Source organism: Leptopilina boulardi, unplaced genomic scaffold, assembly GCF_019393585.1.
Source record: "Leptopilina boulardi isolate dan_hultmark-lab unplaced genomic scaffold, ZJU_Lbou_2.1 LbouV2_392, whole genome shotgun sequence".
NCBI classification, from domain to species: Eukaryota; Metazoa; Arthropoda; class Insecta; order Hymenoptera; family Figitidae; genus Leptopilina; species Leptopilina boulardi.
This window is the reverse complement of record NW_026137965.1, coordinates 4,974,292-5,038,493: the sequence shown is the minus strand read 5'-3', so window position 1 is coordinate 5,038,493 and position 64,202 is coordinate 4,974,292. Positions and strand designations below refer to the sequence as shown.

The 64,202-nt window shown below is 29.7% G+C and overlaps 1 protein-coding gene across 2 annotated transcripts; it reads left to right on the top strand.

Annotated features, from left to right (window-relative positions):
- Positions 1–4,675: 4,675 nt before the first annotated feature.
- On the top strand, positions 4,676–45,387 carry LOC127288504 (homeobox protein araucan-like; the record flags this gene model as incomplete). 2 transcript variants are annotated; one of them, XM_051315987.1, is given in 6 exon segments in its annotated part: positions 4,676–5,080; positions 19,169–19,302; positions 28,380–28,738; positions 31,518–32,493; positions 32,592–32,667; positions 45,286–45,387. In XM_051315987.1, coding segments are annotated over 5 exon segments (1,914 nt in total), but the record flags the coding sequence as incomplete, so codon positions are not given.
- Positions 45,388–64,202: the final 18,815 nt, after the last annotated feature.

Here is a 64,202-nt window from a genome sequence, read left to right as displayed (position 1 = left end):
ATATATTTTTATTTTATTTATTAATTATTTTTTGTAACCTGTAATTACATATATATATATATATATATATATATATATATATATATATATATATATATAATATATATATATATATATATATATATATATATATAGGTGAAAAAAACAACAACTGTTAATTACATTAGTATATATATATACCTGATTAATATTTTCTCTCAGCGTGTGATAGTTGTTTCATTAAAAGGAGAGGAAATGTTATTGCAAATAATTAATGACTGCTAATATCGATTATTAATTAACACTCATATTGCTACACGAAAATTAATTCATCACTTAATTATTTTACATTTAAACGTACACATATACATATATACACATACATGTAATATATATATATATATATATACAGCACTACTAAAAAAATGACATATACACACTCACAGAAACTTGACTCTTTCTTTTGTTAATCATCTCTTGGGAAGACTTTGGGGGGAAGGATTGTTTTCTCTTGTTTCAAATTAAAAGTAATATTTAATCCACACCGATCGCATTACTTGTTGTATATATATATATTGTGATTCTTCAGGTGCACGCATTAAAAACATTATTTTTTAATTTATTATATACAGTTATGAGAGTTTTGATTTGTTCATTGAAAGTTTTAATTGAAAAGAAATTGATTAATTTAAAATGGGGTCCACCCTATTTTCTTAGGGAATTTCAATTCGAAAGGGTTGCCACTTGGGGCGTTGACAAAATCGCGCATGAATAAAGCCGTCTGCATCAAAAGAGAGCGACGCCTTCTTGAAAATTATAAGAGCAACCTTGCTCACTTTATTTTAAATCACTAAATTTGAGTAACTGATTTAAAATTAGTGAAAATATTTTTTGGGGAATTAGTATGAAATTCCACTGATTCCATTTATTACTAAATTTTAATTGGCATTACTAAAAATAATTAAACGGAGAAATTTAGAAAACAACAAAGTAATTTTTACTATACTTCCAAAGTAAATCCTAAACTGTTCGTTTCTGTTGATTTTTGCTCCAAAAATAGTAGAAAATACTATTTATAGTAAATTACTATTTTAGGAGCAATTTTTCGTATTTCCGGAGATAAAATTGCTATATATAGAGATGCGCAGAAGTTCCGAACTGTGTCAATAGTAAATTTTTGATAGAGTATACAATAAATACACTGAGAAAAATGTAAAACAAAATTAAAGTAATTTTTACTATACTGCTAAAGTAAATCCTAAACTGTTCCAAATTTCTGTGTATTTCTAGAAATTTTTTGCTCCGTATTGTAAAAATTACTATAGTTTCGAAGTAATTTTGTCTATTTTCGGAGCAAAAGTTGCCAAAGAAAAAAGTTTCGTACAATTTAGATTTTACTTTGTAAGTATAGTAAAAATTACTTTATATTCATTTTCCGTGTTACTAAAATTACTGAAACTTATAAGTATATAGTAGAAGTTACTTTATATTTTTTCCATACTTAAAATTACTAAAAAAAATTAATAATTACCAAAAATTACCAGTGTTCAATACTGGTGCTCTACTGGTACCAAAATCACGCCAGTACTGCGCCAGTACTCAACTTGATATAATATTTAAACTTAAATTAAATAAAAAAAATTATTTTAAAGACGACAAATTTTTTTTTAATTAAACTAAAAACTCAATTTAATAAAGAAAAAATTTAATTTTAATTTAATTATACACAGAGGGAAAAGATAAATTGACGCAAACATTAATAAACGAAATGAGATAGATGGTTATGAGAAGAAAAGTTTTTTGTTTGGATATACGGTATAAAAAGCCTAGTACATGGAGATTTTGAAGAGGGCTTTTGAGAAGGGCTCTCTACTGTTATCAATTGGAGATCCGCCCTTGAGACTTGAGAGTAAGAGAGAGAGAAGAGAGAGAGAGAGAGAGAGAGAGAGAGAGAGAGAGAGAGAGAGAGTAAGAGAGAGAGAGAGAGAGAGAGAGGAGAGAGAGAGAGAGAGAGAGAGAGAGAGAGAGAGAGAGAGAGAGAGAGAGAGAGAGAGAGAGAGAGAGAGAGAGAGAGAGAGAGAGAGAGAGAGAGAGAGAGAGAGAGAGAGAGAGAGAGAGAGAGAGAGAGAGAGAGAGAGAGAGAGAGAGAGAGAGAGAGAGAGAGAGAGAGAGAGAGAGAGAGAGAGAGAGAGAGAGAGAGAGAGAGAGAGAGAGAGAGAGAGAGAGAGAGAGAGAGAGAGAGAGAGAGAGAGAGAGAGAGAGAGAGAGAGAGAGAGAGAGAGAGAGAGAGAGAGAGAGAGAGAGAGAGAGAGAGAGAGAGAGAGAGAGAGAGAGAGAGAGAGAGAGAGAGAGAGAGAGAGAGAGAGAGAGAGAGAGAGAGAGAGAGAGAGAGAGAGAGAGAGAGAGAGAGAGAGAGAGAGAGAGAGAGAGAGAGAGAGAAGAGAGAGAGAGAGAGAGAGAGAGAGAGAGAGAGAGAGAGAGAGAGAGAGAGAGAGAGAGAGAGAGAGAGAGAGAGAGAGAGAGAGAGAGAGAGAGAGAGAGAGAGAGAGAGAGAGAGAGAGAGAGAGAGAGAGAGAGAGAGAGAGAGAGAGAGAGAGAGAGAGAGAGAGAGAGAGAGAAGAGAGAGAGAGAGAGAGGAGAGAGAGAGAGAGAGAGAGAGAGAGAGAGAGAGAGAGAGAGAGAGAGAGAGAGAGAGAGAAGAGAGAGAGAGAGAGAGAGAGAGAGAGAGAGAGAGAGAGAGAGAGAGAGAGAGAGAGAGAGAGAGAGAGAGAGAGAGAGAGAGAGAGAGAGAGAGAGAGAGAGAGAGAGAGAGAGAGAGAGAGAGAGAAGAGAGAGAGAGAGAGAGAGAGAGAGAGAGAGAGAGAGAGAGAGAGAGAGAAGAGAGAGAGAGAGAGAGAGAGAGAGAGAGAGAGAGAGAGAGAGAAGAGAGAGAGAGAGAGAGAGAGAGAGAGAGAGAGAGAGCTTTTCTCTCTAGAAATAACTCGAGACTGAACATATACATATATATATATATATACCTCCCAGCACCCTCGCGATATTAATTACCGGGATTTCACCCTTCCACTTGTCTGAAGACGCGCTAATTTACCGCGTTGAGAAACTGCCGCCCGTAGGCGAACCATACGTGACGGTTTCGAGTTTACAAAGTCATTTACACGTGGTTAAACGCACGAAAGATGCCTTGTACGTGCCTTCAAATGTATACACAAATCGTCTCTAAATCATTCTGATTCTCCAACCAAAAATTTATTTATTTCTTTGAAATAGCGGGTTCATAGAAAAACATTTCTTTCTCTCTTTGAGGAAAGAATAACAATCGCTGGTTAAACCGCATTGTTTTTTTTTTTCTAAAGACCCCTCTTAATTGACTTTAATTTATTATATCGTCAATCTTGTTCATATTTCATTCTAAATTGATTCTTCATAGACAAAAATAGAAGTTAAGAGTTATTTTAATCAAAAATGTAAAAAAACGATACAAAGAACAAAATCGCTCTCCAAAGAATTAGTGACATTTCACTGTTTTTACCGATTAATGATAATGCAAATTTGCCGGTTTTAGTCCATCTGTTTTACCGACTAATGGTAAAGCAGGTTTGACTATTTAAATCCGTCTGTTTTACCGATTAATGTACCCAGAGAAAAGGTTGATTTGCCTTAGAACCAAATAGACATTTATTTGTTGCAAAGAAATTTTATTTGATTTCAATAAATATTTTATTTATAATAAATACAATTTTTATTTTCGCTAAATAAATGTGCCAGTAGATTGTGAGATAAATAGACGTTTATTTAACTCAAATATATTAAATTTAGTTCAAATAAAACACATTTCGGAGTGTGATCCATCTGTTTTATCGACTAATGGTAAAGTAGATTTGACTATTTAAGTCCGTCTGTTTTACCAATTAATAATAATGCAGATTTGACTATTCTAATCAATAATAATTCGACTAATTTTCAGTGAAATGTTACTAAAGTAAATTGTTAAATTCTAGCTATTTTAGCAGTAACATTTCACTGAAAATCAGGTAAATTATTACTAATTTGAACAGTTAAATCTGCATTATCATTAATCGGTAAAACAGTCGGATTTAAAAGTAAAATCTGCATTATCGTTAATCGGTAAAGCAGTCAAATCTGTATTATCATCAATCGGTAAAACAGACGGATTTAAACACTGAAATCTACATTATCATTAATCGCTAAAACAGTTAAATTTGCATTATCATCAATCGGTAAAACAAACGGATTGAAACACTGAAATCTACATTACCATTAATCGGTAAAATAGACGGATTGAAACACTGAAATCTACATTATCATTAATCGGTAAAACAGTTAAATCTGCATTATCATTAATCGGTAAAGCAGACAGATTTAACAGTCAAATCTGCACTATCGTTAATCGGTAAAGCAGTCAAATCTGTAGTATCATCAATCGGTAAAACAGACGGATTGAAACACTGAAATCTACATTATCATTAATCGGTAAAACAGTTAAATCTGCATTATCATCAATCGGTAAAACAGACGGATTGAAACACTAAAATCTACATTACCATTAATCGGTAAAACAGGCGGATTGAACCAATTAAATCTGCATTATCATTAGTCGGTAAAACAGTGAAATGTAATTAATTTCACAAAAAAAAAATATATAATTCTAATAGGAAAAAAATTTTTCAATTTACAGCTTTTAGTGAGTGGAGGACAACCAACAACAGCGACATCGCCGGCGATGTCGTCAGGTGGCGCCTTAAGTCCCGGTGCATTGTCGCCATCGTCAACAGCGACAACAACAACTGGTGCTGCGCCAGGAGCAACGTCTGGTGGCGCAAGTACACCAGTTGGTGGTGCTACGGGACCTGGTGCTGGATGTTGTGAAAATGGAAGGCCAATGATGGTTGACCAAATTACCGGTCATACTGTGTGTTCATGTCAATACGATAGTGCTGCACGATTAGCGCTTGGCGCATATCCTAGGCTGGGACCCACTGCTACCTCCTACTCAACGTATCCAACACCCACGCCTTCCACCACCGATCAGGGGCCCTATCCCAGTATTGGGATGGATAGCTCTGCCTTTTATTCACCTTTGGTAAGTTTATATATCACTTTGCTTTTTTAGTCGTGCGCACATCGATGAAAACTGAAACCAAAAGAGAACGAAAACAAAAAAAAAAAAAAAAAATAATGAAAGAAAATAAAATTTCGAACAGTATGTGTGAAACAGAAAACCGTTTAAAGTTTTTTGAAACCGTTTTATAGTGGGATGGGAGAAAAAAATAAGTGGTTTATTTACATGGTCTACAGGCAGAAAAAAATTTTTGTTTGAACCAAACAAATATGTTTTGTTTGAAACAAAAAAATATTTGTTTAAAACAAATAAATTTTGTTTCAATCATATAGAAATTTTGTTTGTTATAAGCGAAAAATTGTGTTGATACAAAAAAAATGATAAGGTAACTGACAAAGTACCATTTTTAGGTTATGTTTGGTTCCAAATTAGGATAAATAAATATTATAAAGTAGAAATCATAGATATAATACAGAGTAAAGATTATTTTCTACTTTATAATATTTTTTTTATCCTAATTTAGAACCAAACATAACCTAAAAATGGTACTGAGTCAGTTATCTACGGATCCGGTCAGTTACTTTACCATTTTTTTTTTTTTGTATTAACACAATTTTTCGATTATATTAAACAAAATTTGTTTGATTCAAATAAATATTTATTGGATTTAAATAAAAATTTGGTTTTTATATTTTATGAGGCTGTTTTTATCGCGAAGGGTAAAGTAGTAGCGCAGACTCAAAAATACGATTGGTGATTGGATGATTTTCGTGTGTTCTGCGCAGATGCAAATTTATTCTGTTTCGTTTATCCATTTCCTATACTTTATCCTCTGGAGATAAAAAAAGCCTATTTTAATATATTACCTTAAAACAACGGAAATATAATTCTTTAATAATTATTATTATTTATTTGGTTCAAACAAATTTTTTCAGGGATAATTATAATTCAAAACTTATTGAAAATAATTTCGGTTTTCATCTCCGATAAAGTATCGTGATAGAAGTACATGGAGAAAAATTGAAAAACGAATAGAGCAATTTTTACTATACTTTAAAAAGTAAAACCGAAACTGTCCGCAGTTTCTGCGCAGTTCTTGTAATTTTTACTGCAGAAATAGTAAAATCTACTATTTTCGGAACAATTTTTTACTATTTCTGTAGTAAAAATTGTCAAAAATGCGCAGAAACTGCGGACAGTTCCGGTTTTACTTTTAAAGTATATATGTTCCTTTTTCCATTTTTCTTCGTGTAACATTAATAGCGCAAATTTTTAATTTTTTTTTATTAATATAATAAAATTTTTTAATTTATTAATATACTAGAATCTCAGAATGGAAAATGTGCACAATAATAAAGTATAACGTTTTATTAAAAGTTAATAGAATTATTTTCTTCTTCTTCTTCTCTCTTTTTTTTTTTGCGTAATATATATTTTTTAGACGATGATCTATAGATCACGAGCAGCATGCTGCATAAAATTATATTTACGTGTCGCCGAACGAATGAGAGAAAGATGCGATAATCCTGAGTAAGCAATATAGCGCGCGCTTTAACTTCGTGGAAATGAAATGTGCATGCGACCTTAAACGAGCCTCGTGACTTATTCTGAAACATATTTCAACAACTGTCAGTGTTCTTGTACGGAAAGAAAATGGTGACAGTCGTCTACTAATTTCACCGACAAGAATTAACAGAGACGATAAAAACATTATTTCATGTCTAGACTCGTTTTAGAAATTATAACGTATATATATATATATAACAATACATAGTTAATTTTTAACTAAAGTAAATTTTAACCGCCATTTTTCAAATTGACATTTTACTTTACTTTTTCATTTAATTTAACAAATACTTTTTTTTAAACGATTTTATATTTTCCTTATATACGCCAATTAGTGTAATTTTCACTTTTTATTAAACGTTATGTATATACAATTGTTAGTTGTGTCGATTTAATTTACATTTCTTATCGATAATTTTTTTTTTTTTTTTTTTTTTGTAAAAGAATTATCGTGTATTTATATTTGAATTGTATTAAGACATTTTTCTAATAAATATATATATATATATATATAGAGCGGAAATTATATGTGTGTATTTTGATGGCTCTGCGGTGAAAATCTGAAATGCTCCCTCTGTGAGAAATAAACGACAATAATTTTGATGGTTAAGTTAAGTTGAGGTGAGGAAGGGACGCGGCGGCCAATTAAATTTGAATTTATCGGCATAATTATACTAATTGGCCGCTTTTACGTACGACGTGGTAGGTCAATTTATCCTCGCGCTTTTCGAGAGTCGCACAGATGAGGAGGCGCACCGCTGCGAAATTATCGTCACTTTAGAAATTTAAACGAAATACTCAAAGAGAAAGAGAGTGAGAGAGAGGGCAAAAATATTTGATCTTAACTGTCGTAAAATAATTTTTATATTGACAATATTGTTTTGTTACTTATAAATATATGTATCGATACCATAATCTATATAGAATAAACATATATACTTTCGGCAATATATAATTAATGGTTCAATAAATTTTCATTTTCAAGCCTCGGATTATATACGATTTTTTCGATTTATTTTAATAAGATGCGGTATTTTTGACTTTTTTTACAAAATTTTGAAACAAAACACGTCTTTTTTTATATAATATAATGGAAATCTTCTTTAGATCTTCTTTATTTTCATTATTTAACAAATTTTTAACTACACAGAAAATTTAAAAGGTATATTAAAATAAGCCTACAACGCTTATTTTATATGCGTTTTAATTTTCTGTATAAAATTTTTTTCTAAATTAATTATTTTTTAATAATTTTAATGAAATTCTTTTGATTTAATTATCTTAAATTATTTTTCAATTAAAATTTTTATAAAATTCAATAATTGAAATATTTACACGGAGAAAAATGGAAAAACGAATAAAGTAACTTTTACTATAGGTACTTTAAAAATAAAATCAAAACTGTCCGCATTTTCTGCGCATTTCTGACAATTATTACTATACATAAATACATAGTAAAATTTACTTCTGAAATAGTAAAAATTATTCCAAAAATAGTAAATTTCACTATTTCTGGAGTAAAAATTGACAGAAATGCACAGAAACTGCGGACAGTTCCGGTTTTACTTTTGAAGTATAGTAAAAGTTACTTTTTTCATTTTTCCATTTTTCTACCCACTTGGAAAGAATCCCCGAAAAGTGACCCCTGGAGGTTCTATCAGAATTCCGCCGGAACTTCTAACGTAATTCCATCGGAGTTCCAAAGAATTTCCGATGGGATTCCGACGGAATTCCGATTAATTTTTTTTTTTAATTTTAGAGTACTAATTCAGTCGGAATTCCATCGGAGTTCCAAAGAATTTCCAATGGGATTCCGACGGAATTCTGAATAATTTTTTTTCAAAATTTTAGAGTCCTAATTCCGTCGGAATTCCATCGGAGTTCCAAAGAATTTCCGATGGGATTCCAACGGAATTAGGACTCTAAAAATTTTGAAAAAATTAATCGGAATTACGTTGGAATTAGGACTCTAAAATTTTTGAAAAAAAATTAATCCGAATTCCGTCGGAATACCATTGGACATTCTTTGGAACTCCGATAGAATTCCGACGGAATTACGTTGGAAATTCCGACGGAATTCTGATTAATTTTTTTTCAAAATTTTAGAGTCCTAATTCCGTCGGAATTCCATCGGAGTTCCAAAGAATTTCCGATGGGATTCCAACGGAATTAGGACTCTAAAAATTTTGAAAAAATTAATCGGAATTACGTTGGAATTAGGACTCTAAAATTTTTGAAAAAAAATTAATCCGAATTCCGTCGGAATACCATTGGACATTCTTTGGAACTCCGATAGAATTCCGACGGAATTACGTTGGAAATTCCGACGGAATTCTGATTAATTTTTTTTCAAAATTTTAGAGTCCTAATTCCGTCGGAATTCCATCGGAGTTCCAAAGAATTTCCGATGGGATTCCAACGGAATTAGGACTCTAAAAATTTTGAAAAAATTAATCGGAATTACGTTGGAATTAGGACTCTAAAATTTTTGAAAAAAAATTAATCCGAATTCCGTCGGAATACCATTGGACATTCTTTGGAACTCCGATAGAATTCCGACGGAATTACGTTGGAAAATTCCGGCGGAATTCTGATAGAACTTCCAGGGGGCACTTTTCGGGGAATCTTATTCAAAGTGGGCTCCGCGTGTAATTGAAAAAATCATCAAATAAAATTACAAAAAATTATGAATTCATAAATCACTTGAAATTGAAATATTTTCAAAAATTTCAATTTAAAACCTTCTAAAATTCAATTACTTCTAAAATTATTATATTTATTATTATTATTAGATTTTATGTAAATTTTATATATAGATATTTTATTAGATAGTTATCTTTGGTAAAGAAAATTGAAGTTTGCGTTTATATAAAAGACATAATACTGATTATGTGTAAGATAATTAATCTTTTAATCCTGTGGATAATTTTTTTTTCACATTTCAAAGGAAATCGCCATTTAAAGTTGACACGACAGTCTTTTTGGCTCTCATGATAAGATAATTATCTTTATTGACTTTCGTTCATTTTTTATTGATATCAATTTTGCCTTATGTGAAATGTATATATATATATATATATATATATATATATAGATCACTCGATTTCACAAATGTAAATATACGTTTTTTCATAATTTATTTACAAATTAAATTTTACTGAATGAAAATTCGTATATTTAGATGCGACACTTTTCTATTAAATGCAAATGAGAAACAAATACAAATTTTGAAAATAAAAATTAAAAATCAAATAGATGCAAAAAAAAAAAATGGAAAAACGAATAAAGTAACTTTTACTATACTGTAAAAGTAAAACCTGAACTGTCCGCAGTTTTTGCGTATTTCTGACAATTATTACTATACATAAATAGTAAAATTTACTCCTGAAATAGTAAAAATTATTCTGGAAATAGTAAATTTGACAATTTCTGGAGTAAAAATTGCCAAAATGTGCAGAAACTACAGTTTCGGTTTTACTTTTGAGGTATAGTAAAAGTTACTTTATTCATTTTTACAGTTTTCTCCGTGTAAGAAACTAATTTTTGTATTGTAAAATTATTGTAGTAAATAAAAAATTAATTTTTTTTGCATTACTATAGAATTATTGTATAGTAAATAATTATTACTTTAGTCAATTAAATATGCGGTATATATATATATTTGTTCTAAATATACAAAAATTATTAGTCTAAACACAGTTCATTTACTTCAAATAAAAATTATGAAAATTAATTAACTATTCAAAGTAAAAATATATTTATGACAATAATCAAGTAGTATAATTATTAGAAACAAATTTTTTCATTGTAAAGGCTTATAAAAAAAATTTTCTTTTAATTCCAAAAAGCTTATTTTCTATGAAAAAACAGAAGTGCTCTATAGACACTTTGGAATTATTGAAGATAATACAAATACACTTTATCATAGACGGCATTTTAAAAGGTAAATTAACAAGTACATAGTATCACAAACAAAGAAAAATTTCTTATCGACAAGACATGACGTAAACAGTGCAATTTTCACACATACATATATATATATATATATATATATATATATATATATATATATATATATATATATATATATATATCACAAAATGTATACTTATGCATTTATAAACTTTTATGGATTCACAATTACGAATATCATTAGTTTGTGATAACGGTATGGTTATTGAACAAGTTTACCTTGTCATTGACATAAGAAGAAAAAGCATTAATTTTATATGCACAATTGCAGAAACTAGTATGGAAAAAAGCAGTTTAAAAAAAATTAAAACAAACAAATTACTGATATATATATATAGTTTTTAAATTTATGTAAAATTTCAGTTCCTTGTAAACTATATACACTATGTAATTATACCAGTATATTGCTAATTAGAATAATCGAAACATATGTTGATGAACGGAAAAATATTTACATAATTAACTGATATCATTAAGAGAAAATATATATATATAACAATTCAATTAAAATTTATTTCATTTCAAATTTAATTTATTTCTTAACATTTTTTTTTTTTCGTCTTTTGAATGATAACTGTCCTTAATTTATAGAAATTTCTTAATTAAAAATTGCCCTTAATAAAAAAATGTGAATTTTTTTTTACATTCGCTCATAAAATAGTTGAAAAAAATTTATACATGTAAAGAAATAAAAAAAAAAAAAAAATTATTCACAAAATTAAATGTTATGGTTAATTTTAAAATTCGCGCACAAAATCGCTTTAATGGAAATTCAGTTACAAAATAATTCAAAAAGAAATAAAAATTCGGACAAATTAATTTCAGGCATTATATTTATTCGTCACTATATATTTAAATTGATAAAATTGGTTTTTATTAACTTTTTCTGTATTTCATCATCATTAGCTCGTTTTATATATATAAGATGTTTGTATACTGATATTCTATGATCATTATCGTCTCCTCGATTTTAGAAACAAAAAGAAAACACGAGAGAGAGAGAAGCGACAATTTGTCGTCGCGAGAGATGCGTCGATATATCGAAAAGTCACGATTTCGATTGTTATCAGTTTAGCCGCAGCAAAGGGCGCCCATCAACGGGTTATATATATATACATAGGGTTTTGTATTTTGTTTCGTTGTTATACTTGTTTCGTGGAATTTTAGCGACGCGCAATTTTGAGCACGCGACGATTATCATTCGCTAGTTATACACATATATATATTTAAAAAGAAAAGGAAGTGAAAACAGCTGCGACACGTCATAAATATCTTAACGGGGAATTTTTCATAAGAATTTTTCGACAAGAAGAAAATATATCTTGAAAAAAATACAATTTAGGTATTTATACGATAATAAAATACAAAAAAAAATTATATTTCGTATTTATAGAGACCGTTTTCACCGTGTGGATAAAAGTTTAATCTTCCGAGAGGTTATAAAGGCTGTAAATACACAGAAAATTTGAAAGGCATTAAAATAAGCTGCAACGCTTATTATTTTTATCCAATTTTGCTTATTTTAATTGATTTTGGTATTAAAATAAGCAAAATTGGATGAAAATAATAAGCGTTGCAGCTTATTTTAATACCTTATAATTTTGCGCAGAAGATTATATAAACATTCTACGCAGGCGCAAAGGCAGTTGATATATTCTGCGTCTGCGCAGAAGCTGTATATATCCATTATACGCAGGCGCAATGGCAGTAGATATATCCTGCGCCTGCGCAAAATGTTTGCTTCTGCGCAGAATTCTGCCTTTAACCTCTCGGAAGATTAAATTTATCCACACGGTAAAATTGGGTTCATATTAACAAAAACTTAAAAATTAATTCTATAATAATATAATAATAAAAATATAATTATAATAATACAATAATTAATATTAGAATATATTATATTATTATATTAATATTATTATTATTAATATTTGAGTTATTAATACATTTTAGAGAATTTTTACTGTCTCAGAGGAATTCATTGAATTTAAGTATATAAGAAATTGTGTGAGGGGTTTTTTTTTTTTTTTTGTAATTTAAATATTTTTGTGAATAATAAAAGGAAGGGGGTTGAATTTGCCAAGAGAGGGTGGTAATGGAGTTTGACAATTGGAGGGGCACGTGCTCCTGATGATTCGTTTCACGACGCGGCGAGCATTGAGCGTCGTAACGACGGGGCATTATAATATAATAAGAAACGGATTAGCATTGAATGAAATGGGCAGGGGGCAATAAGGCCAAAGAGAAGGAAGAACCTTTTACAACGTTCACGGTGGTCTCTCTACTGTCTCTAAAAAAAAAGAGAGAGAAAAAAAACCCCTGTACCAATTTCTCGTATACTTTCTTTTGGCTCTTCTCTTTTTTACATTTTTTTTTTCTTTCACTGAAAATTAAGGAATTTCTTTTATAATTTTATTTTTATATAATTTTAATTTTTTTTTTAAATTTCAATTTTTTTTTCAAAATACTATTTTAGTAATTATATCGAACTATATATATTTACTTTCACAAATATATATATAGTCACGAATCACGTTTTCTATATATATATATATATATATATACTTTCTGTGCGCGTGGGATCATACGCGGAAAAACAATACAATCTTAATTAAGAATTTTTTAATTTAAACAATATAGCGTAGCAGTGGCAATTAACAAACAGTCACGACATCTCGTTTGACAATGAGGCAAAAACTAAAAGAAAAAAAAAAATCAGATATCACAAGCAACCCACGTTGACAACACCCTACGGCTTCATTACGTCAAAGCTCTGCTTTCTCGCCCTTTCTTGTATAATTAAATTATATTCTAACTATTGAATGTTGTACAATATATATAACTACATATTAAGTAACCAGGAATTTTTAAACTGCTTTTTTTAATTTTATTTTATATTTTTTGTATTTTCTTTATACTTTGCATTTTTTTTGTATGTTTTGAATTTTTTTTATACGTTTTGTATTTTTTGTATTTTGGTATTATTTTGTATTGTATTTAGAAAGAAACTTAATATTAATGATCAGGACTTTATAATTCATGTTTTTGTTGATATTCATTATATATATTATATTTTTCTAATTATAAATGTTAATTTCGTTAAGTGTTATATATATATATATATATATATATATATATATATATAGAATGTCTAACTATTAGTGAAAGTAACCGTAAAATGTGCAATAATTCATGCAAAGGGCCGACATTAATCAAACTGATACCTGCACGCGTCTAACCTCTTTTTCTTCCCGACAAACTTTTTCACCTTTTAATTAGAGTCACGAGCCCCTTTTAAAACATTATATGTATGTATAAGGGAGTTGTGCACGAGACGCGTCGTCCACCTTTCGATAAAACAACTGCAGAGTCGCGTTTACTGTATATATATATATGTGCAATCTTTCAACGGCATCATTGTTTTTAATCTCCAAGTTGTTATATGTTGAAAAAAAAAAAATTTATTTATTTATTTTGCAAACAAAAATTTACTTCTCTTTAAATAAAAAAATTTTTTAAATCTCTGAAAATTGTTTTATAAAACTTTATCAACTAGAAGCAAAAATGTGGACAAAAATGAATTAAAATCACAGAAAATTAAAAGTCATTAAAATAAGCTGCAACGCTTATTATTTTAATCCAATTTTGCTTATTTTAATTCATTTTGGTATTAAAATAAGCAAAATTGGATTAAAATAATAAACGTTGCAACTTATTTTAATACCTGATAATTTTCTGTGATTCTGTTTCTACACAAAATCAAAATTTCTACGTAAAAATTCTTACTGGATTATTCCAAATCAATCTGTTTCAGTTCAAAGCCTAATTTTAATATTTTTGAATACTAAAATTTTATTCCGAATTAATCTGAAAATAAATTATTTCATACCGAATCAATCCGGTTCCAAAATATTCGTCGGATTCCGTTTTAGTTCAAAAGCCTATAATTTTAATTGAGCTGCCGGATCAAAGAAGGGCGCACATAACTAATGTAATTTAAATGGGTTATATGTGCCCTTTTTTGATCTAGCAGCTCAATTTTTTCGAATACTGAAATTTTAATCCAAATCAATCCGAAACTAAATTTTAATTAGCAAATTATAAAATTGCATTCTGAATAAATCCAAATGATAATAATAAATCCGTTTCCAATAGAATGAATTCGGAACGAAATTTTAGTTTAAAAAATAGTTCCGAAATGAAACGAATTTATTCAGATAAAATGAATGCAAAACCATGTCAAATTGTATATATAAGATATAAAAAGAAGTAATTTTAGAGAATATAGCATAATGTTTTGTTATAAACCTACATTGTTGCTCTCTTGTTATTTTGATTATTATACACAGAATAATGTATGTAAGAGATAACAATGTAATGCCCCTAATTTTGATTATAAAGAAAATTATTAATTATGCACAAAGCTCTAATTAGCAGATTTCCTTTTGTGTATTATCTATATACTGTATTGTATACAATACAGAGAATATATTGTAGTTAGTTGGTCTAAATTATAGAAGCATTATAGTAGTTCAAAATTAAAATCAATATAGAAATTTCAATACAATCTAAGTTATAATTGTTCCTTTACAGTGTGTACAGCGGTTTTACTGAAATGTAAGCAAAATTACCTCAATATAGAAAATAGCATGGCAATTTTGGTGTAAATTGCTACAATTTCAGATGCTGTGGATTTGCAGATACAGTTTGTACTAACCGCAAATCGATACTTTACAATCGAATACAGTTAGAATCTCTGATAATGTTACAGTTGAGTTAAAATTATCAAATACCAATAGTAGCCAAAAATTTTTGTACCAATTTAATACTAACCTATTAATTTAATACCATCAACACTGAAAATGATGATTTGGTTTTGACAACAAAACATTTGCTAAACAAATTCTTATTTAAACCAAATTTTTTTTGTAGCCTCAACAAAAATTTTGGTTGCCTCAACATAACCTAAAACAACAAAATTCCTTTTTATATCTAATTTTGGTATAGTGTCAACCTTGAGACAATGAAAATTAGATCACAGAAAATTAAAAGGCATTAAAATAATTAGGTTTGATTATGACAAAACATTTGGGTTAAGCAAATATTTAAGCAAAATTTTGATTCTCTTAACCAAACTAGTTAAGGCAAAAAAATCCTTTGTATCACAGTTTTAGGCATTAAAATAAGAAGCGTTGCAGCTTATTTTAATGCCTTTTAATTTTCTGTGATACAAAGGATTTTTTTGCCTTAACTAGTTTGGTTAAGGAAATCAAAATTTTGCTTAAATATTTGCTTAACCCAAATGTTTTGTCATAATCAAACCTAATTTCAAGAATAAAATTCCCACTTCCTCCTAAGTATATATACATATACATCAATCACACCAGAAAGTGTGTATGTGGGGCAAAAAGCAAGCCCAAGATTGTATAGACGTGACACGCATAATGCACTATACCCACTCGGTTGGTGACCGATGAAGGTTTCTTCCATTTCCAGTCGTATATATATATATATATAACAATTGTTGAGTCGTGGACCACCCGCAGCTTCCCATTAAAGGAGCCCTTATACGTGGCCAGAGTTAAACTCTTAAAAAAAATATATATAGCTAAACAACTTAAAAAGAACAATTTCTTTTTTTTCTTGAAATGGTCAAAGTCTTTAAAAAAGGTTTTGACCTTTCACTGACTATTAAAATTCAATAAATATATATATATATAGTCTAAAATCATCACTGAATATCGTGAAAAAAAAATTGAAAGCGAAGTTTTTAAAGAATATTTAAAAAAAGAGAAAAAAAAAATTAGGGAATCAACGGAGAATCACATGAGAATTAAGAGTTAAGTCGACGACAAGCCGACCTGAAATACGAAACTCTCTGGCGCCAACAACGGCAGCTTCTAAGCCGTCCTAATAATATCCCATTGTGCTACCATTAGCCACCTAATGCCGCGTTGCTTTAACGCTTGCCATAATGCATTCAGTGGCTCATTTTATGATGAGCTGCATATGAATTGATATCAAAACTCTTAAAGGTTTTGTGTAACGCTATATATAGTCACACGTGCCGACGGTTTTAAACTTGTTGCATTTAATTGATTTTTCGCATCATTTCATTAAAAATATCAATATTGTTTGATACAATACGAGATACATATTTTTAGCTAAACTTTTTGATTAGGATATTTTTATTTGTGGTAGGGAGAAATATAATATTCATGGAAAAAATTTAATCTGATTCAAAAACGTACCAGTTTTTGACCATACTGAAAATTGATATGGACCTTATTAATTTTCGGTATTATTTAGTGCAGCAGAAACTGCTTTGCTTTTAGAACGTACGAATTTTATTTATTTGATATTATTTTGTGTTATAAATTAGTAACATATAGTTTTGCTTTCAGAACGTACCAGTATTTGACCATACTGAAAATTAGCATAAACCTTATTAATTTTTGGTATTATTTGGTATATCCAAAACTAGTACAGCTTTGCCTTCAAAAGGTACAAATTTTATTTATTTTGTATATTATTTGGTGTTAGAAACTAGTACCATGGTTTCGTTTTCAGAATGTACCAGTTTTTGACCATATTAACACTAATTTTTAATATGGTCAAAAACTGATACGTTCTGAAAGCAAACCAAGTACTAGTTTCTAAAACCATCTAATACAGCAAAATTAATATGATCCATACTAATTATTAGTATATGCTTTAAAATTTCAGTGTGCATTCAGAACGTACCATTTTGTGACTATACTGAAAATTAATTTGGATCTTATTAATTTTCAGTAATATTTGGTGCATCAGAAACTGGTACTAGGACTTTATTTTCAAAATTTTAAAATGGGATATTTTTGCTTTTGTATGTAGTATTTGAATGTATAAAAACGTACCAGTTTTTGAATGTATTGAAAATTACTATAGATCTTAGTAATTATCGAATTTATTTAGGGTCAAACACTAGTACCATTTGCTTTCAGAACGTACCAGTATTTGACCATACTCAAAATTAGTATAAACCTTATTAATTTTTGGTATTATTTGGTATCTGGTGTTAGAAACTAGTACCATGGTTTGGTCTTCAGAACGTACCAGTTTTTGACCATTCCGAAAATTGGAAGGGATATTACTTTTTTGTATTATTTAGTATTAAAACTAGTATATACTATAGTTCTGCTTTCACTACCAGATTCTAAAAATACTTAAAATTATTGTAAACTATATTAATTTTCTGCATTATTTGGTCAAAAACTAGTACTACCCTTGTTTTCAGAACGTACCAGTTTCATACAACTAATAATAGTACAAAAAAATACTGTCTCCATTTTTAAATTAATTTTTAAAATACTTCCAATGCAGTTTTATTTAAGTAAACGATTTTAGTTCAAAGTGGGTTGAAATAAAAATTTATTTTTTACAAATAACTAAACTTGGGTGCTAGTAAAATTTTTTTCCATCATTAAATAATTCGTATACAAAATATATGAAAAATTGTCAACTCACCAAAAAAATCTCCATTTAAATAAAACTTGTAGTTACAGATCGTTGTTTGTTCTTCTTTTTGCTGTAACAAAAATGCGACCAATTTTATTTCCCAAATTATAGTTTAAAATTAGACTTATCTTAAAGTAATATTTTTTTTGTATTAGAAATTGTACTATTGGCTTTTTTAGGTAGCAAATAATTTTACCTTTCAGAAAGGGCAAAAAAACTAACACAGAAACAAACAAACCAATTTTTACTAAATATCTGCTTTATTTTTGGCTTAAAATCATGCTATAAATATAGGCTTAAAACAATGCTATGAATAGGCTTCAAATAACACTATTAATAGGCTTAAAATAGGCTTAAAATAGGCTTAAAATAGGCTTAAAAAAGGGTCAAAATAGGCTTAAAATAGACTTAAAAAAGGCTTAAAATAATGCTAAAAAATCCATTTGTCATTCGGAGAAAAAGAAATCGTAAAATCTAACCGGATTAATATAGAACCAACAAATCTGGTTTGTCGTGAAAACAAATTTCTGTTTTCTTAACAGTTTTACTGTTACCACAACAATTTCGCATTGTTAGACGAACAACAAAAAAAATCGTTACAGCAACAAACCAGATTTGTTAGTTCCCCTAACAAACCGATTGTTAGAATCCTTTTTCTCCACGAATCGTATATGCAAACGATTAGGTACAGTGGAGTAAAATCAAGATTTATTTTACAGTTCAATTATTTTCCTAAAAGTCATTTTCCATTTCTGATAAAATAAATATAACAGCAGCAATTTTTTGCGAAATATGCAAAAAAAAAATTTCATAAAATTGAGACGTTATGTAAATAATATATAGATTTTTAAAATCAAATATTGTACAGTTTAGAAAAAGAATTATATTTCTCTGTTTGAATTTGTCAACAGAGGAAAAGAGAAAAATGTTTCTATTTTTTTGTTTGTTTGTTATATCAAAAAGAGGAAGAAAAATTCCGCAAAATGGGATACAAAACTTTCTCTTTCGCAGTTTGAAAGAGAGAAGAGCACTTCTAGATGTACGACGGAAATCAATGTTGGTTTCCTTTTCCAGGGAAATCCATATGGTCTGAAGGATGCAACGGGAATGGGGATGACGGCGGATATGGGAGCTGCATGGGGTACAACGGCACTTCAACCTGCAGCCCCTGGATACGCATACTATGATCCAACGCTTGCTGCTTATGGGTAAGTTAATTAATGATCTCCACTAACAAGTTTAATAATGCTCTCAACAAAGTTTTACACTTTTTTTTTTTTTTTTTTTTCTTTCTCGCGTCGAGTCATTTACACTCTCGTTATTAATCGACTTTTCTTGATGGTGCGATATAAAAAATAATAAATTTACTATTTTAATTAATTATTTTTATTTTAATATATGATTCGTCATCTTTATATTGTTTTCATTATTTTTTCTGTCTGACAAAAAAAAATTGTGAAGAAGGCTTATCATTCCCTCTTTCGTTGAGTAGAAATATATATGCGAGATCTGTCAACACAAGGACCCTTCTTTTCCACTCTCTTCTTCCGGAAAAAGGGATTAAAGAAGAAGAAGAAGAGGAAAAAAAATGAGAGGTGGGGTCCCGCGCGCTCTCTTGATGCTTTTACAACTTAGCCGCGCGCGCGTTCGGTTTCAATTTAAGTAAACACAAATTTATCACCTCGTAATTTTTTTGGAAAGCTTTATTTTATTTTCCTTTAACTTCAAATATCAACTTGGCATTATTTTATGATACCTTGAAAACTACAATTTAACTATACAATGAAAGAAAAATGTGATAGCAGATATAAAACTTGATTCGGAATTAAGAGAGGTGCGTCTGTAATCATTCATTCTTTTATAACTATCTCAATGATTAAAGTGGTTTTATTATTTTAAAACTGTGCTTTCTCTAAACCCAAATTATAACACAGTTTGTAAATTAAAATTATGTTATAGCCAACTGTTTTTTTAGTACAGACAAGTAAAGTAACATCCGTATGGTTAAAAAAATCCTACATTATATGCGGCTGTAACAAAATCGCACAGAGAAAAAAGTTAGCTACTTTTACTAATATTTCGTTACCACAGCTATTTAGCTACTTTAAATCCGATTTCGAATCTGATCCAATAAATTACTGTTTGGATAGCAATTTTTGGTAACTGATACAAATAATAACATATTTTTTGTGACAAATAATTATGAGCTACCATATAAATAAAATATGCTACTATATATATAGCAAACTCATTTTTCTCCATACAGCAATATACCAATGGTCGGATTAGATGATTTTGAAGCACACAACTAACATCCAAAATAAACTGAAGCGCACCCAGTTAATTTTAAACCCAACAGATGCAAATTTTTATGTTATTTTTAAATTAGGCTGAAGAATTCAACGTTAATTCATTATTATACCCAATTAATTCTCTACAAAAACTATTTTTCTCATAGCTAATATACAATAGAAACATCATTTAAACGATTTGAGATACAATTTTAATGCATTTAAACAAAAACTGTTACAATATTATGCTCATAAAAGCATTGTAACAAGGTTATCTGTATTAACGATCGCGCAGTATTGTTTATTAAATTTTGTTCTAATTTTTATCATTACCACTCGAAAGAGCATAAAAAATTATGCTCCATAAGATTTGCACCGCAGTTTAGAAAGTGTTGAAAAATCAGAATGGAAATAAAATTAAAGGTTTTTAAACATTAACGAGATAATGTTTTTCAGCGTTTATTAAAATTTGTTCCAATTTTTATCATTACCAATCGAAAGAGCATAAAAAATTTTACCTCGCAAAATCCATAAGATTTGTACACTGAGAAACATATGCTATTGAATGCATATGCATTTCTGCTAAAGGCATAAAAATTATTGATTCTGAAGCATATGCCATAGAATTTGTAAAAATATAATTATATAGATTCTACAGCAAATGTTTTTGAATCAATAATTTTTATGCCTTTGGCAGGAATGCTGTTGATTCAATATCACAGAAAATTAAAAGGCATATTAAAATAATAAGCGTTGCAGCTTATTTTAATACCTTTTAATTTTCTGTGATAGCATATTTTTCTCAGTGCACCAATTCAGTATATAATATATATATATATACAATTTATTTTTCTCACAGAAAAAATGGTGGATAAATTTTGTTGCGGGTAAAATTATAAATTTAAACAATGCTAACATAGACCCTCAACTAGGATAAAATTTGTTGCAGTTAATTTTTATACCGATTTTTGGGGTAAAAATTCGACTTTTTTTGGCTCCGTGTTAACAGTTTCACTATGAAATTAGTCAGAATTACTGTAAAGATTCTATCAGTTATAAAATGTCAACCAAGTGGTAAAATCACTATTGAGATTGTAGTATAATAATTTGTTTCACAAAATTTTGAATTACCTATTTTCGCATTATAACAGTAGAGAATTGTATTTATATATTATATTTTCAAACGTAGTTCATAAATCTATATAGCTTTACTCCAAAGAAAACAATGCGTCTTCAATAGAAAAGAATTGGATCTAAAAGTGATTTTTAGATTCCAATTCTTGTTGTGCGTTTTTTTTTTACCTTTGGATTCGACATAAAATTCTTGATTTCCTGATAGTTGAAGATCAAAGGATGAAATCCTTTATTGGATCGTGGGGATGAACATGTCGAACGTGTTACAGACGAACGGTTACAAAATGGCTGTATTCAGTTAAGAGAGACAGAGACAGAGAGAAATGTAATGAACAAGAAGGAAATACAGAATGAGAGAGAGATGGAGAGAGAGCTGAGTGGGCGTACATAATGGAGGCTTCTAGCTTGGGTAGGCACTTGCAAGTGCAGGAGGAATATAGGAGTGTGATGGTGGAAGTAATAGTGGCAATGGTAGTAGTATACGTCTCTTCGTAGGAGAGCTAGTGAGTGAGTTTATTGATTGGCTTCCTCCGGGGTTCTCTCCTCGTACTCTCTTTGCCATGCCTCTCTCTCTCTCAACACTTGTGCTCTTTACCATTGCCTCTCCTCTTCTTTCCATCTCCCACTTTTCTTTATTGCTTTTCATTTTTACAATTTTTCTTGTCATTAAGTCGACTCCCACAGGTGCTTTGCTTCAGTAATAGTAGGATTTTGGTAAAGATATAGTAAGATTTTAGTAAATACAGTAAGATTTTAGTAAAGACAGTAAGTTTCTAGTAAAGATAGTAAAGTATACAAGACTATCAAAATTTCGAATATGTAAAATAAAATTTCCCCTAATAAGAAAAAGAATCCCAAGGGGAATTATATATGATGGAAAATGGTGAAAGCCGTTTTGGGTGTGATATGTATATAAGTTATTCTGGGCAAGACAAAATCGAGAGGGTTGTGTGGATTCAGAGTGTAGGCATTGTTTATTGTGGAATATCCACCCTTTGGCCTGCACCTCGTCTGGTATAACCTGGCAAAGCCTCTCCACGATCCTCTATTAATTTACTTGCTTAATACTCCTCTACTCTTTCCCTCATTCGTTCCTCCTTTGTATATATATAACATGACGAGACCCCTCTTTTAAACACACACACACATATATATATTTCCTGAACCCTCTTGAATCCATTGTTTTAATGTCTAAAGGAAAATATTTAATTGAAACATTTCTTCTTTTATCATAAAATGGTCTAGGAAACAGAAAGGTTTAGAAATAATAAAGTTTAGGTATTGAACACAATAAGGTTTGGGAAAATGTTTTAAGGAAAAATGTTTCAAGGAAGTAAAATTATTCGAGAAAATATGTTATATGTTATGAATAACACATACTGTATTAGCCTCAAATTGAAGTTTTTATAGGAGATTTAGAAAAGGGAAGGTTTTTGGTCGATATTTTTTCTTTCGGGTCCTCGTAAATGTCGTCTCGGTGCTATTTTCCAGGGCTCTCCTCCTGTAACAGTCGAGGGGGCTATTCAAGAAAGACGTCATCCCTCATGAAAAATAAAAAAAAAAAAAAAAACCCCTTCGTTTGCACACGCGCATCCGAGTCCCTTTTACTTTTGCACTCTCATTTTTGTGCGGCCGTGACGGCACCCCTGCGCTTTCCTTTTCACTTTTTCTCTCACCATTTCCTATATCATATGGCCAGCGACGACCTTTGAATCTATAAATAGATATACGTCAAAATTTCTCCCAAAAAATTCTCATACCCCAATATAGTAACGGATATTTCAGAATTAGGAAAAACCCTAGGAAATTTGGTACAGAAATTAGCATTTTAGGATAACAAATTTTGGTTAAAATAACTAGAATTCTGGTTATAGGATAACTAAAATTCTGCTTACGCTAACTAAAATTCTGGTTAAGATAACAAATTTTATTTAGAATAACTAGAAGTTTGGTTACAGGAACTAGAATTCTGGTTAGAATAACTTGAATTTTAGTTAGGATAACTAAAATTCTAATCAGGATAACAAAAATTTTGGGTTACGATAAATAAAATTCTAATTAGGATAACAAAAATTTTGGTTAGAATAACTAGAAATTTGGTCACAGGAACTAGAATTCTGGTTAAAATAACTTGAATTCTGGTTAGAATAACAAATTTTGATTAAAATAACTAGAAATTTGGTTAGAGTAACTAGAATTCTGGTTATAGGATAACTAAAATTTTGCTTACGTTAACTAAAATTCTGGTTAAGATAACAAATTTTAGTTAGAATAACTAGAAGTTTGGTTACAGGAACTAGAATTCTGGTTAGAATAACTTGAATTTTAGTTAGGATAACTAAATTCTGGATATAATAACTAGAAGTTTGGTTACAGGAACTAGAATTCTGCTTATAATAACTAGAATTCTCTTTAGATCTAGTAGAATTCTAGTTAGAGTCACTAGAATTCTGGTTAGAATAATTCAAATTTTGGTTACGATAAATACAATTGTAATCAGGATAACAAAAATTTTGGTTACGATAACTAAAATTCTAATTAGGATATCAAAAATTTTGGTTAGAATAACTAGAAATTTGGTCACAGGGACTAGAATTCTGGTTAGGATAACTAAAATTCTGGTTAGAAACACTAAAAATTTAGTTACAGAAACTAAAATTCTGACTAAGATAACAAATTTATAACCTATATCATATGGCCAGCGACGACCTTTGAATCTATAAATAGATACGTCAAAATTTCTCCCAAAAATTTTCATACCCCAATAGGATATTTCAGAATTAGAAAAAACCCTCGGAAATTTGGTACAGAAATTAGCATTTAGAACATATCCGTTACTGTATTGGACTTTTGATAATCTTTTCGCAATAAACAAAATACTTGTTTCAATTTTTACAAAGTGCGAGAATAAAAAAAAACCCCCCAAGGTCGCATTCCTTCACATCGGATCACTAATAGCCAACTGGAACCCAATAAAGGAAAGCTGATTTTCCAGTTACATCTAATTGGTACAGTACTTTCCATTTTTTTTTTTCAACTAATATATATTTCCTTAAATAATTTTTTACTAAAACCGGTTGAAAATAAGAAATTTTCGAAACTAATTTTTATTCCTCCAATATATATTCCGGTTTGGATTATCTAATTTACTGGATCAATGAGGGAACGTTCCTAGGGAAATGAGGGAAAATCATCTCTTGGGAATTGCGTTTCGTGGATTAATGCGCATGTCAATGGGACTTGTCTGTCGAAATGAAGGTTCCAGCATTGCATGTTTAATGCAGATGCGCGCGTGTGAGCAAATGGCCGTCGAATATATATATATAGAGAGAGGAAGGTAGAGAGGATTAGATTGGCTCATACGATAGAGGATTGGTATCTGAATACCTCCGTTTGCACTTCCGGACGATCTAGTAACCGTCGAAGGTACCACTATATACATAGACGACGTAATTACGCGCGTTCTGCCAATATTGGTTAACCTTTCGAGGTTGACGCCACCATATGCAAAGCCCCTAATGAGTAGCTCAAGTATCTTCGCTCTACTATAGAGCCCTCCATTCTGCTACTCCATATCGTTATATTACTACCTATTCGCCCCTACCAACATTTAAATATTCCAGAATTTTAATTTAACTGAAAAATTACAAAAAAAAAACTCTTTTTTACAACCCCCAAACAGAATCTATTACGATTTTGATATAATAAAGCTAATATTTTGATATTCTCATCTTGATTGGTGAAGAAAGATGCGTATTTGTATTCCCCTAAACGAGACCTATCAGAGGGGGAGTAATCGGTAGCTTCATTATGGTTTTTTTTTTTTTTGCTTTTTTTTTGCCGAAGCAAATAATCCCTCGTGGTGCAACACAATGGCGGCAATCGATTCACCGTTCCGAGGCCTCAGGCGTTTTTCGCTTTTTTCTTTCACCCTCTTTTCCCTCTCCCTTATATATACTATGGCACTTTCGTGCAACGCGGTTTTATTGGAAAAGGAGAACGACGAGATCCATGCGGAGGCCGCCTTTCCCTTGTCTGAAGGGAGTTTAATAGAGGGTGAAACCATCTCAACCCCCTCCCACCGCAGTCTCTATATATATATATACCCTTCCCATATAACCGCACCACCTTACTTCGTTTCTTTTCGCAAGCTTCCTTATATACCACAATCCTGTGCTGCCTTCTTCTCGCTTTGGTTTTTTTTTTTAACTCTCTCTCTCTCTCTCTGTTATCGGAAATCTCGACTACTGGACTCTGGGCTCCATATATAATGGAAACAAAATTTTAACCTTTTCAATTTCAACGAGATTAGACCCAAGGTCTCTTGCAACCTGATTCTTATCTTGTTTTGGAATATCTTTTATATGCCACTAAAAAAAAAAAAAAAAATGTTTGGTTTTGTTGTTAACAGCTTTCTACTTCTCATAACACGATAATAAACAATCTGAACTGAATTTTTTGTCTTGGAAAAGAATGTTCTTTTGGAAATTTGTTGTGCGGGTATTTTAGTTAAAGTTAAAACTGGTGTATACTGGACAAAATGACTGGTACGAGTAAGTGAGAGTTTGGCTATGATAACTAGAATTCTGGTTAGAATAATTAAAATTATGTTTACGATAACTAAAATTCTGGTTAGGATAACAAATTTTGGTTAGAATAACTAGAAATTTGGTTAGAGTAACTAGAATTCTGGTTATAGGATAACTAAAATTCTGTTTAAGATAAAAAATTTTTGTTAGAATAACTAGAAGTTTGATTACAGGAACTAGAATTCTGGTAAGAATAACTTGAATTTCAGTTAGGATAACTAAAATTCTGGATATAATAACTAGAAGTTTGGTTACAGGAACTAGAATTCTGCTTATAATAACTTGAATTCTCGTTAGAAAAAGTAGAATTCTAGTTAGTCACTAGAATTCTGGTTAGAATAATTAAAATTATGTTTACGATAACTATAAAATTCTGGTTAGGATAACAAATTTTAGTTAGAATAACTAGAAATTTGGTTAGAGTAACTAGAATTCTGGTTATAGGATAACTAAAATTCTGCTTACGCTAACTAAAATTCTGGTTAAGATAACAAATTTTATTTAGAATAACTAGAAGTTTGGCTACAGGAATTAGAATTCTTGTTAGAATAACTTGAATTTTAGTTAGGATAACAAAAATTTTGGTTAGAATAACTAGAAATTTGGTCACAGGAACTAGAATTCTGGTTAAAATAACTTATTGAATTCTGGCTATGATAACAAAAATTTTGGTTAGAATAACTAGAAATTTGGTTACAGGAACTGGAATTCTGGTTACAATTACTAGAAGTTTGGATACAGAAACTAAAATTTGGGTTACAGGAACTGGAATTCTGGTTAGAATAACTAGAAGTTTGGATACAGAAACTAAAATTTTTGTTAGAATAACTTAAATTCTGGTTAGGATAACTAGAATTCTGGTTAAAATTACTAGAAGTTTGGATACAGAAATTAAAATTCTGGTTAGAATAACCAGAAGTTTGGATACAGAAACTAAAATTTTTGTTAGAATAACTTAAATTCTGGTTAGGATAACTAGAATTCTGGTTAAAATTACTAGAAGTTTGGATACAGAAACTAAAATTGTGGTTAGAATAACTAGAAGTTTGGATACAGAAACTAAAATCTTGGTTAGAATAACTTAAATTCTGGTTAGGATAACTAAAATTCTGGTTAAAATTACTAGAAGTTTGGATACAGAAATTAAAATTCTGGTTAGAATAACTAGAAGTTTGGATACAGAACCTAAAATTTTGGTAAGAATAACTTAAATTCTGGTTAGGATAACTAAAATTCTGGTTAAAATTACAAGAAGTTTGGATATACAGAAACTAAAATTCTGGTTAGAATAATTAGAATTCTTTATAGAACAACTAGAATTCTGATTAGAGTATCTAGATTTAATTTACGGATTCGTAATCACGAAAAATATTATCAGAATATAGCACTGTACAGTTTATTTATAATTTGTATTTGTAATATTTTCACTTATACATAAATAAATTTCGTATAAATTGACAATTGTAATACACTTCCAAAAGCAAATTGACATTTGTTGCGCCAAATCAAATTTTTTTAGATGATAATACCTATACAATAAAATAATATGAAAATCTGTTTTGACATCACATATACTGAATGGAGTAAAATATCTGGAAAATAGACTACTACTAGCAGCAGTATATATAGAGTTGGGGGAGAAATATTGCAATGGGTTGGAAATGTAGGATGGATTGTCGACTAGTATATATTATGGTAGGTACTCACAGAGAGCAGTGCTATGGGTGAAAGAGTGCAGAGAATGAGGTGGAGGGGAATCGATCGGATCGCCATTACAGAGAGTGAGTGCAGAGTAAGAGAGAAAGAGAGAGAGAGACTCGATGGAATCACGCCGCCGCGCCGTTGGGGCTTTATTCTCCGTATATATTTTGCTGGCGTATCTCAACCCTCGCCCCTTTTGTAGGATGTCGTCCTTGTTTTTTAGCTAAGGGAGAGAGAAAGAGAAAGAGAGAGAGAGGGGGGGATAAACAAAGGGAGAGAGTGAGATTTGAGTTAAAACTAGAAAAGAGAGAAAGGCGACAAAGTTTAGGCAATAAGGGGCGTGCACAACTTGCCTTTAACGCAACTCACGCATCGACGAGTTTCATCCAGATTTTCCCAAAGCCCCTTGGGGATTCAACCAGATTTAGATATATCTTGAGAAATGTATCGTTTTCAAAAAAAAGATTATTTATTCACTTTTTATCCTTATTATTCTTATGTTCTTCTTTCTTAATTAATTCGTAATTTTTCGTGTATATATTCTAATTAAAAATTCAATTTTTGTTTTAGTTATGGTGCTAGTTATGATATGGCAGCGAGAAGAAAAAATGCCACGAGAGAATCAACGGCAACATTGAAAGCATGGCTTAATGAGCACAAGAAAAATCCTTATCCAACAAAAGGTGAAAAAATAATGTTAGCTATTATCACAAAGATGACATTGACCCAGGTGTCAACATGGTTTGCAAATGCAAGGAGACGTTTAAAGAAGGAGAATAAAATGACCTGGGAACCAAAAAATAAAACTGACGACGATGACGATGCTGTTTTATCAGATTCGGAGGATGTTAAGGAAATGAAGGAAGAAATGGGTGACAGTCGGAGTGATAGAGTGGGTGATGAAGTCAGAAGAGGTCTTGATGACAATGGTAAGCTCGTTTAATTACTTTTAATAATAATTGTTACTTAAAAAAAAAAAATTTAACATTGTTTTCTCTTCACATATTTGTTAAATCATGAGTGACGGATGAGTATAAACCTCGTTTGTCAACCTATCCGTTTAATAGCCAATCAAATTCAAATCAAAGCATAATTAGATTTCACCAAGCGATATATATAACTCAATCGGAAAACCGTCACATTGCTCTTGCTCGCTAATTTGCTTACGAAATAGACTGTAAACTAGTCACATATATTAAGTGATCAATTCTCCACTCGATCAAAAAACCTGTTTAATTAAAGATGTTTACAATTTTCATTTAAATATATAATTAAAATTTATTTGAAAAATTATAAATCTAATTTGTGATGGTAATAATTTATTTCCTCTATATAGACACTTTCCCTCCATGTGGTCGATAGTCCGGAAATTGCGAATATGCAAGATTTGGAATGAATATCCGTAGCGTCTATATCGCGGGGGCGGACATAATGGTTCACATGTGGGTAAACACAGTGACGGGTTGCGGGTTGCCGCGCGAAGAGATTAATGGCCTTCGGTTTGGTCCCCTGGTGGACTTGGACGACGACGTCGACGATGTAGTTGATGGTATTGGTGGATATAGCATCGTTCCAGAGTGGTGGTGTTGAGGGTGCGGTCGAGTTTGAGTAGCCATCCGTAGGACCAATATACACTCTGTCCACGGCTCTATATACTGCCAGATTTACTATATATACACGAGAATACCGTAGTAGATGTGTATAGATACTCTGGCACTGGTTCGAGGTATACGGTGATGTATCGGCGCCCGCGGCGAGACGAATGGTATAGACCCTCTTCTATAGCCTGCATTATACCCCACCACACATTGGCCAATATCGGTTCGTTCCTGGCACCTGGTTTTCATACAAATCAATTTATACTCCAGAAAAGACGCCTTCATTAAAGAAATGTAACAAACCGAAATTTTTGTTTTATTAAATAATTTTAAATACGCAGACAAGAGTTGGTTAGAAGCTATATACACAAAGATCGAAACAATTATAGATTTTGAATTATAATCGGTGAACAATTATTCCGTGGAATGTTACAATTAGGATGCAATGAACCATACATCTGGTATACCAGTTCCTGTTTAAGAACACAGCAGTGGTCTTTTTTCATACATCTCACTACTAAATTTTTAAATGGAATTTCCTTTATTTCCAAGACTGGTTGCTTCAGGATTCACTCTTTCAAAGATCAATTTTATAACTTTAAATGTTTGTCTAAACTTCCATTTGCTTGGACTTTGGCCAATATCGGTTCGTTCCTGGCACCTGGTTTTCATACAAATCAATTTATATACTCCAGAAAAGACGCCTTCATTAAAGAGATGTGGCAAATCCAAATTTTTGTTTTATTAAATAAAAATAATTTTAAATACGCAGACAAGAGTTGGTTGGAAGCTATATACACAAAGATCGAAACAATTATAGATTTTGAATTATAATCGGTGAACAATTATTCCGTGGAATGTTACAATTAGGATGCAATAAACCATACATCTGGTATACCAGTTCCTGTTTAAGAACACAGCAGTGGTCTTTTTTCATACATCTTACTACTAAATTTTTAAATGGAAATTCCTTTATTTCCAAGACTGGTTGCTTCAGGATTCTCTCAAAGATCAATTTTATAACTTTGTGTAAACTCCCATTTGCCTGGACTTTGGCCAAGGGATTGATAGAAAACCTCTTCAAAGATCAGATTGGATTTAATTAAAAAAAAAAGAAACTAATCTAGTGGTTGACAATTTGAATTTTCAAGGGGTATATATAAGACGAATTAGGTTTGTAAACTCATGTAAGCGGAGGCGTAGAAAAGGTATTGACTAGGAGAAGTAGATCATGCGATTAGCGTCTGATAAAAGAGGGTCAAAAGTTAAAGAGCCACTTGTGGACTTGGCAGTAGTATCAGTTTAGTTGGTCCATAAGGCTCTCTTTATAAGGGGTATTGCAAGCTCCCTAAAACTTTTACCACTTTCTGTTCTTGTTTCTCTTCACAATTTCTCTCTCTATCTATCTCTCAGTTTCATTCTCTGTGTGTATAGAGTTTGGTCGCCCTTTCTAGCTTGGGAATTATCGCTTGACGACCCATCAAGTAAACCCTCTGCCGACTCATTCGAACCTCTTAATGAAATTCTCACCCCTGACTGACTGGCTGGCAGGCAGACGGCCCAAGCAGTCCTAGAGTGCCCCGAGAGGGATAGAGAACAAGAGGAATAAAGAAGGAAGGATTCACCAGAGAGAGAGAGAGAGAGAGAAGAGAGCCACTCGAGGGTTGCTGAAATCTCTCGCGCCCCAAAGTGGTTGCAGACTTCGCCCCCTTTTTTCACAGCATCCCTTGTAGCTTAACTATATAAGGGTGTGAAAGGAGACACTCGCTATATAAAACTTTCCTTCTCAATGTCTATATAACCCCATAATGACACGCATTCTGGGTCTCACTTTCACACCAGAAAATGTAGCCCATTAACGTCAATATTGCCCGAAGGGAGTCGAAATTACCTTCTTGAAGAATTATTAATCATAATTAATGAACAGTTAAGAAAGTTTTTACAGCTTTTTTCGTATATATATATGACAAGTATCAGCCGTCGGATCTTTATCGGATTATTCCTTTTTAGAGGTCACGTGCCATTAACGGGTTGTGCCACAACCGAATTTATTAATATAAGCCGTTGATGACATTAATTTTTTGAATTGACTCATCATATTTGTTCACAGAACCAATGAGGCATGTGAAAGCAGAGCACATGAAGATTGATAAAGATCTAGACGAAGATGACGATTTAGATCTTGAGGACGATCCAAGAAGAAGTGAACATTCTTTTCATCATGCGATGCACCATCATCATCATCAGGGTTTCAATAGCGAGGATCATCTCAAAGAAGAAGGGATTAAAAGTGAATGTGGTGCCGGTGGTATTCCTATTCCAGCAACGAAACCTAAAATTTGGTCTTTAGCTGACACGGCAGCGTGTAAAACACCTCCTCCACCTTCTCATCCTCATCATCAACAACAATATCATTTACATCATCAGCAACAACATTACAATCAACAGCAACATCATTTATCCAATCAATCCCATCATCACCATCATCATCATCATTCTCAACAACCGTGGCTTGGCTCAAGTGGAATGGGTACCGCACCAAGTGGAGGTGGTTTAACTTCCTTTGCACTTCCAACATCGGCAACAATGAGTCCATCGTCTGCTGCCACTGCACCATATTCCGGTGCATCAACAAGATACGGTGGATTTTTATCGTCTTCCTCCGGTGGACAACTTCACTATAATCCCAATTCCTCATCTGGTTCAACGTCAAGTGCTTCGTCATCAGCGGCGGCGGGGTTTCCCGAAGTTGGTACAGATACCCCACCCCAAACACCTCCCAACATGAAGGTGGGTACACCGAATGGAGTGATCCAGGGCCCTCCAACAGGGTACTGCCCTGGTGGCAACAACAACAATAATAACACCAGTAATGGCAATCTCAATCACTATGGATCTAATAATGGATATCTGTCCACAAGTTCAGGATCGTCTAGCAGCGTTTCTTCCTTCAGTTCACGTCTTCAAAATTCGCCGCACAAGGAATTCTCACCTACCACGCAGAATTCGATACTCCATCAACATCAAACCACTGCTAGCCTCCCACCCACGGAAGCCACCACGGCCTTCAAACCTTTCTACAAAGGGTAAGAAGCATTTTTAAAAACTTTCAACTGTGATTTATCAAAATTCTTTTTTTTTTTTATTCCCTCCGATTTATGGCTCCATTCAACTCTTGTTTTAGGTCACAAACCATGGGAAGTGGATTCGTGTCTCCAGTTTAAGGATATAAACAAGCACCGACCAACGCATCTTCCAAGGTTTGTTTTTTTTTTTTCAATTCTTAGTTACTCTAGTTATTTGCTTAGTATAAATGATTTCTATCTTCTGGCGCATATATACATTAACACGCGGTGAAATGCGCAGTACAATAATTTATTTTGCCATTGAGTAAAAAAATAAAATAAATAGACATAAGAGAGACAAGGCACGAAGGTAGGTCGTTTCAAGCAACGGTACACAGTGTGTTTTATCCGATCACGATCAGTCACGGTCCACGATTGACTGCCCTGAAACCAGCAGAGCTCAACTCGCCTCCAAAGTCGAACGGACACCTTAAAACAATCGATAAGGAATTAATATCCGGCCGAGTTGATTGGTCGTTAGTCCCTGGGCCTGCGTCGAAATAATAATGGTATTGAGTAGCGTGTGGGTAGTCTGCGGGCAAAGAGAGAGAAAGAGAGAGAGAGAGAGAGGCTATCGCCACCTTCTTGACAGTAACAAATGGACGGAGATTTCAATCAGTGAATGGAATCACCACTGGTTCGCCTCGTCCCTCGATCTTCTTCCACTTGCTTCTTTCTTACAATTCCTTTCTCTCTTGCACATTCTCTTTTTCTCTCTCTCTCTCATCCAACTATTCCACTCGAACACACCTCGACCTGTCGCGTTAGTGACCGACCAAGTCACTCGATTCGTGTTGGCCACTATCTTCTCACGAAATAAAAAGTCAGGCCTAAGCTTATATATGCAAATAAAAACGATGAAGAAATAGACACATTCGAGTAGCTTCATGCAAAACAAATCAATTCCTTTTATATATATATATATTTTTAAGGGAAAAAAAAATCTTCCATTAATAAGATAAGGAAATTGATTTGTTGGAATTAATTTCACATCAAGGTTAGAGAAATTAACATTTATTGGGATTTTACATTTCATCTATTGTTCTGGTATTGTTTTTATTGTTTTAAAATTATGACAAAAATGTAAAGCAGTTTGATGCAAAAATCCGTTGGATTTTAGATCCTAGTTTCACAGAAAATTAAAAGGCATTAAAATAAGCTGCAACGCTTATTATTTTAATGCCTTTTGATTTTCTGTGTTTCGAATTATACATTGAGAAAAATATGCTATTGAATCAACAGCATTTCTGCCAAAGGAATAAAAATTATTATTGATTCAAAAGCATATATGCTGTAGAATCTGTGTATAATTTTTTTACAAATTCTATATAGTTCAGAATCAATAATTTCTATGCCTTTAGCAGAAATGCTATTGATACAATAGCATATCTTTCGTAGTTTAAAAATTACTTTGATGATTCTTCACAAGAGAAATTATCACTAAGTAATAATAATTATTCGGTAATAATTTTTCTGTAAAGAATCAGGAAAATAATTTTGATAAAAGTATAAATGAACTTGTAGCAGAGGTTTCCAAAGTATTTACGTTTTTGAAAATGATTTAGTACACGATTGTTGGGAAGAAATAATGAAAATTATGCCAAAAATTCAAAGCACCGTTTTATTTGGTGAAGGTTTGATGAAAAATCCGTTAGATTTAAGAACCTAGCTGATTTTGTTTTTGGATTATTATAAAAATCATTTTCCACGATGCTTTACAGAAAAAAATTTTGATAAGAATATAAATGAATTTGTAGCAAGTTTCCAAAGTATTTACCATTTCGAAAATGGTTTAGTATACGGTTGTTGGGAAAAGACGATAGAATTAAATTGACGACAAAAATGCAAAGCACAGTTGTATTTAAATGATGTTTAATGAAAAATCCGTTGCGGATTTAAGAACCTATATAGCTGTTTTCGAATTAGAAAAACCTTTTTCCTGATTCTTCACTAAAAGTATTATTACTCAGTAATAATTATTCAGCACTGCGAAAAATATGCTATTTCTGCTAAAGGCATAAAAATTATTTATTCCAAAGCATATGCTAAAAGAATTTGTAACACAGAAAATTATATAAATTCTACAGCATATGCGCTTTTGAATCAATTTTTCTATACATTTGGGCAAAAATGCTCTTGATTTAAAAGCAAATTTTTCTCACTGCTGAATAATTTTTCTATAAAGAATCAGGCAAATAATTTTGATAAAAATATATCCGTATTAATAATTTGAAAACAATCAGCAAGGCTTTTAAATCCAAAGGATTTTTCATCAAATTACCAAATACAACCGCTGCCTTAAATTTTTGTGGTAATTTTAATTCCGTTAAATTTTAGTTTTATAAACGTATAATTTTAAGGTAAAATTTTGTTACCAATTTCTTAATTTGTATACCGTGTGTTACCAAACTGTCTTTTCTTGTTCTCCTGCACACAAAAGATTGTGAATTTTTCCTGAGCTTAAAATTCGTTTCTGCCTTAAGAGTGATTTTCCAGAGAATCTTATATACTCGAGAGAATTGCCAAAGATGGTATGAGAGAGAGAAAAGGAGAGTGAGCAGTTATCAGTGTCGGTTTGGGCAATCGTTAAAGTGCCTTTGGGAAACCGAAGACTTCATCCCAAGTCACACCAAAAGGCAAGAGAGGAGGATGATGAGGCTTTCCGAAACGACTACCCTCGTTTCCTTACAAACGATTCCCTGGATTCATCTTCAGGGTTTATTCTCGATATCCCCCTGGCTCTCGCCTTCAAGTCTCTCGCTCTCCCCCTGACTTTTCCTAAGATTCTTCGCAACAGTTGCTTTTCTACCCTTATTCTCAATTAGTTTACTTATAAATTAAATTCCAATTAGGTTTTACCGCGTATACCATTCAATTCTTTTTTTTTTTCTTCATTAAAATTTACAAAATAAATATTTCCTGCAAGATTTGGATGGGAGATATATAATAGAATAGATTTAGCGCGTGATCTCTGTGATACGAAATTATTCCAGGTGGACGCCTTTGTCGGCCTTAACCCGATACTCCTCAAGTTTTCGAAATGTAGAAAGAAGGACAAGGCAGTATAGCATTTTCTAGCGTGAATGTAAAGTGTTTAAAAAAGAAGGAAGGTGAAAGAATTAAAAAAAAAGAAAAAAAAAGGAACGTCAGATTTCGGGTCTTGGAGACGTGGTGTTACTGGGACCACCTTATCTGGTGGCGATCTGATCCTAATTTATAGCCAGGTCCCAAATAAACTAGTTTTCGCTGTCGTCACCTTGCCTTGCTTTTCGGTCTTCGTCTCGTCTCTCATTCTGTATACATTTCAGACTGGTTGGGTTGTCGTGGTTTTCGCCTCGTGCGTCCCTCATATAGTCCAATATAAACTCTAAAACTTTAGATGCACCAACGACTCCAACCTGTCTCTCTTCTCTGCCTTGATTTCTTGGTCCAGGTAACCACTAATACAAACACACACTTTTATACCAAATGCTACCTGATGGTGGAACCAAAAATAAAAAAAAAAAAAAAAAAAAATATAAAACCTCAACGCCCATGGTAATTGCCAATTAGCTCGCTGGATATTTAATTGCCATTAGAGTGGGTGGAGTGTTTTGGTGCTTGGTGGTCGTTCATGATACGTTATCCTCCCGTCACTTTCCTGGTCGCACCTCCTAATGGGATATTTACAGAACGCCCTTTTCGAATTGAATTAACCTTTTATTTCTTTTTCTCTCCTTTCGAGAAAGATAAAAAAAAAGATTGACAATAAGATCCTTTAAATGATGATCGGCTTGCATTTATTACCATTTAGTGATACAGGTGAGAAAATTCGAAAAAAAAACCATTATTCGAAGCTGGGAACAATCGATATGGCAATAGAGCCGAATTTGCACATTGTCATTCGAAGCGCAGGCATTTAACGACAGAACAAACGGTGATGGATGGCCCCAAACAAAAAAAAAAAAAAAAAAAAAGAAAAAAAAACGAGAAAAATCACCGAGTTAAATGAAAACTTGGTGTTCCCAGGACCGATTGCTTTTTAATGCGCAACTGCGAATCACAAAACGATTGCGTATGACGATATTTCATGAATGCTCGTTCACTCGAAACCTGCTACAAAAAAAAATTACTATACACATTGTCGTGATTCAATAAACGGTTATACAGTGCCTTTATTTTCGAAATTATTATTTAATTACGATGGTTGGAATAAAAGAATTTTTTTTATTATTTTTTGCCTAAACAATTTTATTTAATTTTTTTTTTCTGAATTAAATATTTTTATTATTATTAGCTTTTTTTAAAAATATTATTATTAGCATTGAAATCATAGAAAATTTAAAGGTATTAAAATAAGCTGCAACGCTTATTATTTTAATTCAATTTTGCTTATTTTAATACCAAAATGGATTAAAATAAGTAAAATTGGATTAAAATAATAAGCTTATTTTAATGCCTTTTAATTTTCTGTGTATTGTATACACGGGGAAATTAGTTTTACTTTCAAAAATTGAATTATTTATATATTCTTCGATCATTATTGAAACGCTTGCAACGTTTGTTTCTCGATCGTTACACTTAATGTAACGGACCACCCAGAGCGGAAACTTTTTTGCACGCATTATTCACTATTCTCGAGCTCATTCATGAAAAAAAAAATATCGTCATTTTTATAATCGTTAAAACTGCTTTAACAATTGTTAACTGCAAACAAACAAAAAACCAAGCATTTTACTTAAATAAATTAAAGTTTTTAGAAAGGTAAAATAGACGGAAAAAAAAAATTTTTGTGTCAACCTATAACTCCACTTTTAGGATTGGACAAATTGTACTGTAAACAAAAAAAATAATGTTTCCAACAGGCAGGTTTGGATATTTTCTAAAATTAGCTGTTTTGTGGAGACTACAACTACAGTTTGTAGATAACACAAGAAATTTTTTTTTTCTCCTTTATAATGTTAGGCGAGGGGGAATTTACTAGTTAAAAACGTGTACACTTGACTACTGGTATTACACCTCATATTATCCTTATTACTAAGTATTACACGTTATTACAGAGTATTACACATTATTATAGTGATATTACAGAGTTTTTTGCGTTATTACAGCACTGTAATAACGCATTATTACACGCCCAGGTGCAACGATTCTATACAGAAACTACTCCACGGAAATTCCGCACGGAATTCCGTAAAAATTATATACGGAATTCCGCAAAATTTTTGAAAGAAGTTCTTTTGTAATTTTGCGAATTTTTTATAAGAATTACACACATAATCTCTATACAAAATTGCACAAAATTTTTGTTAGAATTTCACAACTGTACTCTCTAAATCTGAATTAGTAAAAATTTTTACTAATTTGAATTAGTGACTCACTTTTTGCTTCGGAATTAGTAAAATTTTACTAATTATTAGTAACTTTTACTAACAGTTAGTAGAATTTTACTAATTCAGATGCAAAAAGTGAGTCACTAATTCAAATTAGTAAACATTTTTACTAATTCAGATTTAGAGAGTACACTGAAAAAAATTTAGCCGAAATCCTCAACTACCTTTAGTTAACTGACTTGAAAGTAGTAAAAGTAACTATTTTTTTCGTTATTTTAACTATGTGCATGTAGTCAATTTAACTATTTTTTATGGAGTTAAGAATTAGTAATTAATTGTACACGGAAAAAAAGAAAAAGTAACTTTTACTATACTTTAAAAGTAAAATTGGACCTGTCCGAAGTTTCTGCGCATCTCTGGCAACTTTTACTCCAAAAATAGTAAAATTTACTTCAGAAATAGTAAAAATTACTACGAAAACAGTAAAATTTACTACAGAAATAGTCAATTTTACTATTTTTCGAGTAAAAGTTGCCAGAGATGCGCAGAAACTTCGGACAGGTCCAATTTTACTTTTAAAGTTGTAAAAGTTACTTTATTCGTTTTTCCATTTTTCTCCGTGTACTTAACAAAAGTATTTAAATCAACTTCAAAAATTAGAACAATTACAAAATCTCCTTGACCCAACTAAATTCTTAGTTCTTTTAACTACTTTTTAATAATCCATACAACTTTTTAAATTCAGTTAAGGACCTATTGAACTATGCAGGGTAGTTAAAAAGTATATAGTCAAATCTACTAGTTTTTTTATTGAGTGTATTTTTTACTGATTATTTTGTAATTTTAAAATAACTGTGCTGGTGGATACACTGAAAAAAATTAGTCGAGAAATTCAACTACCGTTAATTAGTTGACTGAAAAATAGTAAATTTCTTTTGGAAAACGTTTTATTGACCTCTCAAATAATTTCGACTAGATATTAATTAATCATTAATTAAATTCTTCTAATATCCACCAGGAACATCATCGTCGACTAGTTTTCGTTATAGTAGCAGCAGTTATTTTAAAATCACAAAAAAAAAAACAGCAAAAAATAAAGTTGTGGAATTTTATTGAAAATTTTGTGCAATTCTGTATGCGAATTCTTACAAAAAAAATTCGCAAAATTACGAAAGGAATACTTTCAAAATTTTGCGGAATTCCGTACGTATTACACGTTATTACACAAGTATTACAGGAAGTGTGTACATTTGACTACCTGAGTAAATTCCCCCTCGATGTCCAGATAAATATTTTATAAACATAAAAATTCGTAAGGCAAGAATTTTACGAAATTTTGGACATTCATCAAGTTTTTTTTATAAGAAATAATTAATTTCTGGTCTTGAAGTGGTGGTGTTGCATACAAGAGCATATATAATATTTTTCTGTTCTTTCACGCTAATTTATGCAGGCACGCGGCAGCAAACGCAATGTACGGCCAATTTGTTGTCGTGCAAATAAATAAATATATATATATATATATATAGCAAACTCAGTGACTCTCTCAAGTTAGAATGCGAAAAAGATTAAGTCGTGCGCTCAAAAGGTGTTTCAAGTATTAAAGCTATATTCTTTTGCCATAATAGATCTAGCTTGTAAAGACGATAGAAGATCCACGAGTCAATTAGTCCTGCTGAGCATTAAATCGAGTGATTGAGTGCTTCACTATACATATATATATACACTTATTGGCTCTCTTTCCAACTTGGCTTAGTCAACAGTATATCTCGATTTTATGATGAAATAGATCATCAGTTTTCTATATATATATATATGTGTTTATTTTTTTCTATCTATATTTTTTTTAATGACTAGTTTTTTGATCTTTATTCCTAGGCTAATCTGTTGTTGTTGTTTTTTTTTAAAAGATATGCTCCTTTATCTCTCGTAGTCTGAGATCTCTCCACTTTCTGAACCATATATATATATATATATGCATGCGCATTCTCAAAGCTCTGCTCAGAAATTAATCTCTCCTGATGTGGAAAGCGTAGTCGAAGAATGCTGTCTGGGTGGTACAGAAGGTACCTGGGGCAATTGCTGTTCACTTTAATCTTTTAATGGGTCCATCTTTTACAACTAATGTTTTACAGCTAATGTGCTTTGAAAGAAAGAGAATATACCTTTATATTGGCACTCAAATTTCATGGAGGAGAGAGTGAGAGAGAGATATGAATAATAAATCTAATGGACTTTCTTTATAGGCGACTATATAAATTCTTAAAATATTATTGATTTGTTATCGTTTCCTGTTGTGAATATTTACAATTTTTTGTGTATAGATAATTTTTGCGATTATGGCATTTATAATTTAGGCACAGGGAGAATAAAGTTGGCTATCTCAGCTAACGTTCAGCTATCTTTTAGGTAGTATTAAATAAACATTTAGCTACTTTAGGTAACATTTCTAAGTTTCTTTAGAAACTTTAGATATCATTTAAGTAATTTTTGTGACATAATAACATTTAGCTAACATTTAGATACTTTAGAAAAAAATTAAGGTAACATTTAACTAACATTTAATTACTGCAGGTAACAATTAGCTATCTTAGGTAAAATTTAGTTAACATTTAGTTACTTTAGGTAACATTTAGTTAATATTTAGTTACTTTAGGGGACATTTAGTTAATATTTAGTTACTTTAGGGGACATTTAGTAAACATTTTGGTACTTTAGGTACCATTTAGTTAATATTTAGTTACATTAGGTAATATTTAGCTAACACTTGGTAACTTAGGTAACATTTTGTTAACATTTAGTTACTTTAGGTAACATTTAGTTAATATTTAGTTAATATTTAGTTACTTTAGGGGACATTTAGTTAACATTTTGCTACTTTAGGTAATATTTAGTTACTTTAGGTAACATTTAGCTAACACTTGGTAACTTAGGTAACATTTTGTTAACATTTAGTTACTTTAGGTAACATGTAGCTGACATTTAGTTACTTTAGGTTACATTTAGTTACTACAGGTAACATTTAGTTAATATTTAGTTACTTTATGTAACATTTAGTTAACATTTTGCTACTTTAGGTAACATTTGGACAATGTTTAGTTATTTTAGGTAACATTTAGCTAATACTTGGTAACTTAGGTAACATTTAGTTAATATTTAGTTACTTTAAGTAACAGGTAGTTGACATTTAGTTACTTTAGGTTATATTTAGTTAACATTTTGCTACTACAGGTAACATTTAGTTAATATTTAGTTACTTTAGGGGACATTTAGTTAACATTTTGCTACTTTAGGTACCATTTAGTTAATATTTAGTTACTTTAGGTAATATTTAGCTAATATTTAGTTCCTTTAGGGGACATTTAGTTAACATTTTGCTACTTTAGGTAATATTTAGTTACTTTAGGTAACATTTAGCTAACACTTGGTAACTTAGGTAACATTTTGTTAACATTTAGTTACTTTAGGTAACATGTAGCTGACATTTAGTTACTTTAGGTTACATTTAGTTACTACAGGTAACATTTAGTTAATATTTAGTTACTTAATGTAACATTTAGTTAACATTTAGCTATTTATGTAACATTTAGTTTACATTTAGCTACTTTAGGGGATATTTAACCAATTTTTAAGTTACTTTAGGTAACATTGGGCTAATTTAGGTAACTTTTAGTTAATGTTTATCTGTTCTAAGTAACATTTAGATAACATTTAGCTATTTTAGGTAACATTTAGATACTTTAGCTAACATTTATCTATCTTAGGTAACATTTAGCTACTTTAGGTAACATTTAGCTAACATTTAGCTATTTGTGTAACATGTGAATTACATTTATATAATTTGGCTAACATTTATCTATCGCAGGTATTATTTAGTTAACATTTAGATACTTGAGGTAACATTTAGATAACATTTAGCTATTTGTGTAACATGTGAATTACATTTATATAATTTGGCTAACATTTATCTATCGCAGGTATTATTTAGTTAACATTTAGATACTTGAGGTAACATTTAGATAACATTTAGCTATTTTAGGTAAGATTTAGATACTTTTTTGACATTTAGCTATCTTTAGTAACATTTAAGTTACAATTGGGGTATATAGAGCTATTTTTGCTAAAATTTCGTTAACATTTAACTATTTTAGGTATTTTTTAGCTACTTTGGGTAACCAAATTTTGGTTGTGTTAACATAATTTGTCTAAAACAAAATACCAAACTCATTTCTCTTCTGAATAGAAAAAAATTGCGCTCACTTAAGTAAGAAATTACGCGTTTATAATTAGATTTCTCTATTTTAATTAAGACTATTTCTTACATTAATTTGAATAAAGCTACAGATGCTGGCATCCGGATTTATATACTATTTACACACCGCGGTCGTTCTTGATTCCAGAGGGGATTAAAGGTCCGTTGAAACATGGCTTAGTGGGAATTATCACAAATGTCTATCGAATGGGACACATACCGGATTTGTCCATGCGAAACGTTGTAATCGCAACGATATGCACCGCGTAATCGTCGCCACGCTACCTATTTTCTCGGTGGGACACACAACATATATATATATATATATATATATATAGAGTATATAAGTATATATTCTACTATAAGGCAGTTATAACGATACAAAAGATGCCAGAGAGAAAGATCTTTGCGGCCATAGGGAGAGCGCGAGAGACCTGCCTTTTGAAACCGGTTCGAATTCTCGATTCTTCTTGTAATCAGGAATCGCTTGGCTTGTCAAGTGTCGCCTATCGAAGCGACACGTGTACTTATAACTGGGAAAATTAATTCATTGCCATATAGTGGAATCATTGGGTCACTGACACGTGGGGAAAATAAATTATGTCTACCAGAAATTGACAAGAGGACTATATATACTGTCGCATTACTGGCGCAGTACTGGTACCAAATAACGCGCCAGTACTGTGCCAATACTGCGCCTGTACTGTACCATAATTACGCCAGTACTGATATTAAAATTTTTATTAAAATTAGTGTCAATTTTCTGTCAATACAGGAACTAGAAAAGATAATTTACATATTACAAGCATTCATGCAAAAATACAAAAAAGAAACACTGCTTTGTGCAAACATTCTACTAAAACTTGCATCATACATTTAATTTTGATCAGAATAGTATACAGAAATAGAGGTTGTAAATTTTTATAGAAACAAAAATATTTATTTTGGTAAAAAACTAACATCGAATTCGTAATCAGCGACTCCAAAAAGCCCCCCAAAGTAACAAGATTCAAGCAAATTTGATCAGTTTCAAAAAAAATTGTCCGCCATATTGGATCCGCCATTTTGAATTTTGCAATTCTGTCCTTTAAATTCGTAATCGCATCAACACGGAAAATTTGAAATACGGTTTACGTATTATCAAATAAATATTTACTTGTATCAAATAATTATATTATTTAAGTCAATTAATCAGTATTTGTTTCAAATACAGAAATTATTGGTTCAAATACAGTTTATTTAATTCAAATAAAAATTAAATGATTCAAATAAATATTTATTTAATTTAAATAAATATTTATTTGATAATATAGTAAAGTAACCGATTATTATTTTAATCAAATAAATTTTTTTTTTCAGTGTAATCTTACATGTATTATTAAGGTAATATTGCATAGTAATATTAAAGTAATATTACATGTTATATTGAGGTAATATCATTTTGGATTGTTGGTTAATGCTTTCGACTTGTGTGCAAAATGTTCAGAGTTCGATTCCCACTAGCGAGATTTTTTCTTTAAACAAAAAGTCTTTGTATTACATTGTAATATTATCTCAATATTATATATGTAATATTACATGTAATATTATGGTAGTATTAAGGTAATAATACCTGTATATTACATTTAGTATTATGGTAATATAAAGATAATATTACCTCAACGTTACATATGTAATATTGCTGTGTTATTACGGTGACATTACATGTAATATTACTGTGATATTAAGGTAACATGACGTGTGATGTTACATGTAATATTACTGTGATATTAAGGGGACATTACATGTAATACTAGTACTGTAAATTTAAAGTGACATTACGTTTAATATTTCGTGTAATATTACAGTAATATTAAAATGTTCGCCTCGTGGTAATATTACGTGCTACTTGAGCTGTCATATTAAACAGACATTACATGTAATATTACTGTGATATTAAGGCGATATTACATGTAATATTACGTCTAATATTACATATAATATTACTGTGATATTAAGAGGACATTGCGTGTAATATTACATGTAATATTATTTTGATATTAAGGCGATATTACGTGTAATATTACATGTAATATTATTTTGATATTAAGGCGATATTACTTTGATATTAAAGTGACATTACGCTTAATATTACTGTAATATTAAGTAAATATTACGCGTAATATTACCGTGTACGATAATATTAAGGTAACATGACGTGTGATATTATATGTAATATTACTGTGATATTAAGGGGATATTACATGTAATACTAGTACTGTAAATTTAAAGTAACATTACGTTTAATAATTCGTGTAATATTACAGTAATATTAAAATGTCCGCCTCGTGGTAATATTACGTGCTACTTGTGCTGTCATATTAAGGTGACATAACATGTAATATTACTATGATATTAAGGCGATATTACATGTAATATTACGTCTAATATTACTTATAATATTACTCTGATATTAAGGGGACATTACGTGTAATATTACATGTAATATTACTTTGATATTAAGGCAATATTACTTTTATATTAAAGTGACATTACGCGTAATATAGTAATATTAAGTCAATTTACCACGTAATATTACCGTGTACGATAATATTACGCGTAATGTTAAAAAAAGATTTACCTGTAACAACGAAACGTTTTACTATAGTAGGAAAAATTTTATATTTGTCTCAATGAAATATTTCGCTATTCCAGGTAAACTTTTCGCTATTTTGGGTAAATATTTTTTTCCCTATGATATTATGGTAATATTACGTTTTCCCAGTGTATTTGAACCATAACCATATCTATCGCTATTAAAATTACGGAACCTGCAATATATTGAAACGCAAATGAATTGTCATTCAGATCGTTTTGCTTCCGTGTAGCGAAATTAGTTAATATTATAGTGTGAAGCAATTGCTCTGTTTCAATTGTATTTCCGAGTTTATATACATATGAAAGAGACGCAGGCGCTTGTATATATATATATAATACCGACACCCACTCTTGATGGCGTCGGCCAACCACCGACGAATATAACCCGATGCTTTTACGTATTAGCTATCGCATGTATATACGATGTTGTGTGTATATATATATATATATATATATAACTGCGCTTATGCCGCGCAGGTCCCTTTCCTCCTGGCCAAGTAACAAAGGAACATGGCGTCACTAACTTGGTACCGTTCCCATTTTCTGTTGCAGGTTAACCCATGCCAGAGGAGATGGAAGACGATGGACAATGTCCAGCCGGATTCTGTATATATGCGTACGCAAAATAAATAAAAAAAAAAAAAAAAAAAAAAACATGTTTACGCGCACCACGAGGTCCTCTCTGCTCTCTGGGATTTATAAGCAGTGTGTGTGTATGTATATGTAGAAAAAGGAGAATAAAAAAAAAAAAAAAAAAAAAAAAAAAAACAATTCTCTGAAAGCTGCGGAAGAGATAGGAGGAATAAATGGGTGCGAGCCAAAAAGGGATAGAAATCAAAGAGAAAGGGAAGAAGAGAAAAGAAGGAAAGAAAAAAATGAAAGAAATGAAAAAGGAAAAAAAAATTGTATAAAAAAACAACGGAAAAATCAATGTTAGAAAGAGATGTCCTGGTGTAAAGGGCTTGTTTTCTATAATCACAATTTCCCAACTAATATTTCCTTTTTTTTTAAATTAATGGGCAATGTGCAAAAGCACCGTTAAAGGGTATAATTGTTATTTATCCAAGAGGTTTTTTTTTTAACAGTCTTTTAATTTTATCTTCCATTGTATAATATTTTAAAAAGCGTACATTCACTTGAACAAAAATTTTTGAAAAAAAAAAATCTCGTATACACAAATGCACACACACACACACACTTCTAAAAAAATAGTTATTAATGAAAAACACATTCACATATAGTTAATACAGTTATCTTTAAATATCCATTATAATTGATTAATTATTATCACAATGAGATATTAACATAATAAATAATTTAGATAGGATAGAATCCTTAAAAGTAGATCCGCGTTATAAAAAAAAAAAAAAAATGATGATGATGAAAAATGTCTGGAGAGTGTACGCTAAATGTATAATATTATAAATATTAAAAATAAAATAAAATAAAAGCGATTAGTTGTACACATTAGATCACGATTGAAGTTATATAAATAAAATAAATAATAATAATATTATAATATAATAATAAATATAAATAAATAAACCCCCCATTATTTTTCAACTTTAATTATTAATTTTTTAATGGCTTGCAATGTATTAAAATTATTAAAATTTTATTTAAATTTTGAGGTTATGTTTGTTTCTTGATTAAAGGAATTTTAAGTTATGTTTGTCGGACATAGCCTCAAACCCAAGAGTCCCATCATCTACATGTTTGAATTTTGAGGTTATGTTTGATCTCTGACCTTGAATTTTGAGGTTATGTTCGTTTCTTGATTAAAGGAATTTAAAGTTATGTTTGTCTGAAATAGCCTCAAACCCAAGCGACCTATATCCATGAATTTTAAAGGTTATATTTCATCTATGACCTTAAATTTTGAGGTTATGTTTGAACTAAAACTTTGTATCCTGGAAGCCTATGTCCTAGAAAATTTGAAGTTATGTTCCATCTATGACCTTGAATGCTAGTGACCTAGGACCTTGAATTTTGAGGTTATGTTCGTTTTATTACTTGGGTTAATCACTCTTGACATGAAATTTTGAGGTTATGTTCGCTTAAACCTATGTTTAAACATGTGATCTTGATTTTAAAGGTTATGTTTGCTTTAACCTACATTTTTGACATAAGACCTTGATTTTTGAGGTTATGTTCGTTTTTGACATGGTTTAGTACAATCCTGATCAAAATTTCTCAATCAACGTTGGCAGCGAAATCTTTTTACAATACAGAGTGATATATTTATAATTATATTATAATATTATATTATTTATAATAATTTATAAATCTATAAATAATAAAAGTAGAAGGGTATGAGACAATTTGCAATTTGTATATCAATGCCACTGCGGCATCGAAATCATTTATCTTCACATTTATGTATATATGTGTGTGTGTATGTGTGTGATAACAAAGGGATAACTTTCCTCCCTTTTAGGAATTTTGTTATATTTGGCTCGCACAAACAATAAAACACGAAAATTCGTTTATTTTTGTTTCTAGATTATTTTTATTAAATTTGTTTACTATTAAAATTATTAAAAAAAATTTATTGTTTAATTAAAAACATTAATTTATGTATTAATAATAAAATCAAATTGTACTGGATCCTTCCTTTCTTTTAAAAAAAAAGTCGATTTACACTGAAAAAAAAAAATTATACCTGCAATAGCGAAACTTTTCACTATAGTAGGAAATGTTTTTTATACTTGTCTCAGTTAAATCTTTCGCTATTCTAGTGAAACTTTTCCCTATTTCAGGTAAATATATTTTTTTTCCTGTAGAAAATTTTTTTTCGGTTCCCAATAGATTTTGATAAATAATAATTTTAATTTACATAATTATTTTTTTAATTAAAAAAAAATCTTTGTTACAAGTGCAAATTTTGAAATAACGAATTTTCGTGAATTTTTCGACATGAATAGAGAAAAAATTGTAATTCACAATTATTGTGATTACAAAAAAAAAATTAAGCTTAATAAAAAAAAACCAAAAGTCATAATGTGCCCAGTGCTCAATATTGTTAAATACCAATTTTTTTTTATAAGGGCGTAATACGCAATTTAACGTGTCAATAAAAAAAAAAAAAAAAACCCCAAATTTTTTGTAAGAGTAAGGATAAAATCCTGCGTCTTCCTAGTTTTTTTCTTGTTTCATCAAAAAAAAAAAAAAAATTTTTTTTTTAAAAAATGACAACTAAAAATTAATAAAAAAAAAACGGGGGTGTAAAAAGAAAATCTACTCGACTAAAAAAAAAAAATTGTACATTGTTTTGTAAAAATACATTTATTTGTATCTGTGATAAAAGCGAGAGATAAAAGTAAAATATGACAAGAGAAAAGCAATAAAAAGAAAAGAAAGAGCGACAAACGAAAATAAAAAAAAAAAAAAAGAAAAAAACTTTATAAGAAGGAAAATTATATAAAACACACTCTATTTGGATAGAAACGAGGTCGGTGCTCGTGTATTCATGAACGCGAATATAATTATATTAATAGAAATATATATATATATATATATATAGATAATAATGTTTTTGTAAATAATCGCAATGTCGATGGTTGTGTATATACGTTATATTGAACGTGTAACACTTCTCTCGTATATAAATATATATATATATATATAAAAAATCGGCGAGAAAGCTGTTTGTTGTGAATATACATAGTACAGGTACTAGTTATATATATATATATTAATATAAATGAAACTAGGTACTATACCGGTTGTTCGTACAGATTCGATTGTAAATTAATTAAAAACAAATTTAAAAAAAAAATTGTACATAGCTCTGAATGTGAATATAGATAAATATATCTATTATTATTATTATGATTATTAAAATTATTATTATTATTATTATTATTATTATTAAAATTATTATTATTATTATTATTATTAGCATCGATATCACGATATATTATATTATTATATACTACAATTATAAATTCACATTATATTAAAAAGAAAAACTATTACGTTGTAGATGCTGTCAATTATTTTCTCACCTTGTCCTTTTAAATTAAAAAAAATAAATTATGTTTATAGAAACAATTGTTGCATTGAAAAAATAAATTTATTTTATTCAAGTAATCGATTACTTATGACTATTATTAAATAAATATTTTTGTATTAAATAATAATTATTATTATTATATTATTACAATATTATTACAATATTATATTATACTAATTATTACTATACGGAAAAAATTATTTATCTGGAATAGCGATACGTTTCTCTGGAATAAAGAAAACTTTCGCTGTTTTAGTAAAATATTTCGCTACTCCAGTGAAAGTTATTGCTGTTCCAGGTGAAAATTTTTTAGCGTGTATATTATTATTATACTTATTATTACAATTTAATAATAATAATAATAATAATAATTATTATTATTATTATTAATTATAATAATAATAATAATTATTATTATTATTATTATTATTATTATTATTATTATTATTATTATTATTATTATTATAAAATCGTATTTTTTTCAAATACAGTTTATTTAATTGAAATAAAAACTATTTGGCTCAAGTAAATATTTATTTAATAATGGTGATTAATTGAATCAAATAAATTTTTTTTCAATTATAAGGACGTAAAAAATAAGTATTTATTATCTACAATTATAATATTTAATAAAATGTTAATAAAATGTTAATAAAATATAAATTAATAAAATAGGAATAAAATATGAAAAAAATATTAATTTTTGAACGTTTTGTTTCTATTTAAAATTTATTTATTCGATTCAATGAGAGATTAAATTTATAAGAATAAGTTCGCATGACTATCTATCTCTTTTTTTTTAAAAAAAAATGTATATTTAATTTCAAAATAATTGTGTTGTGCAATTTTTTTATGGGCACATAAATTAAAATTCTTGGCAATAAACCTGTGTAATACAATGATAGTAACGAGAATATACACGTGATTAGTATAATAATGATGTTCATAAACATCAAGATAAATGATAATAAAATTGAGAACAAGAAGAGGCGTATGGAGAAAAAGTATATATGTATATATATATATATATAAGATCTCAGGAGTGAATATATGTTCACTTTATATACTCTCGGCCTTAAAATCAATTGCGGCACCTTTATTATAGATTAGATATATATATACATTGGCCACTGGTCCAAAGAGGGTGGAAACGCGAGTTATATATACAGATGTATACATTTCTTGTGTATACTAACATAAGTCAACTTGTTTCAATTTATGAGAAAAAGATGAGAAATTTTGATTTCTTTTAAATTATATATATATATATTTTATGGAATTGACACAATTTTGATTATTTAAAAAATTATTAACAATTATTTATAATAATAATCAATAATTAGAATTTATATTATTAAAATTATGATTTACTGTCTAAATATAGGAAAAAAATACAAATTTTTTTTAATTTCAATTACTGAGATTTTTTGCTTTTGAATTAGTAAAATTTAACTAATTGCTAAATAAAAAATTTTTTTTATACTATCGAATTGGTAAAATTTAACTAATACAAAAAAAATAAGTAACTAATTCAAATTAGTTAAAATTTTTACAAATTAAAATTAGTAATAGTAAAAAATAGTAAACAAAAAATTGTTTTACTACCGAATTAGTAAAATTCAACTAATTTGAAAACAAAAAATGAGTCACCAATTCAAATTAGTTAAAATTTTTACAAATTAAAATTAGTAATAGTAAAAATAGTAAACAAAAAAAAATAGTAAACAAAAAATTGTTTTACTACCGAATTAGTAAAATTTAACTAATTCAAAAACAAAAAATGAGTCACCTATTCAAATTAGTTAAAATTTTTACAAATTAAAATTAGTAATAGTAAAAATAGTAAAAAATAGTAAACAAAAAATTGTTTACTACCGAATTAGTAAAATTCAACTAATTCAAAAACAAAAAATGAGTTACCAATTCAAATTAGTTAAAATTTTTACAAATTAAAATTAGTAATAGTAAAAATAGTAAAAATAGTAAAAATAGTAAAAAATAGTAAACAAAAAATTGTTTTACTACCGAATTAGTAAAATTCAACTAATTCAAAAACAAAAAATGAGTTTCCAATTCAAATTAGTTAAAATTTTTACAAATTAAAATTAGTAATAGTAAAAATAGTAAAATATAAAATAATTAAAAAAAATAGTAAAAACAAATTTTTTTTACTATTGAATTAGTAAAATTTAACTAATTCAAAAGCAAAACTTGAGTCACTAATTCAAATTAGTTAAAATTTTTACAAATTAAAATTAGTAATAGTAAAAATAGTAAAAATAGTAAAAAATAGTAAACAAAAAATTGTTTTACTACCGAATTAGTAAAATTCAACTAATTTGAAAACAAAAAATGAGTCACCAATTCAAATTAGTTAAAATTTTTACAAATTAAAATTAGTAATAGTAAAAATAGTAAAAAATAGTAAACAAAAAATTGTTTTACTACCGAATTAGTAAAATTCAACTAATTCAAAAACAAAAAATGAGTTACCAATTCAAATTAGTTAAAATTTTTACAAATTAAAATTAGTAATAGTAAAAATAGTAAAATATAAAATAATAAAAAAAATAGTAAAAACAAATTTTTTTTTACTATTGAATTAGTAAAATTTAACTAATTCAAAAGCAAAACTTGAGTCACCAATTCAAATTAGTTAAAATTTTTACAAATTAAAATTAGTAATAGTAAAAATAGTAAAATATAAAATAATAAAAAAAATAGTAAAAACAAATTTTTTTTACTATTGAATTAGTAAAATTTAACTAATTCAAAAGCAAAACTTGAGTCATTAATATTTAAATTAGTTGAAATTGTTACTTATTCAAATTTACTATTTAGAGAGTGCATATTATTATAATAATTATAATAATTAAAAATAATAAGTAAATAATAAATAAATAATAAAAAATTATAAATAATTACAAATAATAATATTAATAATAATATCAATAATAAATCATAGATAAAAAATATCTTATTTTCAAAATAAAAACGGAGAGAAACTATTTTTTAATGCGGGTTCAGAATTTATCAAACGGATTACATAAAATTAAAAAATATCATTTTCAATTTCTGATTCTTACAGTGATCAAAATAAATTTAAATACTTTATTCAGGGCATGTAAAAATTTTAATTATTTATTTATTTAAAAAAAAGAGTACAATCGTATAAAACTATACTCTTAAATACTAAAGTTACACATTGCAACGAAATTAACAAGAATCAAAAAATTCAAAAAATACAATTAATAAAAAAAAATTGTTAATAAAAAAAAAAAAAAAACATTTTCTCTTCTAGTCTAATATTTTCAGAAATTGATTTTGATCGCAATAGTAAATAAAATAATTGTACAATAGTAAATAATAAATTATTAAAATAAAATAAAAATCTAATTAAATAATTTTAATTAACTATACATAATTAACTAAAAAAAATTATTATTTTTAAATAAATGAATAATGAAAATTCAATGAATTTTTGGAAAATTTTTTGTGGTACATTTCAAAAAAATTCTGATCCAAAAAAAAAAAAAAAATGATGCCACAAATGTAATTAGTTTTTACTGATTTTTGAACAAATTGAAATTTCATAAAACTAAAATTAAAATAGATATATATATATTTAAAAATAAAAATAGCTTTTTAAAATATTATAAGACATTATATGAGGATAATTTTTTTTTGCGTTATATTTATATAATAATAGAAAAGAAATTCGTGGGATGGAATTTTTATGGGTTTTTGTATGCAGATGCCATTTCACTATGGCATGAGAGTTGCGTATAACACACAACTGCTCGCGATTCATTCGCGTTTATTGCCGATTCTAAAGAACCCTAACAACTATAAATTGGGCAACAAAAAGTCCCGGAGGCCAGTTGGAATATGGTATAAGACAAAGGAGAATGGAGCCATGAAGTCATGAGGAGTAAGGGCCTTATATCCTGCACGATACGGGGCTATAAAGTCATATCTTGGCTTTTTTTAAAACTTTTTCTTTTTCCCTGCACTAACTATATATATATATATATATATACATATAATACATGGTACCTTTGACTTTAAGGGAATTTATACTCTTCGGCATTTGGAAAACAAGATTTCATTATTGTTTGAAATAATTTTTTGTAAAATATTAAATTTAAGAAAAAAAAAATTATTGATAAAATTACAAAAAATAAAAGCGTTTTCGATCGAAACCCCCGATAGTTAAAGGGTTAAATTTTTTTTTTTTATTTTCTCATACGAAATATATTATATTATTTTATATTTAGATATACGAAAAAAAAATTTCTAAACTTTAACCTTTTTCATAATAATAAAAAATTGTGATTAATAACGAATTTACTATTATTTTCAAATAAAATATAAAAATGAATTTTAAAAAAATTGTAAAATTATATACGATCAGCATTTTTGAAAAAAAGGATTTAATATTTATTTATTTTTATTTTTTTTTTATTTCTATATATCGGCACGCACCAGTCGGGCAGATGCATGCATAGAATAACAACGACCTTATATCATTCGCGTTGGAGAAATATGAGATCCTGTGCAGCCGGCAATGCTGCCACCATTAATGCTCGATCGCGAAATCAACCGCAAAGTGTACGATAAAAAAAAAAAAAAAAAAAATTCAATTTCAGATATCATGCACTTTGTGGCTGATATATTTATTTGTTTTGAGTATATATGCTCATTGAATTCAATTCAAATATTTAAAGTCTTCCGCAAATTATAATTTTTTATTATATTTTAATAATGCCAATTTTTATTTATTAACTATTTTATTTATTTTTAACTATTTTTTAAATTGAATAAGAATAAATAATTTTTTCTAAATATAATTAATTATTATTTGTAAAATAGTATTAAAAATTTAATATTAAATTAAAAATATAAATTAGCCTCATGGGTTAGGTACTCGACTTGAAGAGCGCTCGAGGTTCGGGGTTCGCGCCCCAACGGCGGAATATTAAATTAAATTATAATAGAAAATATTATTAAATTAATATAATATTAAATTAAAATAATATTAAATTAGCATAAAATCCTTCTGTAATTTAAATAGAATTTGAATTATTTTCTCCATTTTGTGGAAGGAGGGAAAATAATATTAAAATAATATTAAAATAAAATTTAATGTATAGGATAAAATTTATTTCACATATTTTTTTTTATGAAGGATGGTCAGTTTTATAAGAGGAGGATTTAATATTTGATTTGTAGTTTTGAAAAAAAAGGTGCAAACGGGAGTCCACAAGAAGAATAAGGGACAACATTGGATTTACAAGCTAGTAGGGCGTAAAATATGTTTCACTCCCTATAAATTGATATATCCACCAAGCGATGTTCTCGCGGATTATAACTGCAGTGAATTCGTACTCATAACAAACGCACACATGTGTATTTTATATTTATACACATCAGAGAGACTTTGCTATATAACCCTTCTATATTTTATGATTTTCATATAAACTCACTGTCAATTTCCACAAAAGGTGTTATAATAACAAGGTACATGTAAATTAAATAATATAATATATAAATACATATATTTTAATACAAAAAAAAAATTTTTTTCAATAGAACAAGTTTAATTAATATTTTCTATTATACAGAGGGAAAAAAAATTTACCTGAAACAGCGAAAGATTTCGCTAAAACAGCGAAACAGCGATGATTATATAATTCCATTTCCACATCCACTTTCAGTTCCACTTTTTCTTATTTCCATTCCCACTTACATTTCCACTTCTACTTTTTCTAATTTTCATTCCTACTTCCATTTTCACTCTCATTTCCACTTCTACTTTTCTGATTTCCATTTCCACTTCCACTTTTTCTAATTTCCACTCCAACTTCCATTTCCACTACCACTCTTTCTAATTTTCATTTCCACTTTCACTTTTTCTAATTTTCACTTCCATTTCCATTTCTACTTTTCTAATTTCCATTTTCACTTCCACTTTTTCTCATTTCAACTCTTAATTCCATTTCCACTTTTTCTAATTTTTATTCGCACTTCCACTTTTTCTCATTTTTCATCTCACTTCAAATTGTAAGTGGAAATGAAAATGGGAATGAAAATTAGAAAAAGTGGAAATGGAAGTGGGAGTGGAAATGAGAAAAAGTGGAAGTGCAAATGGAAGTGGGAGTGGATATGAGATAAAGTGGAAGTGCAAATGGAAGTGGGAGTGGATATGAGATAAAGTGGAAGTGAAAATGGAAGTGGGAATAATAATTTGAAAAAGTGGAAATGGAAGTGGGAATGAAAATTAAAAAAGTAGAAGTGAAAATGAGAAAAGTGGAAATGGAAATGAAAATTAGAAGAAATGGGAGTGGAAATGGAATTGGGAAAGAAAAATAGGAAAAGTTTGAAATGGAAATAGAAGTGGAAACGAAAATGAGAAAAAGTGAAAATGGAAGTGGAAATGAGAGTGGAAATGAAAAATTAAAAAAAGAAAATTACGAACTCAATATAAAGAAAATAATATTGATACCAAGACTTGAACTCAACGACCTCTTCATGTAGAAAGAGAGAAGGAGAAAAAAATTCAAACTTACAAGTCCAAGAATGAAATAGTGATGGTAATTTAACGTAAAGTTAACGCGTTGGATATCCCACGGTGAAGATGAACCGAGAGCTCTTTTGGTCCATCCATGTCCCGTAGAGCATCTTCTGGAACTTATCCCTTATACGCGCCCCTTTTCTTCACGATACATATCTCTCTTTATCTCTTGGACGTTATATGAGGATATGTGTGTTATCCGCGTTGTGTGCTCTGCATATTAGTCACGCGCTGGAATACCAACTGCCGAGTCAAATTGAGTCTTTGCCATAAAATAAGCTATAAAGGTCCGTCCTCATCTCTCAAGGTGATAGGGGAAGAAAATTTATATGTGTATGTATGTCCGCTTCACGGGGTGTGAACCCGTGGACATTCAAATTTATCATAATAGTCCATTTAGTGATGCAATTAATTAACGTTTAACAATTATTTTAAATTGCATTAATTTTAACATCGTTTGCATATTTTTTTTGTTAAGTAGAATATTTTTTTTATTTTTATGTTTATAAATTCAGAACAAAAGTTATTTGTATATAATAAATCATTTATAATTACATTATTTGTGAATTGCTATGGTTGCTATGGAAAAGGTTCCTATAGTAACTTGCCATATAGTAACTGCCGCCATATAGTAACTGTTGCCATAGTACCAACTATTAACATAGTACCAACTGTTGCCATAGTAACTTCTGCCATAGTACCAACTATTGCCATAGTACCAACTGTTGCCATAGTAATTACTTCTGCCATAGTACAACTATTGCCATAGTAACTTCTGCCATAGTAACTTCTGCCATAGTACCAACTATTGCCATAGTACCAACTGTTGCCATAGTAACTTCTGCCATAGTACCAACTGTTGCCATAGTAACTTCTGCCATAGTACCAACTATTGCCATAGTACCAACTGTTGCCATAGTAATTACTTCTGCCATAGTACAACTATTGCCATAGTAACTTCTGCCATAGTAACTTCTGCCATCGTACCAACTATTGCCATAGTACCAACTGTTGCCATAGTAACTTCTGCCATAGTACCAACTATTGCCATAGTACCAACTGTTGCCATAGTAACTTCTGCCATAGTACCAACTATTAACATAGTACCAACTGTTGCCATAGTAACTTCTGCCATAGTACCAACTATTGCCATAGTACCAACTGTTGCCATAGTAACTTCTGCCATAGTACCAACTATTAACATAGTACCAACTGTTGCCATAGTAACTTCTGCCATAGTACCAACTATTGCCATAGTAACTTCTGCCAAAGTAACTTCTGCCAAAGTAACTTCTGCCATAGTACCAACTATTGCCATAGTAACTTCTGCCATAGTACCAACTATTGCCATAGTACCAACTGTTGCCATAGTAACTTCTGCCATAGTACCAACTATTAACATAGTACCAACTGTTGCCATAGTAACTTCTGCCATAGTACCAACTGTTGCCATAGTAATTACTTCTGCCATAGTACCAACTATTGCCATAGTAACTTCTGCCATAGTAACTTCTGCCATAGTACCAACTATTGCCATAGTACCAACTGTTGCCATAGTAACTTCTGCCATAGTACCAACTATTGCCATAGTACCAACTGTTGCCATAGTAACTTTTGCCATAGTACCAACTATTAACATAGTACCAACTGTTGCCATAGTAACTTCTGCCATAGTACCAACTATTGCCATAGTAACTTCTGCCAAAGTAACTTCTGCCATAGTACCAACTATTGCCATAGTAACTTCTGCCAAAGTAACTTCTGACATAGTAACTTCTGCCATAGTAACTTCTGCCATAGTACCAACTATTGCCATAGTACCAACTGTTGCCATAGTAATTACTTCTGCCATAGTACCAACTATTGCCATAGTAACTTCTGCCATAGTACCAACTATTGCCATAGTACCAACTGTTGCCATAGTAATTACTTCTGCCATAGTACCAACTATTGCCATAGTACCAACTATTGCCATAGTACCAACTGTTGCCATAGTAACTTCTGCCATAGTACCAACTATTGCCATAGTACCAACTGTTGCCATAGTAACTTCTGCCATAATAACTTCTGACATAGTACCAACTATTGCCATAGTAACTTCTACCATAGTAACTGTTGCCATAGTAAATTTTGACATAGTAACTAATTGTTTTCATAGTAACTGCTGCCATAGTAACTGTTGCCATAGTAACTGTTGCCATGGAAACTGATGTTGCTATGGAAACTGTTGTTGCCGTGGAAACTGTTGCCATGGAAACTGTTGCTATGGTGATTGTTACCATGGCAACCATACGAGAGTACGACGGACGGAGGCCAAAGCGAAACTATAAAACTTTCGACCATGGGCTACGAAACCCTAAGAATGGTTCTTACTTTTAAAACTATAAGTGAAAGTGGAAATGAAAATATAAGTGAAAATTAGAACTATGTGCTAGTGAAAGTGTAAATAAAAATTAGAATCAGTAGAAGTGAAAATGAAAATGAAAGTAAAAATCCTAATTTTTGCTCTCATTTTCATTTTCACTTTCACTGATTCTAATTTCAATTCGCACTTTCACTTTCACTATTTGTTTTTTTAATTAAATTTTGAATTAGAAAGATATTTTACCTTAAAAAAAATGTATTTTTATTTATACACGCATTTATATAACAGTTATCAGGCTATAAAGATGTTTTACAATCCAATATACTAGTCGAGGGAAGAAAAAAAAATTCTAAAAGTTCTAATTGATTTGTGGCACCAGTTTTTTTTGTTTTTTATCTTCTTTATACTAACTTTAATTAAATAACGCAAAATCTGAGAACATTTATAATTTACTTTTTGATACACGTAGGAGGTCCATGGGAATTAGTTCTCAGGAGTTTCGAACTAAAAAACGAACATGCTTCAAAAGATTAGAAGTGCTTGAAAACATCTCGAGTATATATTATCTCGGGGACCCAATATAATTGACTCATGACATCAAGTTTTTTTTTCAAGACATTTTAATGTTATGTATATAGTAAAAATTCTTTTATATTATAATTTTTTTTCTTCCCATGTATAACAAAATATTTGTGGTTATTGCCGATAATATAAATTAAAAGAAAATTCAACATATATGCTGGACAAATAATTTTTGATTTAGTTTTTTTTTTTCTTATTATCCAGAAGTATTGTTTCAAATCTTTTCATTATTATCTTCATTATTTTTTGTGTATTATTGAATTTAGTTTGGAGCTCATCAACTTTGAATCATTAGTGAAGTCATTATCTTCAATAAATGTCTTTTGGTCTTTTTAATTGTGGTCTTTGTCAATATTTTCCCCTTACATTGAAGTTTATTAACTTCTTTTCTCTGATTCTAGGATTTCTGACACTTTTCTTTATTAAGAGAAAAATCAACTTTTTTTTATTTTTCTTTTGAATAAGGAATACAATTTTTTGTAGTTATTATAATTCTACAATTATTATAATAACTATTATTAATTATTGTTATTATTAATATTATTATTATTATTATTCATATTATTATTATTATTATTATTATTATTAATTCCTGTGAAGAAATTTCCATTCCCTCCTTCCAATCCCACTTCCACTTTTTCAAATTTCCACTTTTCCTAATTTTCATTCCTATTCCCATTTCCATTTTTTTCTAATTTTCATTCCCATTACCATTTCCACTTCTTCTTTTCCCATTTCCAATTGCACTTTTCCTAATTTTTATTTCCACTTCAATTTCCACTTTTTCCATTTCCATTTCCACTTCCATTTTTTCTAATTTTCATTCCCATTTCCAGTTTTTCTAATTTTCATTCTCATTTCCACTTTTTTCTGATTTTCATTTTCCCTTTTTCTAATTTTCATTACTACTTCCATTTCCATTTCAACTTCCATTTTTTCTAATTTTTATTCCCATTTCCAGTTTTTCTAATTTTCATTTTCATTTTCATTCTCATTTCCATTTTTTTCTGATTTTCATTTTCCCTTTTTCTAATTTTCATTACTACCTCCATTTCCATTACTATGGAAAATCTCTTCTTTATAATATTTAAAATTAATTAACATCTTTATATAATACATACAAGAAGACTTTGAAAAATAAAAATAAAAATATTATTTGATTTTAAAGAATAAAAATAAACTTAATTATATTTTTTTTACATTTGAAACTAGTTTCCCTATCTTATATATGTGTCTTGGGTTTCTGAGTTGGAGAAAACTTGACAGTGACGTTAAGCGGGATTCTTTTTTTTTTTTCGTCATCATTTCAAGGACTTGGTTTTTATCTTATCGTAAAATGCTTGGTAGAAAACCGACTAACATATTTTCTCCCTGATGGTAGGTATGGTAGGTATATATATATATATATATATATATATATATATATATATATATATACTCTTTTGCGGTGTTTTCTTCGTTTTTCAAAAATCCATGATTTAAGGATGTTGAAGACCCATTTTAGGGCCTCGGTCGGAGGGCAGGTTTCTCATTTCCCATGTCAACAGGCGTCTGGCATCTTATGTTCAAGGACACACTTTTATTCTCTACTTAGGTTTATTTCAAAGTTGACAAGGGAAAAAACAAAAGGATCGTTTAAAAAGAATAACTAGTTAGTAGGACACGCTTTGACGAGATTAGAGGCTCGTGGTCCCTTTTTTTTTTCTTTTTCTTTTTTAATGCGAATTCTTTCCACATTAGTGTCTCTTTTGTTTTAAATTAAAATTCCACAATTTAAAATTAGTGAAACATCTTTTCTTTAGTTATTTTCTAAAAATGGAACGATGTTTATAATTTTATTAAGAAAAAAAAATTAGTTACTGGACCAGCATTGGAATTAAAATCATAATATATTTGTACAAACTATGAAATATTCGGATTTACTAAAATGGAACCGAAACACGTCTCAAAACTGGGCCAATGTTGGCTTCGATTCTCAATATGTAATTCTAATTTGCTGAAAAATTTGAATGAATGTTGGCGCAATACTGGGACAATATTGGCACCGACACTCTGCTATTCTAATTGGTCAAAAGCTAATGTTTCAAAACTGGCCCAATATTGGCATTGATTGTCAATACTTATTCTAATTTGTTGAAATTGAACAGAATCTCGATTTAATACTGGGCCAAAATTGGCACCAATACTTAGTTATTCTAATTGGCCAAAAGTAATACGAACCTCGTTTCAAAACTGGGCCAATATTGGCTCCAATTCTCAATAATTCTAATTTTGTCGAAATTAGACTGAATCTCGTCTTGGCACTGGGCCAATATTGGAACTGTTTTTTATTAATTAGTTCTTAAACAATCAGTTATTCTGATTTAAAAAAAATGTACCGATTCTCGATTCAATACTGGGCCAATATCGGCACCGACACACAGTTATTCTAAGTTATACTTAAATTGAGACAAATCTCATCATAATGTTGGGCCAATATTGGCTATGATTCTCAATAATTCTAATTTTGTTGAAATTAGACTGAATCTCGTGTTAGCACTGGGCCAATATTGGAACTGATTTTTAATAATTAGTTCTTAAACAATCAGTTATTCTGATTTGAAAAAATTGTACCGATTCTCGTTTCAAAACTGGGCCAATATTGGCTCCGATTCTCAATAATTCTAATTTTGTTGAAATTAGACTGAATCTCGTCTTGGCACTGGGCCAATATTAGCACTGATTTTTAGTAATTAATTCTTAAACAATCAGTTATTCTGATTTAAAAAAATTGTACTGATCCTCGATTTAATACTGGGCCAAAATTGGCACCGATACTTAGTTATTCTAATTGGCCAAAAGTAATACGAACCTCGTTTCAAAACTGGGCCAATATTGGCTCCGATTCTCAATAATTTTAATTTTGTCGAAATTAGACTTAATCTCGTCTTGGCACTGAGCTAATATTGGCACTGATTTTTAGTAATTAGTTCTTAAACAATCAGTTATTCTGATTTGAAAACATTGTACCGATTCTCTATTCATTACTGGGCCAATATTGGCACTAACACTCAGTTATTTTGAGTTGCTAAAATTGAGCCTAATCTCGTCTCAATACTGGGCCAATATTGGCTTCGATTCTCTATATGTAATTCTAATTTACAGCAATTTGACCGAATATTGGCGCAATACTGGGTCAATATTAGCATCGACACTCAGTTATTCTAATTGACAAAAACTTATTGGTATCTTGTTTCAAAACTGGGTCAATATTGGCACTTATTGTTAATAATTCTAATTTGCTAAAATCGGACGAAATCTCGGCTCAATACTGGGCCAATATTGGGCCAATTTCCCGCTTGGTAATTCAAGAAATAAAAATTAATTATATTATTAATATAAATAAATATTATTTTAAAAATCAATAAATATTATTATTTGAATACTCCAAATTTATTTTTAGACGTATATACATCAATTTGTGAGTAAAAGGGAAATTTTTCTGTTTTTTTTTTTATTCTTTTTTTGCAATTGAAAGTATCTTTGGAGGAAGAAAAAAAGAAGTCGACGGTTCGCCAAGAGCAAAAGTTATCGTTTCTTTGTGAAGAAGAAGACGATAACTTGGTGTGCCGAATCCAGGTGGAAACCGTGAGAGAGGTATTCTTGGGTTTGGTTCATTCACGCCAACCAATCCATTGATGGTCTCGCGCGTCTCTCTTTGAGCGCTATAGTCCTTCTCCTCGCTGACACGTTCCTATAAAAGAAACTATGGCGTAACGAGATGTGTTGTGTGTGTGCGAGAGAGAGAGACAGAAAGAGAAAGAGTTCGGTCAAAAAGCTGAATCCTTGATCCTGCCGATTCCTCGCGCACATCTAAAACTCCGCGTAAGAAAAAAAAAAATCAAAAAAAAAAAAATCGTAGTCACACCTGGGTGAATTTTTCTGTCCTTTGTCTTCGCGGCAAATTCATCCTGTGAACTTCTGTCGATATCTTCTTTTTTTTTATTTCTTCTATCGCCCCTCTGGACCGCCCGTGGGAATACGAAATTTGTTCCGATTTGGCAATGAGCTGAAGTCTACCTCTTGTGTGTGCTTCTTTTTATACGCATATATATATATATAGTCTTTTAAAGATTCTTATCTATTTGCGCGCACTCAGAGAAAAATTTGTTTGAAACAAACATTTTTTGAATTACCAAGGGGGAAATTGGCCCAATATTGGCCCAGTATTGAGCCGAGATTTCGTCCGATTTTAGCAAATTAGAATTATTAACAATAAGTGCCAATATTGAAACAAACAAATTTTGTTTGAATCAACAAAATAAAATGCATTTTACCCAGAGAAATGATTTTTTTAAAGAAATCAATTTATTTGACAAATTTTTTTCTCTGTTAGAAAGAAAATTTATTTGTAACAAACAAATTTTCTTTGATTCACAAAAAAATTATTTTTGTTTCAAAGAAATTTTTTTATTTAATTCAAATAAATGTTTCTTTGTCTCTATTATAGCAATGTTAGAATTTCTTTGATTTAATGCACAAATTTCCTTTTAAAAGAAAATTTCTTTGAAACTAAAAACCTTTCTTTGTATCAAAGAAATTTTTTTTGAAACTAAAAAACTTTTTTTTTTTTTTATTTCAAATGAAAAAAAAAGTCAACGATATTGGTTCCTTTAAATCAAAGAAATCTTTTCTCTATTCCAATTGAACAAACGTTTCGTTGATTCAACTAAATTATATATATTCAATTGAATAATTTTATTTGAATGAACCAAATGATTTATTGCATTTGATTAAATAATCTTAGTCGAAACAAAAAATATATATTCCTTACAAGTAAAAAAATTTGTTTGATTCAAATAAATTACCAAGTTATTTTTAAATAAATATTTAATATAATATTATATTTTATTTCAAGAATAGAATTATTTTCTCTAAATCTCTAAATAATTTGCGATGAAATTACGAAAAGAAAATTACAAAACTCTACATAGAAGTTTATTTTTGAGTCATTATTAAAAAAAAAAAAAAAACATTTTTTTACTTCCTACACGTTTTTTGAAAGACAGTTTGATTTGTAATAAAAGTATGAATAAAATTGTGCGATTTGAAAAAAAAACCTATCATGAAAGAAAGAGAAATAAGATGCCGAATTTAGATATGAAGATGATGATGAGTATTCTTTGAAATCAATTCAAAATATCTGGAAGATCCGTGAGAAATTTGACAAACCGGTCGAAGAAAAAAATGAAAGAGAGAAAGAGAAAAAGAGTTAGCAGGAAGTTCCAAGCATGTCATCGCCACACCCGAATTATTTTGCAGCTCATAAACTTTAAAAGAAAGACACACATAAAAATATATATATGATTAATTAACATACGGCGCCAACTTCAGTCATTCAACTTGTGTCCAGTAATTTAAAAATAATTTTTCACGTTATTTCTCACACACCCACACATATACATATATACATATACACACATACATATATACAGATTTTTATAATCGCCTCAAGGCACTAAACATTCCTTTGTTTTTATAGGATCTTTTAAAAAAAAGTAATTAAATTAGTCATAAAAAAGTCACTTCTCATGGTATAGTCATTCAAAGGGAATTTCAATAAAAATAAGAAAAAAAAACTTTCAATTTTCTAATATATATATATAAATTATCATCAAAAGTTTCTTTTATATTATATATAAAACGCACTAAAAAATAAATCTTGATTTCAGACCACTTTGGACTGAAAACCACTTATTTTGAACTTCATAAAATTATTTTTTTTCGGTTGGATTTGAATCGAAAAATTTAGGTGTACATTTGTGTTAAATTACTTTAGAATATCTGGAAGTATATATAAATTATCGTAAATTATCTGAAGTATCTTGAGGTATTGAAAATTGTCAAAAATTATTCAAATTATCTTTAAACTACTGTATGAATTAATTGAAGTA